A 72,089-nucleotide genomic window follows, 5' to 3' on the forward strand; every position below is an offset into this window, starting at 1 on the left:
AAATAGAACGTACTTATGTTAGTAAGGAATAAGCAGTAGAAGTCCTTGAAGGTTCAATAATCCGCAAAGCTGCTAAAGATAACAAAATATTTAGAACTACGCTTTTACAGTATGTTAAAAACACTTTGTGTGTCTGTGTTCAAGGAATGCACAAATACACGCTAAGCTTTTTCAACTAAACATTAAAAAAATATTAAAAGGCTATCTCTAGAAAGTTTCTTGTATATTTTATGGTTTAAGTTCATCAGATATACATATTTATGAATGTGGTGTCAAATATAATCCAGAGATACCCAATAGTTGACATAAATTAGCTGGAAAGGATTGGCTCACTACTTTTCACAAGAGAAATTAGAAAACCAGAACTCTCCAGCTTACGAATCATTCAATAAAACAACCGTCGGTTTGTTTTATGACAAGTTAAGTACAGTTATAGTTATGTATCGATTGCCAGCTTCCGGAAAATGAAACATCGACGAAACAGGAGCTGCAGCAGTCTTGAAACCAGGTAAAAAATAGCAGCTGAAGGAAAGCATACTGTTGGTTTTGTTACGTCAGGAGAACGTGTTCCAATGAGATAAGTTTATAATGGCTCTAATGACCCCGTTGGGTGGTTGAAAAGACACCGCCTATATGGTCTTATGAGCCATCTGACTGTTTTCTTTATAAACTATAGTAAACAACGGATATCTTTTAGTTTTTTTATCTCAACTGATTTAAAATGGAGTTTTTTATTATTTCTTTGAAAGCAACTTACATTCATTTGAACAAAATGCGGATCAAGTGACTCCGCTCTGCCCTACCACAATTTAAAATAGAGAACAAAAACAAAAGATTATTACAGTTGTTTTATTAGATAATTTTGTCGTAGCAGTATAGCAGAACGTGGGCGGCAAAATCATCAAACTTTAATAAATAACTATTGAGGAAAGAGAAGAGATATTTTTGGTATAATATTTTTTTGCACACGCTAGAAGAATCCTAGTAAAATTTCTAATAATTCATTCCAGTATCGCTTCTCAGAAAATCAAAAGTCTGATTCGTTTCTGATTTTCCAACACATCAACTATGTAATAATCGTAGATAATATCAATTTAATCTCCTAAAGGATTAGATAAGAAGAGCAACAACTTTCATCTCGGGTAGCTCTGTTCAGTCTGGATTTAGGATTAACGGTATATTGGGTGTCTTATAGTGATGAGGTAAAGTGGTTTCGGCCATTCTTATACGCTCAATCTCGTTTCTTCTCCTTCTCTCTTTCGAGTAAAATAGTATTGTGTTATTCATCGTTTCCGTACCTATCTCAAACAAGATTTTTCCTATTTAAAACTTCAAAAGAATTGGATTGAATAAACAAGCTTCAAATAAAACTTTGGAGATAATAGAGTTTCTCCAACAATTTATGTTGATGACGTTGTTTACATTTGAAACTTTCATAGTAAACACAGTTAATTGAATTAGATGAATATGAAATTTTCGAGGTGTGGAAAAAATTAAACTTAGAAGGTACTGTATGATTCAAATTGTAATGGAAGTATGTACCTCCTATAAACACGCAAACCATTTGGGGGATAATTGAAAAAGTGCTAGAACATACAATCGAAAAGCATAATGATCAGATATCTTGCGAATTGATTCAATTTCTTTGATTACAGTTTTATCATCGTTTAATTATTCCACCTTCATTCTATTTATTTCGATGTAACTAATATGTAGACCAGGGATGCTTCTTAAGTTTTGAGATAGACAAACATGCGATTTTCTTTCCGATTGAGGTACCTGCAAAACAAGTGATTTGAACACATCAACCGCTTCTTCAGTTGTAGAAAAATGTTGACATCGCAATTCATTTTTGGAATGCAGGATAAGGAGAAATCACTTTGTGCCAAACAAGGACTATACGGCGGATTATCCATCAATTTAATGTTTGAAGAACGTGTTTGTCTGAACTGATGTGTGAGAACTCACATTATCGTGATGGAGAATGATTCGTCTTCTGCGTTTGGTTACCTTGATATTTTAAACACTTCTAGCAAACAGATACTGATGAACTATTCATAATTGACCGTTGTACTTTGCTCTAATGGAACGGTGGCGACATGTCCCAGAAAACAGGGGACTATTTGCTTCGAAGTGCTCCGTCCGCGAGGAACTTTTGTTAGATTTGGCTCGTCTTGGAAGACCTATACAAGAAATGGATTTGGCCTGATTGCCTATGGACCTACTTTTCGGCATGCGGTGTAATTCCCCCTAACTAGCGACACCCCAACTAAGAACAATACCATTCCATCAACTATACTTCAAAAATTATTGGGGAAAAATGACCACTGTTTTCTCTATTATTATTTTTCAAAACAATTCACATGAAAATTAGAAAATAATAGTCTATTATATATCAAGTACTGTTAAGTTTACCGTTCATCATTTGTGTCTGTTCTCTCATAATTTTGGTGTGTTTGTGCTATGATTTCATTTTCGTCGTCTAATATCATGTTTCGTCCCCATTGGTTCACCAATTGTATTAATTGTTTCCCTGTGCATCTATGTCTGTTGGTTGGTATGTCCTGTCTATGGATTTCAACCTATTTATAAATGTTTTGCATGCCTGTCTCTTTGTTTTATGGTGTATTCGGGTATGATTTGATATTGGTCTTCGAGTGTGTTGTTTATCTTGCATTTGCTTGTTGTCTGTCACAGACTACAAAGTTAGTAATATTCCTGTATATGTTCGTGGCTCGTTAGTAATTATATTGCTTTCAATGCTGGTTATCAATGTGTAGGTCCTACTGCCTCTACTGTCCAAGTCCCGTTCCATCTGCCAGCTCTCGATTTTGTTGCTTTTTGTTGTCTTCTTCAGTAGCTTGGAAGACCTATACAGTCGATTATTGTTTAGTTCCGAATCCATTACATAGATACATGATTTCAGGCCTGTCATGATCTTAAAATCGTCTTTTGAAGCACCGCTATTGAGTTTCTCCAACATCACTTTGCACCAATCGACACAAGCTGTTTTTTGTATATTCGGTATTCAACACAAAACAAATTTTTTGAGAGCCAATTGTTCATGGTAAGGGTGGGCTAGGCAAACTAATGTAATGTAAATTACACTTTTTATTTAAAAAAGTAGAAAATCGTATCACTTATAAATTTTGGATAATTCCAATCATCAAATTTATTGAGAATATTAATAATTAACATCAATGAACAAAAACTTCAAGATAGGGCTTTTTAATCTTGAAATCTACACATTAAAAACACTATCTAATGAAAGTAATTCAAACAAAAATATGGAATAAAATGAAAAATTAAAATTGTGGAAATCATATATGGAAAGCTTTTGGAAATCATAAGAACGTAAAATGCAAAAAAAATCTTATCTGTAGTTTATCTCAGAGCTTATTAACAATCCTAACAACGAACCACGGTGCAATTGCCAAAAATGCGTGCGACAATCACCACACAGAAACTTGGTCCTTCGTCATTTTTCCTTGAACATTTACAACATTTAATCTGCTTTTCCAAATGCTCTGATGAGCTCCATGGCAAGGATTCATTCTGAATCCGTTATTCACGTCAAAGCAAGCGACTGTTCGAGTAATCCCGAGTTCAGTTGAGGCAAGACAAAATATTCTGATAATCAAAATATTTTGATAAAGACCGAAGTAGGTGGAAACGTCAGAATTGTATGCTATAAACGAATGTTTAATTAAAATAGTACTAAAATCAACAAAACTAGACAAAAGAGATCTAAGATGAGTAACGCTAAAGAAAATTTGGAAGTATGCATATATGCAGATATTGAGATTTTCATATATTTTAGATTTAATCTTTATAATTGATTTTCTCAACAAAATGAATGGATTGATAAGTCCACCTTCCCACATTATTAGAAATTCTTGAATCATTGATTGAATGCTTGTTTCTATTTAAATTCCCAACATAACGAAGTCCTTTCTTGGAAATTCAAACCATTCCACAATAAAATAAAGGGAAGTCAACTCTAATTGTTCTCTTCAGAATTTCTCACCGATGGCGAATATCCAAAGGACAAATTAAGCACTGAATTAGTCAAGTGAATTGAAGTCATAAATTAATTATAATTTAATCTCTAAAAGACTCTTTCGTTCCGATGAGATGAAAATAACAAGTATTCGTAATTTGTACCTGTCGGAAGCTTGAAATATTGTTTACTTCTTTATCAAATTTTTTAAAAAGTTCAAGTCAATAAAAATAAGCAGACAGCAGTCGACATTCAAACTCATGAATTTCAAATTGCGCTATTGGAATTTCAGACTAAAGAAAAAACTTCAATTAAAGAAAATATAAGAATAGGCAGCTTTAGATATGACTGAGTTTTATTATGAAAAATGTTTTATTAAAATAAATATTGTTTGTTATTTGGAATAGTGAAACTGGAGCAAGTTCTAGGTGTCTCCTCTTCACTAATTTCATAACTGGCAGAGATACAAAAAATATGTTTCACCAAAATTGAACAAAGTCAAAAATTTTTTCCGAAATAATCTCACAAAATGAATTGGGTGAACCTTTAATCTTTTTCATGCGGATGCTGAGAAAGTATTTTCACTTTAAGTGAAAACATAAAACTATAAGAATAAAATATGTAACGTTGCGTTCAAATTACTCATTTATGAGTGAAAATACATTTATAGTCCAGTCATTATAGGGGGTTGACATCTAAAAATCGACATACCCAGTATATTACCACGTAAAAACTTGTATCTTGACATCCTAAAACGATCCTTAACATTCACATATAATTGAATGGCCACAAGTTTTAAAGTCAGGGGTCACAAAAATAGATTTTCTTACATTTTTTGCAAACATCTCGTTTTCTATGGAAATAATTGATTACAACTTGTTTAGAATCTGTGAACTCTTATATTCTTTCATAACTTTATCAATTATACCTGGAGATCGGACCCCTATTATATGCACTAAATCAACAAAGTTCAATAAACCTGTGCAGTTATCAAATATTCCACCAACGAGTGGAGCAGCTCAATCGCGTTTATTATCAAATTCAAACTTGTTTAGGGCGTGATCTAGAACCCCAGGAATGGGGTTGGACAATGCGCAACGAATTCATGGAACCTATCATGACTATTTCACTACCTGGACCAAATTAATTACTCAAAACATAATTCTGTAACTGCAAAAGTAGCCTTGGTTCGCGATAAGGATGCAGGGAAGCGGGGTTCCAGTGCTCTTTAGCATGCGACGAGTTTAATGGATAAGCTTGTCTCAATGATGTACCTATCAGACCGATATTAATGACTATTTCCTTCGAAAAATTTAAGCCAACCAAAAAGCTGTAATATTTTATGTTTACCTAGCAACGATCAAATTTCAGCGATAATACTGCACTAGTGCAAATTATCGATAATTTGCACTAGTGCCAAATTTTCGTCTAGGATTAATAAGCATCATTTGGTTTTAATTTTATATATTAAGAAAAGGAACAATTATTGTTTATTTTAAATTAAATTTTTCTCAGGAAATAGTCTGCCAAAATGCCCTCTCGTGCATGTCAAATTGTCTCATAATTTCCTCTCGTGCGCATTCGCGCACTCGAGAAAATTAAATTATCGACAATTTGACATGCACTCGGGACATTAATATTGATAATAGAACCTTTAGCTTAGGGATCATGAATGACTTTGACACAAACGTCGTTAAAGACGCTAATGAAGAAGAACTTGAAATTCTGCAGCAGAGGGACTATGACGATGATGATGAAGAAGAAGAAGAGAATTGAAATTACAACTTTGACAATAATGAATCTATAAATAACCCGTTTAATGAAAACATTGATTAAAAATTTCCTTCTTTCCTTCTTTGTTTATGTAGAAAGTCATTAGTATAAATTAGATTAGAATTAAAATACAATTTTAGTATTTTCCCCAACAATTTATTAATTACATGGCCAGGTAAATGTTAGCAAATAAATTGACATTTAATTAAAAATAGATTAGTAACAAAGAAGAAATGAATTGATTTTAAGAGTTAATAAAAATGATAATCATACATTTAGCAATAAAGTATACCCTTAATATTATGAGTTTTCGATCGATACTACCAGTTGAACAGATAAATTTTCTGACCCCGCGCTTTACCCCCTCTATTTCGAAAACAGGTCCAGTTATACAAAAATATTAAATAGAAAAGCTGTAGAAAATTTAATTCTCTACAATATTGATAGGAAGTAACATTAACGTAAAATCCATAGAAAACGAGAAAAAGTAAAATAATCGATTTTTGTGACTTTTGACCCCTGACTTTAAAACTTGCAATTAAATGTGAATTTTGAAAATAGTTAAGATGTCAAGATACAAGTTTTTACGTGGTAATATTCTGGATATGTCGATTTTCCAAGATATCCATCTAATTTGGCCTAAGATGTCTGGATTATTAAGACCTTGTGAGTGTATCTTAAATTAGTAGGAGAAGAAATGGGTAATCTATTTTTATGTATGATATAGTATTAGAATGATAAAGCATTCTTAATTGAAGATATTAAGTATTTTGTCTAGACGTTAATAGGCACTAGGCACTAGGCACTGAAACTGAAACATATTTTTTCACGAAGAAGAGTTTAAAGGTAAGTACTGCAATTACTGATAGTAGGCTGTTAAAATATTTTTAAGCAAAGTATGTCAAAAACATTATGTCATAGTGGTTGTATCGGTATAAGTGTTTGAACTTTGATTTTTACAATAAGATACGTTTTTAAATGATAATTTTCATGATAAAACTCATCAGTATAAGTAGAGCTACATATCACAAATCCAAATCAGAATCAGTAGCAACGGATAAACTGTCGCAACCAATATATACACTGAGTAATATTGTCAACTTCCATACTTTCCTTAGTCAATCGTATCATCAACTGCCTTTTCTCTGTTTTCAGGCATCACATTATCTACAGCCACAAAAAAAACTGTTTAATCAAATTATTTTTTCTTGAAACTTCTTCTATATGTACAGTACTTCTGGCGCTGATTGAATCGCAAAGAACAACTCGACCTTGCTATCTTCCATCCGTGGCGAATATACAGAATTTCGACCTTGATCAAATTGTACCTTTCCCAAGTTGATCAAATTGAACTTTTCCATCGGTTATATATTTTTATTTCAATAATTTATTCGAATAGAGGTTAGGTTAAGTTGGGTTAGGTTAAGCTAGGTTAGGTTAGAATCAAGTTACGTATTTTTGTGTAGCGACCACGATTAGTACTACTCCAGAGAATGATATAGAGAGAATTAATTCATAATTTGCGATTACAATCATATAATGGACTAACACATAAAATTATTATAGCTGTCATTCACAAGGAGGTGTTGTTGGAATTTTTGCGTGTAAAGGGGGTAGTAGAAGATGGAAGGTTGGGGAGCTTATGCTTCAAATGTACACATTGAAGCTTTTTAGAAAGAAAGCTTGATTTTTACTTACTGTTTCACATCTTTAAGACAAATGGTGTTCCATATATAGGTAATCAATGTTCTCACGTGATAAAGTACCTATCGCAATTGGAAATTTATATTTTTGAAAGATCATTTCATTAGATTCTAATCGAATCCAATTACAGTTTTTTTCAAAAAATAAATGAATAATTTTATATAATGTAACGAATACTGGTAGAATTTTGAAAATGTAGAATTAAATAAAAACTCATCTCATTTCTCGTATAAGTCTGAGGAAAACCTAAATTCATTTGCATTTTTAATCAGTTTCTTGTTATCGCGATCGTCTGTTTTTTTGTGGACAAAACTTGTTAGTACACTTTTTGAATTTTAAAATGAGCAAACAACTAATTTGCAACTACTACAGTTAATGCATTCAGACAGGTAAATATTTTTTGTAATAAAAGCATATAACTCTTGGTGAATTATACCGTTTTCCAGAAATAATATTCTCTGAGATCTCGGAAGTGCTAGGAACTTTGTGAACGAAAAAAGTAATTAAAAGTTGCATCTTGCATAAAAATATGCCGTTATTAATTATTTCGTACGTGTTCGAAATACTTGCGTTTACTAGTTATTTATGGGAAAGTGTCTGTCTAGCTAATAAGACGTGTTGGACTACATGTAAAAATTGAATTAATTAGTTTGAGTCACTACGTTTTTCTTGCTTTGAAGACACAATTTTAAGTATGGAACATGGGAATAGATACATAATTCAAACTTTGTCTATTTAAACAGAACAATTTAACAAATCTGACAATTCTATTATTATGTTTTTAGAAGAAAAGTTGAATCATATTTTTTTTCTAGAAATATGTTGTAGAATATAAAAAGGCCTTCAGAGACATGGATATTTTTTGTTTCCATCTCTTTTTTCCCTTTAAATATGTTAGATACTCTAACTCAGACTAAACAGAAAGATCCTCAACCGGGACTTTTTTAGAAGATACAAAATATTGACTCTTCCTCCCTTATACATATCTGATTCCGTTCGCTTAGTCCGTAAGCACGTTTCTACTATTTTAGAAAGGTCACTGCACAGATATCAACTCAGGAACCTTCAAAGACTCAATACCGTACGATACGAAAAAACTGCACAATCATTTTCCAATTGAAATCAAATCTTTAACATCTTTTTCGGCTTATTACAGTGAATAAGTACTTTCTGCACTGTAAACGAGTTGTATTCTAATAATAATATTCAATTTTGAACATAGTACTTACTCGTTTAATATTAAAACTGATCTTCTGTATATTACCTAGGTTATCCACATTATTGAATTTGTTTTGTTTTGACAATCAAGTGTAATGTATACTACTAAATTTTTGACAATATACATTTTGGAAGGAAATATCTTATTGTATTTTTCGTGTGTATACTTTATATTTAGATTTTAATTTATATGTGGAATTTATTCTTTTATTTTTGTGTTTGTTTTCAAGTATTTAAAAGCTCTTATCTAAAAATTGTGAACTGAATGAAAATAACTCCAAACTAACACAAACAGTTTATTGTCTTATAAACAAATTTTACTGTATGTGAGTTAATGGATTATTATACTTATATTTAATTTATGGAGATGGTATGAATTATTTGGAAAACAATATTTTTTCTATAAATCTTACAGATATCTAAATATTGGCAAATCAATTTACTCTCTGAACAGGCTATATATCTACTCATATATGTCGAAAATAGCCTCATATAGCACTGCGAGAAAATTATAATAAGTATTTTATTGCCCATATAACGTTTGACCAATGCCGTTCTGGCACTTCATTAAACTGTTTTAATTCAATTGCGACATGTTGTGATTATTAAACTTTGAATTTAATTAATTACTATAACTCTCTATTAACTGAATATTTGGGAGATGCGGACGTATCATTGTTGCATTTCCAAATCGATCGTTAAAAACCGTATTTGCCGGAAATTATAACAAAATTTGCATACGAATTAGTAATTTCTATGGACTCATAGGGTAATATTATCATTGAATCCGTTCCATACAATCCAGCATATTGTAAAGTGAAAGAACTTATTAAATTTGCTTATACAGTACTTCTCAAAAATGCCCTGCCCCCTCTTTTCTTTTAAATGGTGATTCTTAGACGGATGAAATGTTATGTTACGACTAGGTAACAGGTGACGTTACTAGGTAACTCAAACCAATAATATTAAAAAAGATCTCATGGCGACTAACACCTCGTGTGAAAGGTATTCAAAATACCTATTCCAAATTCTTTTATTGACGTTTTTATATGCAATATCTTGAATTTTAAGTTATTTATTGTCTAAAGAGACATTTAAGTATATATCTAAGCAAAATGTCACGTCTTCTAGCTGACAAAGTAACAGCTATCTTGATTATTGGTGAAATTAGAAATAATTTTAATGTAGCTGAACACATTTCAAATGAGAAATATCGAGGACTTTGTGAAAGAGATTAGATGTCAATCGATCAAGTCGATGAAATATTGGTGCTGATAAACAAATTGTTAGAGCTGCAGAAATTGTAATGAACCATTCTTCTTCCACAGCCCAAGTAGCCTATACCTGTGGAATCAGCCATAGTATAGTACATATGGATTTGACCGAAAACAAATTCCAACCATATAAATTAAAAATGGTTCAATAACTTTCAGATTTCAACCCCGACAGAAGGCTGTAATCCTGTGAGAGTATGTCCACTGAAAATCTTCAGCAGCTGGACTATGTAAGGACAATTTGATTTAGTAACGAAAGTACTTTCTTCCTTAATTCAAATGTCAATACATATATAAAATCACCACATGTTTCGTGAAAAACTGTTACTGTTACAATTAAAAGTGAATGTCAGGGCAGGTATTTTGGGAAACCATAATCAGGTCTCTTTAACTTTAATTTAGCTGGTAAAGTATATCTCGAGATTTTAGAAAACACAATTGACCGTCAATTCTTGAAATTATGAAAGATAATACAAATGAATTTGCTAACTTGGAAAATACTAAGGTGAATTATATAGATTATAGAGCATATAAGCACGGAAAATATTGGCGGGCTGCTATTGGATGGTTTTCTATAACCAATATGGTTCCTGGAAGCCTCAACATCAACGCAAGTTGAAAGTATATTGTATGATTCCTCGAACTAAGTTTCTGATATTTGTAGCGATAAAAGTGATAGCTCCGATGATAAATAATAGTTACAAAAATAAGAGGTAACTTTCTAGAGGCTATTTATCGAAAAAAAAATGTGAACCAAAAGATAATCACGTTTAGAGCACGTGATCAGGATTGAAAACGACAAAGTAGAGCATATAACACTTAATAAATAATGTGTGGCTTCATACAGCAGATCAGTAAAATAAATTATAAATTATTGTGCTTAATTATTATTACAAAAATTTAAAATGCAAACGTGAAGTTTGTGATAGATATAAAATGAACGGCCAAAATATCAAACACATTCATTAAAGAATCAGGTATTAATAATTAATTGATTAATAATATAATGATCTTATTGTTAACACCGAATACAGAGATCGAGAATACATTAAAATAAAATGTTCATTTTGTACTTCAAAACATTTTCTTATTACCCTTCAGATGACATTGAGCTTCCACTGTCATCTACTTTAGAATAAAGGGCTCAACTTGCACATCAATGACAATTGTCTATATTCCACATTTTAGTTTCAACCTTTTCCTGGACATGAATACATGAATTCACTTTTTTAACTTATCGTGTAATTTTAATAGCTTCATGAAAAATATTTTTAACGTCAGTAAATTTGAATGTTGGTAGGCACTTGAAGAAAATTTGCCGTTTTAGAAATAACGACATGAACAGTCTTGTCATAATTTTCCTGCATTTCATTTTTATAAATATTCGTAAGCATTTTTTTTTTTGGCTAGCGTTAAAATGAGGCTTTTTAGTTCTCTTCTTGGGCGGAGTATAGCAAGTAACAACTTCTTCATCTGTCTCTGTGTCATATTTAGAAAATTATGCAATAGACAAATATAACAATCTCACTGCAGTACGATAATACGATGCCGTCCCTGTACTACACTTCTTCTTCAGCGATGCAGCGCTCGCACCTTTGAAGCTACTTTTTATTTGTGATATATTATGGTCACACTAATTTGGACCATTAACGGTGTCCCACGCGTTTCTCCTGTGATGTTCACTTGCTGATCACGCACTGATTATTTCTTTGTTTTATTATTTTCCTTCGATAAATAAACTTTGATATATTTAATTTGCTTGAATGTTCAATTAATATGTGAAAGACGATTGAATACTTTGATAAAATTCAATATTATTTCAAACAATCTTGCACAAAACATATTCTTCTAGGTACCTTGGTCTTATTTTTCTGAAAAATTATGTTACGTGCTCTCTTGCACTTTACTACAAATATTAATCATTTTCAACAGCCAGTAACCCTTATTTGTGGTCAGATTTCATTGGGCAACTATATATATTAATAGAAAAATAGAAAGAATCGGATCTAATTTGATATATAAATCATTAATGAACGTTATGAACATATAAATGTATCAATCGAGGTGCAGCGACGAACGTAATTTTTCAGAATCTTTATTTTTATATTTTATTCAAAAAGCAAGTGACTGAATTTTATACTAAAAATATATTAACAATAACTATTGAGAAATACTAGGGGCTACATTCTGAAAGGCAACCTGGTATTTATACATTCATAATCAGATACATGAAAATTTGGTTTTTAGCAGAAACTCGATGAGTCTACTAATTCTGTTGCCGTAAATGGTACTATTATTCAATTTTAGTAAGCGTACCAAATCTGATACCAATTGAATATATTTTTCCCAAAGACCTGCTTTACGATTAACATTCGTTATGTTAAAAAATTCGTTTGTGGATACTTACATTCTACAAGAAATAATTTTGCTCTAATTTTCTATTCGTCTTTGAAATAGAGTATTTTAGTATAAATTCACCGTTATTCCATGAAATGTTTTTGGTGTTTACAAAAAGTGACTTGCAATTTTCAATTCTAATGAATAAGTTTTCCAAGAATAAACTCAGTCTCAAAATTTTCAAGAATGTTCTAATAATTTCTATTAGTTTTAGAATAGTTGCTCATAAGAATTACTGAAAAATAACTACACATAAATATTATCAGTAATTGTACTGGCTAGCTGTTATTCGGTGAGAATTTATGAATGATTCATTTCTGTTTGGAACATATACCATAACATTGCACAACTATCATTCTACTTACAGGAACGTTGAGTTTTATATAAATAAACCAACCGCGACTCGGTTAATTCATTAAAGTGTCGGTGTTTATACACAACGTTATCAAGTGTAAAAGATAAAAATAAATTTAGATTGTAACAATGGCAAATACGAATAATTTAAATATGGATGATTTCCAGCATTCAAAACAGTTTCAAGATATAGTTCACACTGCTGTGCAAAAAGCCGTAGCTGATTATTTTGAAGGTAAACCCTGGGAAAAACAACATAAACATAAACATTGTCGTTGGTCGAGATGGAATGAGAAATCACATCAACAACAACAAAGTCAATCAGGTAAAAGTTCATATTTGTTCAAAATTAGTTACTGAAACTTTAACGGGTGATGGGTAGAAGTATCTCCGTTATTTGTAAGGTACTAATGTACTTTAGAAACTAATAATTTCATTTTCAGTTGGTGATAATTCATTTAAAAAAAAATATCAATTCTTTGATCTTTGTATCTTGATTGCTTGAAGTGCTGATCAACTTTTTAATAAGTATTCCTCAATTCCTCAAAAATTTGTTATCGTCGTTTTGGCTTAAATCCCGAACAATTTCAAATTACTTTTGATTCATTAAAAGTTTCATTCCAATAACAAAAAATATTTAACAATCCTTTAATTTTTTTCAGATATGGCTAATGGTCCTGACTTTAAAACACATGGACCGCCACCGTTTTGGTTTCACAGAATGAATCATCGTTTTGGAGACCATCCTAATCATTTCGATTATCACCATCACCATTATGGGCCTTGGTGTTGGAATCAATGTTCCTACTACAGAAAACCTGATAATTTCAGAAAATTTTGTGAACCTGGCCACCTTTTTGACTTTACGGAATAATATTAGTAAAATTATGGATCAAGTTCTATTTTACTGTGATTGTTACTATTTACATTTTTATATAGACTGAATTATTTGGATAGACACAATTTTGTAACTAATTATAAGGTTTTTTTGGAAAAATATTTGCTCATGATTTGATTTATATGATGGGCAATATTGTAAATAGTGGTTTTTTATTAAATATATATCATAACTATAGCATAACAATGTCTTCCAAAATATTCCAAAACAAACCAATGTGTTCCAAAAAATCTTCTCTAAATGATGTCATGAAACATATTCAGACTAATGTGTGCCTTATACGAAAAAAGATCTCTCATACTATATAATGAACAATGACTAGCTCCCCAAATTTAGTTCAACTACCGGAAAAGTGTATAAATTAATTATTTTTTTTGCGATTCTGGGTACATAATGGGGGGATAACTGGGATAAGTCTTACTGCTGCCAAACCTTTACCTTATGGTGACCGTGGTGTAGTGGATTGGTGCTCGACTTAACAATGATAATTCGGTCTGCCACCTGTTGGAAAGCACTGACAGACTACCGAAAGTATAACGCCTGAAATAGCTTCTAAATATTTATATTTAAGTTGGTTTATGTTTAGAAGGCCTTTATGTATGTGGTGAATGAAGTAAATATTACAGAAAAGAAGTGTGAGGTCGCCTACGTCAGATCACAGACGTGACTCAAGAATGTAAAGGAAGAACAAAAGCAGGGATCCATGAGTGGTTACGTCGATTCCAAGCCATATACAATTATAAGTACTTATTCGTTTCTATTTGTCTCTTTAAAAATTTAAGTAGCAACACTCGAAAAAGGAGTATGTCATTGTCTCACAAATTTTGTTAGTAACTGTCGCCCTTAAGGAGTTGTGGTATATTAAAATAATAAAAACAAGGAAAATTCATATTATCCAAAGTGATTCGAAAGGTATATAAATAATATACAGGGTGTTTCAAAAAAAGATGATCACGTCTCTAGGATAGATATAAAACTGAAAAATATTTGGGGTCTACTCAGTAAAAAATTTTCGAAACGCCATCCGTATTCAATATAAAGGGGTTGAAGACAAAAAAAATTTCTCCAATTTTTCCACAACTACTGGCAACATTGTATAATATTAGATTTATCAAAAAAAATTTCAATTCCAACTTGAACATCATTCAATTTTACACCAAAAAGGTACTCTTGATAAAACTCGATACTGTGTAACATTTTCGGAATATTTAGAATTGAAAATTATGAAGTAATAACCGATGCTGGTACAAAGTATTGAAAAAATTATCAATTATTATTATTATTAATTGGTAATCATTATGGGCATTGAAAATTTTTTGTTGCGTAAATGGCACACCATCGATAAAACAGATACATTTAAAAAAATTTGGACTGAGGTCTTTCGTACGTACCTCTTGACAGACCATCTACCGGTTAGAGTAAATTTTTGTCAAACATTATAAGAAAGGACATCCCTCAATTGGAATTTTTTAAAATGTTTTTTTTTTAGACTAGGCCACTTTTACGCGACAAGGTATGTTTATGAGAATCCACAAGTCAAAAAGGTATCACATTACCAACACTCATTTAAAGTTAATGTTTGGGCAATAACAGATTATCACATTCTACCTGGAAATTTAAATGGTGATATGTACCTGGAGTTTTTAAGCAATTACTTATTCAAGATTCAACGCTAAACGAACGAAGATCTCTATTTTGTTCGCACGATGGAGCTCCACCGCACTTTGATAGAAGGTGTCGTAATTGGTTGAGTAACCATTTTCCTAATCAATCCAACGATAATGGTGCAGAAACTTTCATTAATTAGCCTCCTTGGTTATGCTGTTTTAATCCCTTGGATTACACAGTTTGGTCGTATCTTTTAAAAAAAGTTTATGTTACAGAGGTAAATTCACACCAAGAATTAAAAGACAGAATTCAATGTGACTTTAATTATCTCATAGCTGACTTCCAACCGTTTAGAAGATTAATGGATTCTTTAGAAAAAAGGATAGACTTGTCTATTCGTGAAAACGGAGAGCACTTCGAACAATTACTCTAATTGAATTCTATTTGATGCTATGAGCCTTTTTTTAAATTTTTCTTGTGATTTTTTGTACAATCAATACATTTATCATAACTTCTACCAGCATCGATTATTACTCCATAATTTTCAAATCAAAATATTCCGAAAACAGTACACAGTATCGAGTTTTATCAAGCTCAATTGAAATTTTATTTAATAAATCTAATACTGAAAAAGTTATGGTCAATAGTACTTAATACGAACCGAATATGGATGGCTTTATGAAAATTTTTTACCGCGCAAACCGAAAATATTTTTCAGTTTCCTATCTATTGTAGAGACGGGATCACCTTTTTTTGAAACATCCTGTATATCCTCAATTCTACATCACAATACATCTAGAAAATTATATGACGTGTACCTACGCGGGAAATTCCTAACTGATGTGAATCGACGAGCAAAACAATTATTGCACAATTTTTATTTCATTGAAATAATGCTTTACTCATGAAAATAACAGAAGATTCAGTGGAATATTAACCTTGTAGTTTTTCAAAACAGGGCGGTGACCAGCATAGCCGCTTGATTTTATTCATTTATGTGTTGTGTTGTGAAGGCTGCGTTATCGAGTTATCAGTAGTCTATAATTACAGTAATTAAAATTTTGTTTTTTTATCAAGATTGACCACACTTTAGGCTGAAGTTGTAAACAGTTGACTTCTGTTGAAATAAACGAGTAGTTTTAGTTAAAAACAGTAAGTAGCAATTATGCTGAAAATATTTATATGTTTACCATTCATTCTTTACTTTAATAACAAATTTAGTGTTGGTATCGCTTGAAATAAGTAGTTACCGAGTTGACTAAAGCGATTAAGTTATTATGAATTTGATACAATTTTTCCCATTGCTTCCTAAATTATTAACTCTAACATTGAATTTACCAAAACATTAGAAATGGAATGGAGTTAGCAACAAACTGTATAAAAAAGATTGATGTAATTACAATTCAGAATATTATTATAACTTCAGTACTCAAATTAAGAATCATTATTTCATCGAAAATTGTACAGTTTCAAACTATTATTCTTGGTATAACCATTAATGTTTAATATGTGTTCCTGAAATAGATATCAAGGTCATCTTAGTTTGTGTTGTGACCGTGAATCAACATTCTATCCTATATTTAGATTCCTTCGAAACTGTTCAATTATAATCAAATGTATTTGATACATTGGCTTGGAAAATTTTGAAAAAAGAATATTTTTTTTATCAATAATAAATACAACTTCATTTTACAAGACTAATGGTGTTTATTTCGAGTCTATAGCATTAGTATGAAAAAACAAACAAAGTTTGGAAATCTGGACATATTTTATACCGCCCGAACTCTGTTCCAAATAACTACCACATCAGCGCCGTTCACCAAAATCGTAGTATTTCCTAATTAAAAAATAACTTAATATTTACGATTCATAATTAAACCTATCTTAAACAAAAATATTTGATAACTGAGATAACTGTGACTCGACACGAATTTAAAATTATATATACTATTTTTAGTGTTAAATTTTGTGTAATTGTCATATTCCAGATGAGTACCAACAATCAAAATATGGATAATTTCCAAGACTCTCCACAATTTCAAGAAGCTGTTAAAAACGCTGTCAATAAAGCTCTTTTGGATTTCTTCGAGAAACTTGATGTAGAGGAAGAAAAATCTGAAGGATGTCCTTATCTGACACCCGTTCCTCCGTGTTGGCAAACATGTAAGTATATTCCAATTTCGTGTAGGGCCCACCAAATTAAATTAGGACAATAAAAAGTGATTGGGTTTGTTGTAATAATTTTCTCTGCAATCTACCAGAATATTTCCAATGACAATTTCAACTATTTTCTTAGTCTTTAGTTCCTGTTAATAAGCAGTTAATAGATACATTGTATTTTGAAGAGTTTTTTCCAATTCCAGGAGTGACTTCTGATATACACTGTCGTAATACTAATACCTGGTTCATTACGGAATTCTCTTCATAAAAATCACGTGATTACCCCCCATTCATCTTCTTTGAGTATATTTCTATCAATTTTTATCTTTTTAATCTGATTCCGATCCCTACTTACGGACGGATTGTATTTCTTTTCAAAAAATATTCGTCCACTTTCAGTACTTTTGTTGTTGCTTTACTTTTTTTAATAGCATACTTAATTTTTTGTTGTGGTTCAACCTCATACCTTTCCCTCACTTGATCTCTGCTTCGCTTTCATAAAGGCTTCGCATAATTTGCTATTCATATTTTCGAGCTTTAATGTAATATTTCCGTTTTTGTTCATTCCTACAAAATATTTATTGATTTAATTTTCGGTACGTATTCTTTGCTTCTTTGAAATTCCACATTCAACGATATCTCTGACTGAGATTTGTCTAAATATCATTTCAATTTCCCCCATTCCATCTTTCCACCTTTGCACCTGTTGTTCATCGGTTAGGTACCGGAAATTATTGCATATTAATGAGAAGTTGATGAGAATTTGAAATTGTCTATTCATCATTTCAATATTAACAAAGGAAAAATTTTTTCGAAAATTGAATAACTTCATAAGAAAAGTAGATATATTGGAATCTTTTTCTCATTTTACTGAATGCCTCTCTTAATTCCTCATCTTATCAGAGAGCAGACGGATATGTCCTTCGCAACAGATAATTATTGTGATAAACATTAATCGACGAGTCAGCAAATTTGATATCCTGGCGTGTGCCAATTTTTTTTTGGTGATCATTGGTGATTTATCCTACTTTTCAACAAATGATTTGATAGTTTAAGGGGGTCGTCTAGTTACTCGGCTTTTCCAATTATTTTTGTACGGGCAAACCCTTGACATAATCAATCTAATTTAAACAACTAGCGAATAAACTAGAGTGAATTCTAAATTCAGCAGAATTGCTCTGTCTTCTCCTTTCATGATTCAGGCCTGTTTGCATCATCACTCGTGCGCCTTTCTGAACGGTGGATCTGAGAGCCATCATGCTATTGAATATATCCTTCAGCTTATAGGCCGATTTCCACTCCCGTGGTTTCCAAGGTCTTCCTTTGTTGAAGATATTGACAGTGAGAAACATGCCGACTTCAACCACTGGAGGTGCTTCGGAACATATTGAGCGGCTCGTTATTATTTTTAGTTTCCGTTCCTAGACATCTACTTAACAATTCTTGTTTGGATAAATCTTCATAAATTGTCTTTATAACACTCACCGGGAAATTCGGCTCTGCGCCATTTGCACCAAGTTGTAGATGTGATTTATTAAAAAAAATCGTTTTTTCGGCCTGAGAAAATAGAGGACCCCCGGAAATACTTTATAATGTCTAAGCTGGCAATTAACTCCCCAGCAGAAGGTCAGCTGATTATTTTTTGTGTTTATTTATTTCAAAATATACGTATCAACAAAGTTTCAGTTTTCTTGATATCTGTTTTTTGTTGTAATTATGCGTGGCTGACCTATCATAAACGTTCGTTTTCTTTATAAGCAACACGAAATGAACTATAGAAACAAATTTTAGATTTCTTGAAATCACTCACTCAAAATACCAGCTAGTTCATGGACTAATTTTTACCATTTATATCTAAAAACCTTGAATTTAGTTCAAATATTTTGCATTTATGATTTGAACAATTAGATCTTTGTTTTGTATTTGTATAGGATTTTCAAAATAAATATTTCAAATCTCATCTCATCAAACCATCAACACATTTATCAGACAAGAAATTTTATAGATGCAAGATTCTTGAAGATTTCCTTCTTATATCTACTTGCATGATTGGCTCAATTTTTGTAAGAGCTTCAAGACTTTTCGTGCAGTATTTCATACAATTAACTACTTTCTGTAGATAAATTATCCAATCATTATGCTTTACGATAAATTTTACCATGATGATGCCAAGAAAACAATTCTGTTATGTTCAACCCTGGATTACTGCACTTTATACGTTTATATCACGTATTTAACTGCAACAGTTGAACAAAAACCTTGGATTATATCATACCTTATTGCCCAGCTTCTTAGATACATCTATCTCATGCATATGATGATCTATATCCATAACTATTTGGTCTCTTGTTTTATAAAAAATACTAGGGTTAATCCCCCTAACTAATTTATAAATCAAATTAATTTTATTTATCATTTGTTTAAAACCTAACCAATTATGTGTGGACTCAACCTAAAACTGGACTCTAAACCTACTAAAGTGTATCTGTAGAAGAAGCCCACATTCGAGAGAATCATATCTTTGCATCAAGATGCATTGTATTGAGCAACACACGGTGATTCAGTACTTGCATTCAAAATAGTTGTCTCGAACATGATGATAAATTAAGGAAATCTGTAGTTCGTACGATGTAGTGAAAAGTGATGTCGTTTAAATGGGATAGACAGTTCCGTAGATCTATCTAATTTGTTAAATGAAACCGAACATGAAAAAAATGCTCGCGTGATAGATTCGACAGAAGCCAACAAGTAAAGTAGAACACATCTGCAGTCATCTTCTAACGCGGTATAGTCAAGTCAGAAATGATCTTTTTCAGATTAGTAGCAAATTTTATTGTAAATCAGTTAGGGTCAGAACAAAGTGATCAGCTATAGTAAAGAGTCGCTCTCACTACATAATTTCGTTCAACATTTCTTCATTATGACTCCTTATATGAAAGCAAGCTGTAATTTTCATTAGGAGATATGTCAATATAACTTTAAATATTCCAATAATTTGTTTTTCCTATTACAGGTACCGATAATCAGTTGCGAGATCGGAGCAAAGAGAAATGTATACCACCTTTTTGGTTCATGAGACATTATTTTGAAAACCAACTTCCTCCTTGTTGTTGGCAGGAAGAGCAATGTCAGAGACCCTGGAATCCACCAAGCAGGTACTTCGACGGACCTGGAAGAGTAAACGAATACAGTCGTTGGCAACAAGAACCTAGAGGGTGGGCGCCATGGTGGGCTCACCGAAATGCTGATACTACAGAACAACCATCCAGAGAATGGACTCCATGGTGGGCTACTAGAAATGCTGATGCCACTGCTAGGGGCGTGGATAACAATAGACCACAACAACCACCAAGAGAATGGAGACCCTGGTGGGAAAACAAAAATAATGATACTTGTGAACAAACACCTAAAGATTGGGTTCCATGGTGGGCAAACAGAAATACCGACACTTCTGGTAGGAGTGGAGATAACATTAAACCACAGCAACCGCATAGGGAGTGGGTACCTTGGTGGTTCGCCAGAAATTCTGATAATCATGGGAAATCTGGAGATAACAACAATTCCTCCAGCTTCTGGAGATGATTTATATTCAAATTAGATCCATTAAATCACCATAACTTTTTTATTTGTGTAGAATTTTTGGAATAAATATATTAAAATTGTATTACATTATATAGTGAAATTGTGAAAATCGCATTAAACAAATGTTTCTTCATTCACTCTTTTTGTTTCATTCCTCAGTTATTCGTTTTTAGGTCAAGGAAAATGTAAAATCCGCGGAAATTTAACAAACATTTTTAGAGAAATTTGGAGATGATTGCTTCTTTAAGTGGATGAATTGTGTTCCACTTTCCGGAAAAGCCGAGAATTTAAGGCAAACTTGCCATATGCACCCAGAATCGATGAGCTATGTATAAAAATATAATTTTGAGAGTCCGACGCAGTACTGTACGCGATATGGCCGAAGAATTGGAAATCAGCGTAGGTAGTATTGAGCAAATAATTCATGAACGGCTCGGTTACTTTTGAACAGAAATTCACACTTTGGAAAGTTTGCACGCGTCTGCTGCAGCGGTATAAAGAGGAAATATATTGTACCATACACGAGACTTGGGTACACCAATATATTCCGTAGGATACATACTCGCATTCAGCTCAGCTTAGATGGGAACTTTGAACAAAATCCTTATAGTCTCGATTTGTTGCCATAGGATTATTATTTATTTAATCCATTAAAAGAAATGCGCAGATAGAATCCTTCGTGCGCGAATGATTGCGCAGGAAGCTTTCGGATAATACCATTTTTTATAGCAAAATGACGTTTTATATTAGAACCTCCTTCGTATGTCGATAAACCGCATTGAAATCGTAGAGTATATAATAATATTTAGTTCTATAATTTCACAGTAACCATAGAAAAAAAAACAAATTCTATTATAATCGTATTCTATTTTTCATAAATTCAATGCAGTATCGCTGCTTTCGAAAAACAGCTTTATCAGAATTTTCCATTTTTAACCCAGATTGTGTTGTCGAGTAGATAGTGGAGACGGATCAAAGCAATCTAGTACGAAATTCGCGTTGGGTCCCAATCGACTTTAGATGAATGTTCCCGAGGGGTTATTACTTTTTTGAATCTTTCACGAAATAAGGGAAGGAAGGAAGACACAATTTATTAAAAAAATTTGATACACGAATTTCGAATCAAAGAATATTTCCATAGTAGACATATTCATAACTCAATTTCAATAATATAATGTAGATAATTATTAATTATTATGCCTTTAAGGGGGATCTAGAGCTAGAATGTTTTTTTTACAAATTTGGCTTGAAAAGGAAGTGAATTTGTTCATATCATACCTGCATAAATGTTGATTAATTTATATATACAGGGTGATTGATTAGAGTGATAAAGTTCAGTTCCTTCTTTGTGCTTTGAGATATCAATTTGTCAATTATAGGGATTATAGTCTTCATTAGTCTTACAGAATTTTGTGTTATATCAAAGTTATATTTTTTTAAAATAAATGAATTGGAATAAGCCTATCTTTCCATTTAAATTAATGTAGGATTTGAGAGGTATTTGAAATGTAGTAACCAATTTTCCATCAAAATCGTAACAACTTCAATACTTCAATTGAAATTCACAGTTCAAAATGACCAATAACGCTGATTCATCTATCATTCGAATCACTGCTATGATTTTTGTCAGTCGCTCGATGTTTGGTGGTTCACAAGAACTAGTATCGAAAAACTTTAAGTGATTTACTGCAAATTGTTTATCATATTTTCTTTTGATTACGTTTGACACGGTGGTTTGTTGAATAACCTCAGCTAGTGAGGTGTTGCTGCGATTGACAATTAAACTGACCTTAAGATTGTTGACTGTTTTTTCTTTTTTGTTTTTTTATAAAACGGCTAGCAGGCGTGATGGGGTAACAGAGTACCCCCAATGAGAATAATTCTGTTCCTGTTTTTTTTTCCGTAAAAATGAGTTCGCTTTTTCTGAGTTTATTATACTTTTAGAATGATTCGTGACTACAAACTCATGAGTGACACAGGGACGTGGTGCGATGAACCCGGGAAACGGGTTTGGACGGAAAATAGGTTATTATTAAGGAGCTAAGCAATTTTTTGTGCTACGGACGACATTATAGAGAAAATTTGAAGCTGCCAACTAACTCCTGGCCGTATATGCAACTGTGACGAAACGAGGGCTTCTGTTGTGCCAAAGGCAAATTCAAAGATAATTGCCAAAAGAAGACGGAAGCAGGTTGTGGGCATAGTTTCAGCAGAACGAGGTCAGAGGGTACACATTTGGCATATCAATACAAAATAGGTCAGAGGTACAATAGGTTTCCCTACTATTTCTGTTTAATTATAAAAGTTCAGTAGCTATGAATAAAATAAATTTTTCCAAGAAAAATATGATGAGGAATTCTAGTACATCAGATGGATGATATTTGTTTGTGTCTTCAGCCGAAAATCATATATTTTGAGGTTTATAGTAAATACTGTATATCATGCCTAAGAATTTGAATTCAAATATAAAAATTTTACAACTTATACTGAAATTTATGAGTCACTTCATAATGTAACCTGTAATACTACATCAATTGATAAATTTTTGTCAAAAATGGTTTTTATCTAATCATCTGCCAGAGTTTTATTTTTCCGTACAGTAGATTTGTTTTTTTGTTTGTCTGGCAGAACAAAAGTACTTATTTTTTACCTATATCATTCATTGTCCATTTATTACGTCTCATTTTTTGTTGACAGTTGTTATTGTATTTAATCACAAATGTTTCAAAGCATTTATAGAGAAACCTCCCCTGTTATCTGCATCTATCTATTGCATGTTTTCGCATGTTTTCCTGATTATCTAGGGAGAAATAGCACCTGCACCAACTGAACATTTTACTTTTGTTATATATCTTTCACTACCATTTTCTTGTCGTTAATTGTCACCAAAACTAAAAAATTCCAACAGAATATACAAATTTATGCAACTATGTTCTCGTAATAAACAATATTATGGAGTACGTAACAGATGGTAGATGAAATGAATTTGATGTGTATCATATTCCACTACATATTTTCAAAGCATACTTTCCAATCAATGGAGACGCTTCATATGCCTTCGTAAGAGCGAATCACCATATATGTTTCTCACCCTTACGTTTTTGATAGAATGATAATGGTCACGTCTCGCGGCCTTCACTTATTCACTGCATTGCTTCACTGAATGTTGTTTGCGCATCTTGCTATTGATTCGAAGAATATTTTAGATTAAGAACCTTGCGATAAAACTCGGTGTGTACCACTTACATTTTGTTCCATAATCTGATTCGTTTTCTTAGAATCGACTAACATCAATATTAGAAAGTTTTTATTGATTCCCTTGGTATGAAAAGTCGTTTGATATGTTCAATTCCAAGATTTCATTTCCTGCTCTGATGGCTTTCTAAAAAAGGCATCATAAGATATAATCTTAAGCACGATCAACGTGCATTTCTAATTATGTCACAGGGTTACGTTAACTAAAAATGGTGTATTCATTTGATCAATAAATACGAGTCAGTAATGTCAAATAAATTCAATACTTCATAATTTTAACTATAATAATAACATACAGGGTGTGCCAATTCACAAATATTACTACATAGTTGATTTATTAACTGGCAACACTTTTATTTGATTGATTTGATAGTGTTTATCTAATAAGCCATGTACATATAGGGCGTTAACTGTGTCTATAGTGATACTATACACATGAACATAACAACACTCAATCAGTCGAACCAAGGTTCGATACAAAGCAAGGTGTAGAAGACACAGAAGATGAGGGATACATTTTCTAATAGGTGACAGATTAATCAAGGATTAATATACAAAATAAGAGAGTACCCACCAAAGTTTTCCTACTACTTTGGAATTATTATAATTTCTTTTCCTCATCCTGTCAAGCAGATTTTGTCAACGCATTTCCGTTTTTCAGCTTCACAATATCTTCAGAATATCTCTACATCTAGAGCTATTCATATGTGCAGCAACAATATTTTCTGTTTTAATTGAATTTAGATCGTCGCCTTGCTGTTGGGGATCCATGTCGTTGAACAATTTTTACAGATCTGTCATATTAGCTATATCATTCTTTGAATTCTCTTGACAGCCAATGAACTTCAATATCAAACAGCCAACGGTTAGAATCTTCGTGCTATATACAGCATTACATGCTGCATTTGATGAAATAGTCAGGATAGGAATAAGAAAAGTATGCATAAACTTGTTTATTTCATTCGACTCTCAATTGTACTGAATAAGTTTCTTTGAACAAGCTGATTGATACAGGATTGCACAAATCGCGTTATTTGGCATTTAAACTATTATCTACGAAAATTACATATCTATAGATACTAAAACCTCTAGAAAAACCCCTTCAAATGAATTGTTTGTTACCTTTTCATTTGTTTATTTGTGACCATTTTCCTTTCGAAACAGGCCGACTGTTTGACATTCCTTTTGAAATGAGAATAGAAGGACCGAAAGTAAGTACTAATTTACGTTGTGCAGCTTGAATTTTGATAAATTAAAAAGAAATTAAGTCTCCCCTATGAGTCTATAACGCTCCTTTTTTTGCCTTGGTCCCTTGGGGAGGTTAGGTTAGAATGTTGGAATTCGTCTTCCGGGAAAGACTTGCTGGAAGTGAACAGGCAGTAGGCTACTATTATGGTGATGCATGTTAGATAGAAGAACCAAAAAATTTTGTGAATGAGTCCAATTGAAAATCACACGGTAGAGGAAATTGGTGCTTTTTGCAGTTATGCCAAGTTTTCATATGTTTGTAACGGAGTTATAAGTACAACAGAGTCTATAATTTCGAAATTAAAATTCCACATCGATAATTTTCTGACTTAATATTGTAATAATATATTTTCCTATATTAAATCATCGTTTTCCGTCACAAAAAAGTTTGATATAAACGGAAAAAGTACTAGATTTTAGCGCTACCTTAAGCTAAAATCGCATAGTATTTTCCTTTGTATAATAAATAACTATTAACACGCTTCCACGTAATACTTTTCTGATACTGTTGACTACCATAAAAAGTATCACTTTTAATGGCAGTTATACAAAAACAAGTTTATTCTTTTCATGAGTACAATAGAAGCTTATCCTAAATATAATGTTATTAATGCAGCGTACTGTAAAAAAAGGTGACAAAGACCAAATACATTATGTTTTTGACACCTTTAAAGATGTTATAGCTCAAATGCAGCAGACACAAGAATTATGGTTTTAGAGATATGAACATTAAATAAAGAATATAACGCGAACTGAATGAGGGCGAATAGCAGACACACTCAAATTTCAAGATGAATTTCTTTATTTATTCATTTTAAAAATTGTAAACGAGCAGAAGGAATCGATACTTTTTCGTCAATTACAGTGTATTCGATTATTATTTTTTTTTGTACGTTCTGCGGATCATTAACTTCTTCACGATATTGTATAAAATTATGTATTAAACATGAAACTTTTATTATTAAGAGTCTCCATTTCGCGGCTAATTTACCAAAAGTACATGATATACATTAAATCGAGATAATCTTCTGGTGAAGTTACGCCTCTTATCTGTTAAACGTTTATAAGAAATCATCGCAGAAGGTTAACATTCAACGCATGTACTTCATCTCCAAAAAATACGTAGTGAATTTTTAAAACAAGTAATTGATTATCATTTATGAATATCGAAAGAGAATATATTTCTAGTAGTTTATTCAAACAAGATAAATGGAAAATCTCGTCTTCATGATGTTTATAATGAATTTTTTATTAGCTTCTAATACTGAAAAATATTCTTATAAACAAAATACGCCGATGATGGTTGAAACTGAGACTTGATTTCATAATGTTTCTTATCAAATGCATAAATTTAATGTGGGAATTACCGCAAGTTTTGAAAATCATTCCCAATCTTAGGAAATTTTGTGATAACTATGTGTATATCAAGCCCTTGTCTCAAAAAATATGAAGTAATACTAGTTTTTTCCTCACACGCAAATGTTCTAAATGAATATTCATGTGTTAAATACCTCACAACAAATTTATTTCGCAATACCAATTTCAATGGTTTTCCGAAACTATCCTAAAGAAAACATAAGAACCTGAAAAAACTGAAACAAACACAAATTGTGAGATTTGGTGCAGGGGGTTCAGTAGTGATATTTTGATGAGGAGGCGCAATTATAGAAATCTGTGAATTTTCAGGTTAATACAGCAAGACATTTGCAGAAACATTCACAACAAATTTGAAAAGATATTGAAGACAATGCACAACAAGCAGAAAAATATTAAATGCTCTTTAATGATAGAATCCTTATGAACTCGCATATAAATGCCATGAAAAAATAAACCTACCAAGAAATAGCGAGAATTGAAACATCACTATTTGCGAGGCATCAATAGAACTCAAATCCAATTTGCTGAATTTGGGCGAAATGCATAGTTTCAAAAATTTGACAAAGATATAGAACGATATATAAAATCTTATTCATCCAAGCCATTGTTTCATATTGCGATAACGAATTGCTAGTTCCTACTAAAGTTTATTATAATTGAAATTACCAATAACTTGAATCGTCCTGAATAGTATTGTTACGAACTCGTCCTGACATGGACCGCGAAACCGGTTCTTAACTATTATTTTGATGGAATTGAAAACTTGGTGGACGCGCCGGGTTCAAAGCGGAAACCTCTAATATTGTTTTCTATAACTTATTTACAGAATGTTATGGCCGTTTATATGAGATAGATTTTTACGAATGCCTTTTTGTTGGCTTACATGCCCTTTTATATTGATGATATTTATATTACTCTGGATCAACGTAATTAGAAACGACCTGGAAATAATGCAAGATTTCGAGTTCACTTATTGGTTGTCTTTTTAGTAATCTAAAGAATCAGATGAGGTCTTACTAGAAAAACACACCATGGACGATACAATCTAATTCTTTTATAACTATATCAGCCAAGAAGTCTGAGAAACTTCTCGTGATGCTTAAAAACATTTACTTTGGGAAAGTCCTGCTTATTTCATCCATCAGAATTAGGTACCTCGAAGGATTAGTACAAATATCTTGGGAAGTGGGACATAAAATCCCCAGGAAAATAACTTTCTTTGGGAGGAGTTTATATATCATCTAGGTTTAGGTGCGAAGAGGCATCAAAGTCAAAATTTCTCCCTAAGCAATACACAATCTAAATCATTAGTAAAAAATTGTAACACTTAACAATAGACACACCACCCATCTAATCAGGAAATAATACGTTTAATTGAGCGCCAATTTGTACCCTCACTTCTCCGGTTGGAGACTCTTCATCACGTAGTGGTATTCGGACTCAGTTGAAGTATAAACATATCTCTAAGTACCGATGGGGTGAACAATGAATATTGAATTGGACACCATCAGCTTTTTAAAAATTAAAAATTAAGAATAAAGGATTAAAAGCTGAAAACACCATATAAATTGGATAATCAAAAACTAAATTATCCAACCCCGGATACGCTTTTCGAAATTAACATATACAAATAACTTCGTTTCCACGAGAGCACAATGAATAAAAAGCAGTTATATAATTGAAAAAAATTCAAATTTATATTCATTAAATATAAGAACAAGGACTTATCTATGATAGACCGGGATGGTTACAGCCCTCAACTGATTTTCACGTTGTTTTGCACGTGGTGACGTTGTACAGGCTGGTTCCTCAATGGCAGCTTAGCTTCGAACTGGCTGCTGCAGAACAGCGAAGAGTATCAGCACAAATTTACTAAATTTACTTTGATTTTATGCTTGAGTTATAGAATGTAGATAGAGGACGTTTTAGGAACAACACTGAGGTGTATTGGATTCTTCGAATATTTGTTAAAATCATTTGCTCAATCGATGAGGAATGCACTAGTGTGTGTCGATGTGCATAATCTAGCCTATCGCAAATTCGGGTGGTACACGGACACCGTATGTACTCAATAACTTTAGGACTTTAACAGAACTGTCCGGTCACTGTTAGGCTACCAGAACAATATGAACACACCGTGGATTTGAAAAATAATGATCAGCATTGCCATCGGTTGCATCTCCGTTTTTATTGAACGTTCTCGACCAATTTGTACCAACTTCTGACTTTCTATCAGGATCTCAGAGTTAGACATTCAGGTCTCAACTGTAGTTATTTTTTTTTCTCATCCTGCTTCTGTCGTTGCTCTATATACAGCACAACAATCTTTGACATTATTGAGATAAAATGCTGGCGTCACCTTTGCGCAAATGTGTTTAAATTCTTGAGTAATTGTTTACCAGCGGTTAATTTCTTGATATACAACTCATCAGACGATATGGCTAAACGATAGATCTCACTACCTCTTTGAAACGATGCAGATTAAATCCTCATGTTTTTGATATGTACACATCCTCGTACATCAACTACAATTTGAGTAGGATTTACGAGGATTTTCCGTCAAATTTAATTTATATGTGGAAATTTCACAACTATAGTATTTGGGGGATGATACCATCAAACCACAGACTAACTATTCACAGCCTTATTTAACATCGACGTTATTGAGAATTAAAACGAAAATAATGAGAGAAAATCAAGGAAAATAGACCCTACTAAAGTTGTCAGCAGCTAGAACATTAAACTTATATATTCCTATATGAATTTGCACTGTATGCAAATTTCTGCAGTAAAGTTAAGGCATTCGTTCCGAAAATTCAGCGGATGGGGAAATGAACAAGTGAATTTATTATATGAGAATCATGCATGCGTTTACTGGAGTTTGTATGCTTGAAAATTATCGACGAATATTTGGTTGAGTTGAAAACTGGGAAAAATACCATACATAAGATTTAGCATAGAAGATTTAAGAAACTTTCTAGTTCCTATAAGGAAATAACTGTACCATGAGTAAGTCAATTACTCGTTGAATGTTAAATTTAATGGAAAAACAGGAAGGGGAGAAAAAATAGCAATAAAACATCTTAACCTACCATTGTGTTGAAGTTACAGGAAGATGCAGATTTACATCAACATTACATTACTCAAAGCCGTTTTCTCCAAAGACGGATAAAATTATCGTGTACTAATATCAGTAGAAAATATGTTAACAACATATTTCCTTATTAAAATTTATGAGAACGTCAAATTTTTATCTGTCTATATATATATATATATATATATATATATATATATATATATATATATATATATATATACGGTTCTTCCCTTTTTTGGTTGATTCCATGGCCTCAATCTGCGTACTCCTTAATTTAACTGAGAAGCTGGAACAAAATTAGTATAAAAAGAATAAAATAAAAAAAAATAATATGCTTAGCAACTAGAACATCATTGACACTAACAACGTTCGCGGTGGCAAGCGAATTCGACAAAATATTTTGTAGAAAATCCAATAAGATATGTTATCTTGAAATAACATAAAAAAGTAAGATTATTGTCCTCTACAGCATTGATCGAAGATTGTTAATACACCTACAAAATTCCAACACATGGATTTCATATTCATGATATGTCGCCGAACGATTTGGATATGCAATGGGTATAAATGATTTTTTTCTAAGACTCTACTCAGTTTTGATTGAGTAATATCGAGCTCTTGACTTACTTATTGTGGAGTTTATAGTAATAGCGTGAATATTGCTTCCTGGGTAATATTTACATTTTATTATGCTCTTTAACTAGGAAAAGTTCCATTTTCTTGCAAATAAATAAGAACTGACACAAATGTTTGACTACTGGGAGTTCGATGATCCTGAAATCTCCTCTGATATTCTCTATCAGCAGCTCCACCATTACCTTTACAGAACCCATAAACCAAAATTATGTCGGTATATTTTGTGGTCGGAAACTGATGTTGATTTCGAGCGAAAGTAACAAAAGCTGTACCAAAGCAAATACAAGCCGGTATAAATTTGTTTAATTTCTTATTTCTTAGACAATTTGATACGTTTATGTTTGTAGATATTCTTGATTTTGGATCACAAAAAAATCCGTTATAATAAGTTTGGCTAATAGATCTATCCAACTATAAGGTCCTGAATTGAGATAAAGCGACAACTGCATTGAAAAAAAAAATAATTATCTGAAAAAAATGATAAATTACATATTCAAGAAAAGGATAAACAAATACTACAATTAACTAAAAAACAAAACAGAAACGAAACATCAGAACATAAAATATTTTTCGTTATCTTATGTACAAGGACTTTCCCATCAACTATTGAATCATTTCAATAACTATGTTAGTAGTATAAGTCAAAAAGGACATAATATATTATCCAAATATTTCACTTGATTAATTGAAATCTAAGACACCAAAAAACAGAAGCAGTGATAATATTATACGTATATCAAGTTTATTGTACTTATTGTGACGCTGTCTAAATAGGGCAGACATCTCAGTACTTAGAAAATAGACTACAAGATCATCAATACGATAAGAAAAATGAATTTGCATTAACGAACCATGAAATATCAAAAAAACATAAATTCAATTATATAGATTCAAAAATTCTTGAAACGGAATCTGATACAAGAAAAAGAGAAAAGAAAAAAAGAATAAGGAAAAATTAATTTTTCTTATTAGAACAAGGTTCTAAGTTAATTTTGATGTTCATAATGTAGGTGATCTATTGATTAATATAAATACGCAAATTGTTAGTGTCAATATCATATTTTTCAAAAGACTGAAATAAAGTCGAAACATCAATTTTTATATGTCTTTTAAAAAATTATTAGAAATAACTAATTTTAAAACAGAAGAAACCTAATAGATACTCATCGAAGTATCATGAAACGTCAAACGGTCAACGAGAATCTCTATTTTAGTACTTTTTAAAGCTGCTCGTTATTTTTATTTAGTACAACTGATTGTTCTATTTTTTGTAATGTTTTGTTCGATCACTAAAAACTGGATAAACTGAGATAACTTCATCGCATGTGGTTTTCATTGATTAACTATGTAGTTTGAAAATCACGTAATTTTTCCAAAGCCTATCCTTGATTTGTTGGTTTAGCTAATATCAGTCGAATACTTTATAGTAGTGTAAATTTAGAAAATCAAATGAGCTACGCAAATACTATAGCCAATTAAACATTATGGTCTATTTAACACTTTTTAGTATCCTCATAATAAATTCCTGAGCGACTTTCCATATTGTAAAAGTATGTTACGTGTTACCCTAATAAAGCTAGAAATTATATTTACTATCAATCCGTATCGTCTCATTTTTTTCTAATTTTTTGTTAGGTGGATCGAATCCCTTAAGCACATTTCAGTGCTCGTAAAAACTAATAAATTTTGCTACTCGCAGCTCTTCAAATATTTGTAATCTACTTTTACAGCTAATAACATGCTGTAATTTTCCAGAAACTAGTTATCGACAATTTTGAAATATTTTTATTAAAATACTTCATAAAATTTTAATAGAATTATAAAAGTATAAAAAAGAGTGAGAAGAATATTGTTCTTTTTTTATAGCTACTATGAATATTATATCAATCTGTTTAACATTTCACATACTTAACCTCAAATTATAAAAATGTCTATGATTAAAAATCTCTTTTTAATTTGGTTTGGTAGTCTACGATGTCTGGCTATTAAATAACGAGACTGCGCGCCTAGAGGGCGCTCTAGATGGGTAGGGTGGAAAACGAGTAGTGCGTTGGGTATCTAGATATCTTGTCTATGCATGTTCCAAAACACGTTTCCGTCACATTTATAGTATTAGATTTCCTGGAAAGGTTAGAAAGGCTAGATAAGGACCCGATTTAAGTCTATGAAAGTCGATTGAAACTTACATGGAAATAAAAGCTCTGTTAAAAAGAAAGTAACTCACCTTTTTCTTCAATCAATATCATTTCCAAGATACAGAACAAAGTAGAAGAAGTAGACAGCTAAAAAAAAGTACTTGTAGATAACAGAGAATAAATATGTTAATTCCATACATTGAATATTTATTCTGTTATTTTCATATCCCACCTTCTTATATGTACACCATTGATAAGTGACCCTGAGTGACATGTTTGTTATTGACATATGTCGAGGTCTCGATTGTATCCTGATCCTTTGTAGCTGCTGCCTGATTTCTATTTCACGGCAGTGCGTCCTTCGGGACAAAACATCCTTCGGCATATAGAAAATGTATTGAATAGTGGAAGGAGGCTGTGTTTTATTACTTTTATTTGCTTCTGTCAAAGAAATAAAGATTTCACCTCGGAAAAAATTTGAATTTTCTTTTGAGAAAGACGAAATTTGATTCGTCAATAAGTGAATATGTATAAAACCATGGAATAAAGATACATAAAGAATTAGTTTTGTTTTTATCAATATAAGAAAGACCTTCACTACAAAAGCTTTACTTGTAATGAAATTACTATTTTTACGAAAAGTAAAATTAAGTAAATTACCTATTTTATATATAACTTTATATTTCCGATATTATCAATGCTAACATGTTTAAATGTTATAGGTAGTTCTCTCCGAAAATATTATTTACAAGCATTGTTTTCCTTCGCCTAAGACAAGATGACCCCATTCTTCGCATCGTTAGAGGAAGGAAAACATCGACATCAGTAAAAAAGAAGGGGGAGGCAAATATTTGATTCAACAGACTAAATAATTCAATAAATTTTATATTTCCCTGCTCAATAAAAAATTTTTTCGAGTCTTTTAGAAAGTTTGTACTGATGAATATTGTTAACCTTTTTTGTGTATTTAAAGACGTTTGTGTTATGAATAGAACTGATTGGGTTTCACCAAAAGTCTGGAGACTATCCGTTCAGGTATGTAAATTATCTGTGCAAGCAAAAAAATTTTCTGCTGGTAAAATGTTCATTGTTGTGCTCAAATATTTATATAAATATAAGAAAACGTGTTTAATTACATATGGCATATTCAATTACATCAACAGTTTTCTATCGCGCCATATTGCTCTAAATAAAATTTATTTCATGGTCTTTTGAAGTTTGTTCCAAAAATTTGCTCATAATTGTCCCTCTTGTCATAAAAAGTCATATATTGAGGGTAACCCAAAATAAGAAATGAGCCGCTCTAATTTAATATTTTCAACATTAAAAAACTGAAGATAGCCATTTTTTCAGAATCTTTTTCCACGTGAGACTGCCGCACGAAGATGGAGGAATGCGGTCAAGAATTGGAGGGTAGAAAACTTATTTTCCGTTTCCGTAAGCGTTAGGAACAATGACTTTTCTCCAAGCGAAAAGTAGTCAGCGATTTAATTGAAAATTATTAAATTTCATTATAAATATTTATTATAAACAGCAATTTTACACTTGTATCGATATAAGGACGAGCAATACAACTGATCAAAAAGATGGCTTATTTTCTTATTTTCCCTATCCTCACTTTTGACTAAGGTTAAAGTGCATGTTTATTCTGCTGTTTTATTACTGTTATTATGAAGTCAGAATTGTCAAATTTATTAATTGAAAACAAATAACTGGCGATAAGAGATAAAGCAGAAACTAAAAAGTATAAACACCCAAAAGACCCCTAACTTTTGAACCTTGAAGCATAATAACGATTTTCATTATTCAGGCCTAGGGACTTTAATGACTTTGTAACACATTTTATGAATAGCCAGATAAGGCTAAGCAAGACAGTATTATTTCAACACTTATTAAGATGAAGCTAATTTTACGTCGCGTCGTAGGCCTAGATCAGTTGATATAAAAAATCTGGTGTAGAGCACGAGTTCTTTGCTACTTATTATTTACTTACCAAGAACAAAGGCAAAATTCCATTTGGATGGAGTGACTAGAATTGGTCGCATGAGGCTAAAAAATATTGCTCGTAAAGTAAAGATAAGACAGAGGGTGATAGGAAAAGTTTATCAAAAATAAAAGAATAGTGAGGGAATTCAAAACCTTTCAAGCACAGAATTATACTATAACAGACAAAAGACCCGAATAATTTATGTAAACTGTAATCTTTCTATAAAGAATCTACGTGAATGATGCTGCTTATGGGAATATGAAAGTGAGCAATGTTCAGTAGAATTTTTGACCAAGAATTTAATATTGGATTGAGATCGCCAGTGACACGTGAATAACATGCTGTTTTTTCATTGAAGAAATGGTGAAAAACGCAACCTAGATCCCCAAAATATATCCAATGCATGGCTGAAAAGAGTATAAATTTATAGGAAAAGACCTTAAGCGTTACATTGTTTAGTAAAAAAAGTCTGTCTCTCTCTGGCTTTTGATCTTCAGCAGGTTCAGTCTGTTCCTAAAACTCTAAGACAATAGGCATTTTATACTAGGCAAATAAATTTATGTATAACTGATTCGCAAACTAAAGATTCATATCTCTATTTTTGAAGTGAGGACCAGACAGGGAAAACGAAGCCTACAAATTATTTTCTGGCGCCACTAAATCATCCTTCATTACTTAATTTTGAAAACAAAAAAATTTCATGCCTCTTTGCTAATGGATGTACTTCTCAAAACAAAAATGATATTATATTGAGTGATTTAGATTTCTTACAAACTTAAGAAATGCCTATTGAAGCGGTTTGGGTTTAATTGCCAGTAAGGGCCATAGCTTCTTTCCATCAGACAGAGTTTGGAAGGTGTTAAAAGTCCCAAAAAAACATTCCATGTTTCAAATAATAAGGAATATTTTGAATTATACTAAAAGATTGGACACCTCAATTATCTTGGACGAGACTGGCAACTCTTCAAACTAAAAACTTTAGGAAGTTCTATACATATATCGATTCTATGAGTCAGATCACAAAGTGAGAAAACTGAACAATAATAGTAAGAAACATGCTATGATTATATAGCATGTTTCTTATATTATAAAGGTCTGAAGAACTACAGATTTGAAAACGAACATTTTGCTTTATTAAGGCGAGCAGGTAACATTCATTTTGACAAAATTCAACTAGACAGTGGGCCGAAAGTCATGGTATTAGTAAGGAAATGAAAATCTTTGTTCAAAAACTCATGAGCAAAAACTGATGACCGCCTTAAATGGTACGAAAACATTATTGTTAATGTGCCTAGAGCCGATGGTAGAAATTCCTAAAGAAGAATGTGATTCTTCGACCTTCCACACTGAACTCATAATAATGGGTTTCTTAATTTTTATCTTACTCTACAATATTCTATATTCATTTGTGACCTAATCAAAGTTTTGACTTAAAATAAGCTTTGTTCATTATTATTAAATGCAAAGTGTGATTTGTCGAATTTACTATCCCATATTTATTATACTTATTACACTCTACCATTTCAATAATGCATCTCATTGTCTAAAAGTGTATATGAACCATATAAGACTAATTTTAATTTAAAAAAATGAAATATTTTTTATATATTCAATATCTTTGATTCCTGAAAAACGCATTCATGTGGACGAAGCAATATTTGAATGTTATTTCCTTAAATATATTTTCGATCAAAACATTTTCTTCCTGAGATTAACTCTTTATCTTTTTATCATGTTAGCTATTTTAATTTATGTGTTAGTTAATCGAGCATATCAAAAGAAAAAACCACAATTGTAGAATCTAGAGGATATATACTCAAACTGGATGCAAGGTGCGAAAATAACAGAAGTTATGGCAATATTTCTTTCTTTCAAGAAACCCCTTCAATCTCTCCACATGCTGTGCTGGAGATTAAAAGAAATGAATAGCACATATTTTTCCTTTATAGTGGTTGCCAATAAATTCCTATTTACAGCCTTTCGGATGTTCTTTTATATTTTTGTTCATGTTTTCTAGAAAATACATTGTCGTTTTATGAATCCATTATCAAGCCTCTGCTCGAAACTTTGTAGTTAATGTAGTACGTGTGAATATGAACACATTTCGATATTATGTGTTCGTAAAGACGACCAAGTTTTATTTGAAAGAGTTTTAAGTAGACAGGTACACTGTCAGAATTACTCGTTGAATTACTACTTTTCATTTCATCCGTGTAGATAGTTCCAATTATTTTTGCCTCCTCCAGAAATCCTTTAACGAGAGGAGCACTAGTCTAGACTAGAATTTTCCACAAAATCGTCTATTAGGTTATTGGGTCGGTTGAATTGTTTTCTAAAAATTGTCCTTCTAAATTGGGCATCCATAAAATTTGAGACTCTTGGTTCCTGGAAGAAACAATGTTATATGATAGCTGCTCTTGGACGTTGATGAAAATTAGCTAATAAAGTTCCGTATAACGGTGGGCCAACAGAAGAAATTATTGATTGAATTAGATTAAATGATAACTTTTGCTTTTAAAGTTTATTCAATTGAAAATTACAATTAACTCTGTAATTTCCCTCACCTGTATGTGTATTGCATGTTTTTGGTAGTTTGTTGGCTGCATTTAGTGTGGTTGTTTCTCTCTCTCAGATCCTCTTTTTTAGTTTAGTTACTCGTAACTCCTTCCCACACTCCATTGGTATCTTTTTTGCTCTCCATAATGCTCTACAGCAATTTACATAATCTTTTCTCTTCCGTGTATCAATAATTTTTCATATATATTATCCAGTCCTCATGCTTTCCAGTTTTTCAGCTTTTTTAAACATAAAACTGCTAATTACGAATAATTACTCTATATCTGCTAGTTATTGTATTTCGCTACTATTTACTTAAGATCGCTTTCGATCTTTTACTTTTTTAAAGAGTTCTCATTAGTTACAAGCGATATCAATAATTCTATCTTTTTTAATTCTCACGTATGTTTTCAATTATTAGTTATACCAGATTTTCCGTTTTATCTATATAACCATTAGAATTTTTTTTGTGTGAGGATACTGTATATTTTTGTTATACGTGTTTTTTTTTCACAAACTGTTATGTTTCTTTTTTATAACTTGATATTTTATTGCATATTGAACATCACCATTTCAAAATATCAATTTCGTCGTCATACTATTAAGAATTAATTTTCAATTCCTAGTATTTAACTCTAAAAGCTGCTGAAAATTATGATACAATAACAAATTAACAGCATAAATAATTAAGTTGAAAACAAAAATGTTGACAACTCTCAAGATAATTCAAAATATTTGAAATCGTGTAGTAGCTCTATTTTAATCATGGAAACTTGTATTGCTAGCGCTGGGCTAATATCCAAAACTTTGAAACATAAACTTTCGCAAGATACTCTTGCATCCTTTGTATCTGCGCAAATGTCCTCTTCCAAAAGTTTCCATTTCAGTTTTCATATTGCATAATCAAGTGATTCACTAATTTCCAAAAGTTCAACCCCTCTAACTACGTATTTCAAGAAATAAAGATTAGTTTTGATGATCATTCATTCACCAACTTAATAATTTTGGAACTCTAGCTAAGGAAAACAACTATCATAAATCTTTTCGTTTCCAATCCATTTGATAAAAATATAGAACTCGCTAAGAAGTTATAGTTATTTAATAACGCTCATACGTGATTCTGTGAATAAACTTTATTATGAATTGCCATAAATACAGGGTGCAGTAATCAATACTGCATTTTTTTATAATCTTCTTGTGTATATAAAAGTATAGAAAAAACGTTAAAAAACATTTTTCAGATGGCGTTGGGTTAGAATTAATGGATTTTTGAAGGCAATTTTTGAAATTGCTGAGTGCTGAGGAATTTTCAGGACTTCCGATTGGACTCTTTCCTTGATTACTTCAACCGTATACTTCACTTTTCAAAAATCCCCACAAAAAAAATATGATTGAGGTCGGGGGAACGAGGTGGCGAAGAAATGAGCTCTTCCAGACATATAAGAGCTCTTCCAGACATATAAGAGCTCATGCACTCTTCGCACAACGATATTTCGATTCAAGAAGTTTTGAGGTTTTTACCAGTTTTTGAGACGTTCTTTCCCCAAAACATCCCTTAGCCATCAGCGAGCCTGTGCGGCGTTTCAAAGCTGGGATCACATATACATATAGATCTAGCATCTGTTTTTCCTTTGACCTCCACACAAACACGTTCTTCTTAGACACTAAAACCTCAAACTTTGATTCATCACTTTATAAAATTCTCTCCCACTCTTCATGCTTCTAATTTTGTGTTCTTCAGCTCTCTGCAACATCTTAATTTTATTTTGTCGTCTTAAAACAGGTTTCTTGATTGTCACATTCCCAAAAAGGACAGCTTCTCTCAATCTCCTTTTCACTGTAGGAGTACTCAAAGGCAGATTCCTAGACTCATTGATCTGAGTTGCTATATGTGGAGCAATCAGTCGTGGATAATGCTAACTAATTAATTCAATACGTTTATGTTTAGCGGTTGTGGTTTTTAGGTGCCACCCCAAAAGTTTTCTATCAGTTAATGTCCCGGTGGATGCATATTTTCTCTCGTTGTAGTCCACGATACCTTGAGGTATTTTTGATTCGGCGGCACTAAGAAGACTAGCAATTATTGTACTAGCTCCAACCTATAGTTCCTTGGCTTTACCCATTTTAAAACTTACAAGCCTTAATTTGCGAGAACGAAAACAATTCGTGTACGAACTTAGTTACGTTGGTATTAAACACTGTAATACTTCAAACAACGTTTAATTAAACTGGAAATACATCATTCTCACAAGAGGACATTGCATGTGCTCTTCGTTACTCCTCATCTTGACAGACGACCTTATTTGGTTGTGTCTAAAGATACAATTTAACGGATATATAAAAAATATAACAAACTTCACAAAAAGTCTTGGTTCAAAAAGCTTAAATCCCATCATAGTTACATAATAATAAACAAATCAACTGGTATTTGCAAGTTTTAATTTTTCGCACTCACCGACAAAATAAGCATGTAAGTAAACAAATAACAGACACTATTATTTTTGGTTTGTAAGACATGGTTCCGATCTTCGCTCTACAGAAACTTTTTATCGGTAGCGTTTTTATTAGTCAAATAATTTTAATATCCATTTTACTTTAGTATGTATGCTGCTATTGTTGCTTGCAATAGGAGTAGTCTACCGACATCAAACTTTTGGTTTAAAGGGAATATTGAAATCATTTTATCAAAATTTCATATAATTTTTACTATCGTGTACAGTAGCATATAGTATATAATCAATTGATGGTTTTAACGTCATGTTTCACTCTCAAGTTCTCTTATTATCACTGTGGTATCCGCTTGATAAATTTTGCCTATACTAGCTGCACAAGACAGATTTGCCTTGCTATGCTCAAACCAATCTTTAGAAACTTTCAGATTTACAAAAGATGCAGATGGTATTGAAAGGTCCGTTCGGTTGAATTGTTTTGCTATAGAGTAGTCCTTAACCTGAAAATAAAAATTACTTCAATCTTTGTAGTTGGAAAATTATCAAGATTTTAGATACCAAATAATTATAAAGTTACTATACAGTTGCAGAGATAGAAGACAACTTAGAATTAGAAAAAACAAATCACAGATACTATTCTCATTAATCTACTAGACAAGTCAGAATTAATCAATGGATGATTTGAAAACAAATTAACTCAGAAATCGGTAAATTTGTCGAAGCTGTTAAAGAATATACAAATTGATGAGAATCAATGAAGTAGAAGTCAGTTGGTTTTTATTTGGGTAGAGTGAATATTATAAATGTGAATAATTACCTCATTTCCATTGAGAATCCAAATAATTTGAGCAGGAGGATAAGATCCGGGAACAATACAAACTGCTTGTACTCTCTGTCCCACAGCAACCAAATCATTATCAATGAGAATTCTAGGTTCTCCGTTGGGTACTTAAACAAATACGATCATATTATGAAAAAATTAATCATGAAATCGCTTCATCTATATTCATTTTATTTTGATGTGGTTGGTATGGTACTGTAATATATACGGAATTATTTTGGTTAGGAGGTCTTTACTCAGTCTCTATTTCCTGTCTATTATCATGCATCTTCGAAACGAGTCTGTTCATACAAAAGCGCTCAAAGCGACGACCAACAGTTTATTAATTTCAATTAAATTATATAACATGCCTCTATGTATGGAAAAATTATCCAAGGCCTAACTGATGAACAAAAAAACGATTTTATTTAATCATAACAAAAGGATGAATAATAAAGTGATAATAACAAAATAGTAATAGATCCCTCCTACTAGAAAAATCATTACAATTAATCATCACCAGATTTCTATCAACTAATTCATCCATTAGATAATCTAGTTTTCATATTTTTCGTTCTACTTTATTTTTTACATGCCCTATGTAACTATTCCATTTTTCAATGGTAATAGACAAAACAGCAAAAGTGAAAATATCTTTAAAATCGGCAAATTTAAAATAGTACATGCACCAGTTTTTCATGTCTGCCCAAATAAAATAATATTAGGTTGAGCCCGCACAGTGATAGGGAGAAAATTTTAAGATATCCTTTAGCAATTTTACAATGTATTTATCATATCTGGCTTTATGTTCATCCATTATCCTCAAAAGTTCTGCTTCTACAATATTTTCCTCGAATGTTATACTTTCCAAACGTAACCATTCTTGAATTAGGGCTTTTTTATGTCACTGAAGTAGGAATTTTTCCAGCTTTTGTCTAAAACAATTAAAACACTGGAGAACGCGGTGAATACGAAAGGAGGCCTTAATTTTTTTTATCCTGCTTATTACTACTTGCAATGAGTACCTATATTGGAATATACATAAATATTTTCCTTGGTAATATAAGCAAGATGTTTGTAAGATTTCACAACAATATGTTAGTCCATTTTCAAGTCATTTTTACGGTAATAAAAAAAATTTCCCATAGAAACTAAGGCAACGGTAATACAGGTTTGTCTGCAGAATGGGAGACATCGCATTCGAAAGAGTTGACTTGAGGCAAAACAGCCGACACTCGCTAACTTTTGGCGCATGGAAATAATATGTATATTAACGGAGATAATAATAACTTTATAAAATCCTAGGTATTTAATAAACATTGTAACTGCGAAAATTGCTAAAAATATTAATAATGTTCGTAACTCACCCAATATACTCAAAAACCCAGAATCTTCTATCTCTATAAAATCTGGAGCGTCTGATTTTACTTCGCATTCGTATTTTCCAGTCGTTTTAAAATCAACATTCCTCAAAATCACTCTCGAATATGAAATACTGTTAACCTGTAAGTGTATGTTTATAAATTATACCTTCTACTTGTCCTTATTACTGATATACAATCTCAGTACTGCATATCGAGAATATCACTGGATTCGGACCATATTTTGATTTAAAAATTGATCTTATCCAATGAAAAACAGATCTATGTTTGTTGTTGTCTCAGTTGAATCTGTTGCTTAAGCATTTCTCTTGGCCGAAGCTGTCGGACGGCCTATGTAAACGATTTCTTTGAAATATTCCTGCTAGACACTCTGCGATAAGCAGTGGAGCGGCTTTGTGAGATTTATTTAATTCATAAATTTGTTTAAATAAATAGAAATATGGCGCTCTCTATACCATGGGCAAATGAAGACAATGAAATTGCACAATGTAGTGAAAATAAAGACAAGTATGAATTTTATAATAAATATTTAGATATTGAAACAGCAAGTTACTCGTATTTTGAATCTGATCTGATAAAGCAATCATAATAAGATTTGGTGAGTTAACTACACTAAATAAATTTTCCATTTAACGAATAGTCACGAAAGGGGTTGCTGTAGATCATTCATGTACACAGAATGTTTGGAAATAAACCTGTCCAGAAAGAACATTTACATTATTTTCTTTAGAAACGTGGCCTTGAAGGTCGAAAACGTTATTGAGTATACTTCCAAACTAGCATGAGAGTGCAAATGATATCTCAAAGACTAGCTAACTGGTATCTTTGCCAGAAAAGGAGTACTATAAGATGCGAATGTCCTGCTCATTTGAATAAAAGTTTCGAAATTCTAGCACCTTGAGAAGTGAGGCAAAAACTTGTAAAACTTGCTCCCTTTGAGAAAAATTTTGGAGGCAAAATAACAAGGTAGAGGGTCATCATGCATAAAATGTCTTTCTAGGTTTAGGTACAAAGCGGCTAAAACTTCAAGAAGACTCTCGAAACTCTTACAACATATCTTTGATTGTTTTAAAAAGCACAGAACGGATTTCCTCTGGAATCGAACAAGAATAGTTTGTGCAAATGGTAAAATTTTGTATTCAAACCACATATATCACAAATACTCTTTTCATAATCTGCGTGAAAAGTAACCTATGAGTTCCATAATAAAAATATTCATGTTTTAATTTCAAAGAGTCACAATATTCTGCTTTTTTGAATCGAACAATAAATCTATATAAATAGATATTGCTTTGAACTGCCAATGAATGGAATCTTACAAACAAAATACCAAACCATTAATATCTCTTATAGAATGAAATCTAGAAGGTACTTGTGATTGATGTTCTATCCACTATCATTTACGCTGTAGAACAAGTGAATATCTAGATATATTCATAATAGTGACACACCTCTTAGTATAATTTACTTTGTAACACTGGGAATCAACTCAATATAAGTTCTACAATACTAACGTTTATATTAACTCCTGGCACTGGAAATATTTCTGTTTGTGGTCTTCGCCAAGGTGTAAATCTAAAGAATTCTTTGTTGTCTTTATACCATTTCACAGTATACAATTTCAAGTTATCAATATAATAATTACACGAAAGAACTGCATTTCCTCCTGCTTGTGCAAAATGTGGTACGTTGGCATGAATGTATGTTGTCTTATTCTTCTTGTTTTCCACAGATGCTGAAATGTTGACAAATTACAATCTTAGTCAAGTGAATCAATCAGTCAAGTGAATATTACTAATTGATGAATTCACTTGAAATAAAATAGAAATTATATTCTAATGAATGAGGAGATCTCAACATTTCTATCACTGACTCTTCCTTCCTTACTCATCTTTAAATCCGTTTGCCTAATTTGTAAGCACGCTTCTCCAATTTCAGAAAGATCGTTGCACTTAGGAACGTAGATCATGACCTTCACCCAGCTACCACAAGTTTAGAATTAGTTGAGGGCTGAAAATTTTACAATGCAAAAAAATGCACAATCACTCGCCAAGTGAAATCAAATCGATATAATCTTTTCACAACAATTTGAGGGCATATGTACTGGAAAGTGCCTTCTACTCTGTAAACGAATTCTATTCTAATAATAATATTTAAATCCGGGTATGCTGCATACTGGTTTAGCATTTACTATAGACTTATATATCAATTATTACCTATTACCTGTAATTTTGTTACACATTGTGGTTTTCTTTTTACTGTATTTTTGTTATTCATTGTAGTTTTCTTCTGTATATTGAAATTTTATTTTATTCGTTACATCTTCATTTATTTGTTTTTATGTTTGGTTTTTAGTCTTTACAAGCTTTTGTCTACAAATTGTAACACTTTTTTCACTATTTTCACTATTTCACTATTTCTCAATTTCTATTAGATTTATGAGATTTTCACGTGTTATGATGAAAATCAACTAATTGCTTGGTGAACTAGAGTTTTGACATTGAATTGAAATTTCATTAACAATAGCGCACAAAAAAATTGAGTCATATAACGAATTGTGAAAATAGGCTATCGCCTATTTAAAAATGGTCGCCGTGGGGTGAACAAATGCTTTTGCCGTTTGTGAAGTTATTTTATGGATTATATTCTCATTATTCTCAGCTCAATTGCGAAAAGGCTTCTTGAAGAGCTGCTACTTAGATTAAGGCGAAATATCCCCCTGAATTGATCTTACAAAACTATTAAATTGTAGAGCTATGTAAGAAGTTTTTGGTCATGCTAAAGACATGCCTCTTCTCTTTCTTAATTGTCTGAATAATGGACGCAACTAATACCTCCTAGTACTTAAGACAAAGATCCTCAAACGAAATTTGTCTATTTGGTTATTACTGGGAAAAAGCAGCCTATTTTAAAAAAGGGTAGTGGTATGATTTATGCCCAAATTTGTCTGTCATTTTCACATATTGACGCTAGCAATGATAACGAAAATTATTTTTTTTTAAGAATATAGATGAATGTTATTGCCTTATGAATAATACAATTCAAATGAATTGGTGACCTATTTTAAATCCAGTCAAACATTTAAATGTTGATTTATCTTCATTCCGTTAATGAAATTCTACAAAGATCTCGTGAATATTCATGAATATATTGATATTTACTTACTGTTACTATTAGTATTAACATACAGATTTCCACTTTTTTGACATGTATAGAACCTTGGAAGATCGGTTATAACCTCACATGAATAATTTCCAGAAGCAAGTTGGGACACGTTTTTCAACACCACTCTTGCCGTGGAGCTTTCGTTTATCTATAACAACCAAAATTGATATATACTACTTAAAAGAATCCTCAACAGTCATGTTGAACGATATATTCCATCGACAAGTTGTGATATGACAGGAAGTTATTCTAGTTGTTAGGTACTTGGATGGATGATTAAGACCTACTAACTAATTTTTAGTATTTGCGATCCACCTACAGCAAAAATAATCCTAGTTTGAGGCGAAATATTCACATAGAATGCTCAAACCGATGACGGATCATTGGTCATACATTTCAATCAATGAGTACTACCACACATACAAAAAAGATATCAAATATTTCCGAAATTTCACATTCATTCAAAAAGCCTTCGACTAATCCACAAGGTTTTAGAAAATTCCTTAACAATCAATATTGTTACAAAGTGTGGTAGCTGGAGCATCTTAAATGCGCGCTGTTCAAGTAAAAACGGAAACCTTCTTAATTTTACGAAAATGATACATCTAAGAACAATATGGAATCTTGTGGAATGTTTTCAAATACTTACCCTCTTGGATTATTTATAGAGATCAAATGTTTAAGCCCTTATTGCCCTTAGACTGGAGCTATAGGATTACCATCTTATATAAGGGTCATACCGGAACTTATTCTAGAGTTTATTATTCTAGAGCTTTTATCTTATAGCTTGTCCTATGAATTGCCTTACGCCACCATTGCCGTGTTTTCCATAGTCCTCCTAGACCTGGCAAGCGTGAGCTAGTCTGTATTTGAGAATGTCCCAAAATATCCAAAATTTGTACCAATGCGGTAACTTGAGTTGAAGACTGAGAGTCCAGACTTTTGTACTACTTTCTGAGTGTCGGGGAAGGCACCACGGATGATGCTCACTACTTAGAATTTCATTGCCTTCCAATTGTAATAATTTTGACAAATGGAAGATAATGTGTAACAGTTGTCACAATTTCAAATATATTTGATCAATAAATGAATAAATATAGTTTAAAACGTGAAAAAACATGCTTTTAAAGCATATCAAATCAAAAAGTTTGACGTACTTTAAAAGCGTTTTTTAGGTTTTTTAACTTTATTTATTTTTCATTTTTTAGTTTCATATACTATGGAAGCGTGTTTCTTGGTTTTTTCAAACTATATTTATTTAATTAATTAATAACCCTCGTATGACTTCGCCACTCTTATACCTACAACTCTTCGAAACTTGTATCCAGCCTAAACGGTGTAGTTGGTATAGTTGTCGAAGTGTTTGATTTCCAACACGGCGATCTGAGGTTCGCATCCTCTGTTGAACTAAATTCTTATTAAATAATCTGCTTGCTCTTTGTCCAAAAGAGAGTAACATACAAACAAAAACCACATACAGGTGAAGCTAATATAAGCGTGTAAAAATTTAATAAATACATACGTCTACGTCAATCCCGGATAGAGGAAATATCATTTTATCAGGTTTGTGCACAGGTGAGTATCTATAGAATTCGAACCTATCTTTGTACCATTTAACAATGTAGAGGGGATTGTCACCAATGTCATATTCACAGACAAGAGTTACATCATCACCAACATTAACCACAGCGGGCATGGTCACATTCTCAATTTTGCAATTCGTGCTCTGGTCATCTAAGATAAGAAATATATTAGTGCAATAAAACCCACATAGGGTTTGAATTTAGCTATGATATTAAGAATTTAGTTATGATATTAAATTGTATATAACGAGCAGTTATAACCTTAACTAATTTTTTTTGGACTTTTAGGTCGAAATAAAATTACATACAATTTACATGTGCTTCGATTAAGTTGAAATTTCTAGAGCGGATGGTAATATTTATAATAGATACTCTATTCCCTACTATCATCGCGCAAACACTTCAAATTACTCCGTTTGAAGGTTTGGACCCTCAGGCTCTTTAGAGATTTATTGCTCCTCCATCGCGCCTTAGACAGTGTAATTGCGAGTGTTGGTTTCAACATAGTAGTATATACAGTATGTGTTTAGAATTTCTAGATGTTTCAGTAAAGCTTATACTCCTTTTTGTTCTCATTATTATTTTCGTCTCTATTGGGTTTCTGAAATGTACTTATTATCCTGTTACCCATTTTCTCGATATTTTTTTGTCTTGTGCCAGTATCATCATCCGAATAATTGTCTGATGCCATTGTTTTCCTATATCTGCTATTTAAGATTCTCTTATTTATTTTTTCTTTGATTGGTTCTGGTTATAAACTATTTCCTATAACTTTATTTCTCATTCTATCCCACTCAGATTTTATTTTTGTAGGTACTTCATCTTGATCACGTTTACTTTACCATTTATTTTCTTTTTAGTTCACCAACGACACATATAGTTTTACTTTTATAGATACTTCTTTCTTATTGAACACTTCTTTATCCAATGCATATGTTACCGGAAATGTGTAATCCGTCATTGTATAAAATTCCTAGAAAATGTATGTAGTTCCTAAAATCGCAAAGAAATGTGTAAAATAAATTATATCAAACACATTTCCTAGGAAATCTATACATTGTCTAAATAGCAATCGGAAATGTAAATATTTGAGATATCAATGGCCATGCGGGGATAGCGGGGCGAGGGGAGGGTATTGTTTTGTTTGATCAGGCAATCTCGCTAGTTCTTCTTGATGCAGAGGATGTACCGGGTACGGAGATGGCACTAAGGTCAGTTGCTAACCTACAATCCACTGGAAGCGGCCAGGAATTTAAAAAATGTCTTTGCAAGAAAAACTGTACCACAGCAAGATGTCTGTGCTATAAAAATAAATTATTGTTTACTTACAAGTTCCATATTGGCTTACCCTGTAAAAAATGAATAGCCATATGGACTGACTCGTTTACATTTAACATAATATAATAGTATAAAGATTTATTTAATATTGTGACATTTATAATTACTTAATTGACAGACTGATTACTTACCAAACGAAAGTTTAACTTTATAAGAATAATATAAGTTGATTTTGTGATGAATACTTTTTAAAAGTTTCTAGATACTTGATTTTCGAAGCGTTAATTAGTATGATAATATGAAGATTATTATATTTTACGATCTGACTGAACGTTTTCTAGATAAAAAAAACCCCATGGATATCCCAATAACTTTTTAAGTGTGTTTGAAACAGTTAACTCTATCCCAAATACTATTTTCATGAATACTAACATTGGCCAGGCGTTACTAACGTACCGTGGTAACTGGTTAGCTCAAGTAGGACAAACAAAATTTTCTGATTACTTAACCTCTGATTACTACTAAGTAGCTTACATTCTACTGATATGAAAAATGAAGAAGATAAGTGATTTTGAATCAAATTTACTATTTGTTTATTAAAAGTACAAAACTCAATAAATAGTGTTGTTCTAAAAGCATTCGTTTATATTTATTAGTACAGAAATGTTTTGTTCGAACAAACTTACTCTTAACATGTAGATCTTTGTATCCTGAACAGAAATCAAAAGTGGGAGCGTCCGTTGAAACTTCGCATGAATATTTTCCTGACGTTCGACTTTCAACATTTTTGAGTACTACTTTTGAATTAGTACTATTGTTTACCTGAAATCAACTGTGAATCAGTATTTTTACAATTAATTACTGCCAATCAAAATATAGGGAGTTCGATCTAGAAAATCACAAATGACAGAAAATTATTAAAACGCGTGTACAACTAAAACATAAAGAAACAATTTTATAAACATGATATCAGCATTGTTTTTAATATAAATTGAAATTATGCAAAATAACTAGGGATGAATTAGACGAATTCGATTCATTCATTTCATAAATTGAATGAAGTCATTTGATTCATTCGATAAACTGAGTTAGTTTATTCAATATTTTAAATTTAAATTTTAAATTTTAAATTTTAAATTTAATTATATTATATTAAATTATATTTTGGGATATAATACATAAAGTTCTTTAAAGACAAATTTTCGGTAATAAAATATATAATTAGGGTTACGGAAATGAAGCGAACCCTTTCGAATCTCTTTCTTAGCTGGTAGTAAACATTTCATATTTTCTATGTCTATCCTTCTAATCGGATCATTATTCTAGGAGTATTTTTGGTTTTATCAAATATTATTTATATTTTTTGCGTGTTGTTTTATAGCAAAAATACTACAAAATATTCATTTCTACATATTCAAAATTACAAATGGCTGTGAGATATAATTTTGAACAAAATATATTTTCTGACATTCTCTGTGAGTGCCAGTCAGACAGTTCAGATGAACTTAGCACACTTAAAATCTGAGAATTTGATGTCATGTGGGTTTGAAGTTCCATATCTATCCAATTGGCCTCCCACTGTATATATTTATCTGAGAAGTTGACAGCTAATTCCAGTAGTTTATTGACTTTCTCATCATAATTCGAACACCGTATGTGTTTTCTTTCATCTCAATAAATTTGTAATTGAAATTTTGTTGAATGATTTTGAACAGATGAACCGAATGCTTATTGGATTGAACTCAGAATTTGTCTTGTGACAGAAATGATTTTTTTCTTGAAAACATTTTCACATTAGATTGATAGAAGTAAGATTGCCCGATAGATATTGATGTCTTTTTATATAGAATTGATGTTGGTATTTCTTCTTCCATTATTATTTTGTGAATGTGCCATTTCATTGTGAAAGTTCATTTAAATTTGGGATATGTATGTAATAAATGAAAAATTTCATCGTAGTTAGACCACATACAGGTATCTAATACTTATACAACAACTAATTCAATAAAACAAAAGCTTACATCAACAGTGACTCCTGGCAATGGAAAAATCATTTTATGTGGAATGTTGCCTGGGGTGTATCTATAAAACTCCAAAGGTCCTTTGAACCATTTCAAATTATAAAGTGGTTCATCGCCAATGTCATAATTACAAACAAGAAGCACGTTATCTCCATTACGAATTTCAGTTGGTATTTCCACACTACTGACTTTGCAGGATACACTTTGGTGAACTACAATGAAAATGTATTTTAGATCTCAATGAACCAACAAAGGTTTCTTATTGGAGACGTGGCAATGAAACACCAAAGTGGACTAACTTTAATATATCTTCCGAGCTTTCGAATACTTATGTATTCATCGTCTGGGAAATAAATAAAAAGATTTTCGGTTTTTTGGTGTTTCATTGCCACGTTCCCAATAAGAAACTCAGCTTATAACTTAGAAACGACCCTCGTTTCTGAGTTATAAGCCTGCCCTTCAAGCGAAATCTGACTTATTATTAAGTATATTTTCTAAATTATACATTCGAACATTATGAATTTTTAGTTTCGAAGTTCGAAGTGGGCACCTAGCACTTCCGGAGTCTATGTAGGATATTTCTTTGAACTTGGAACAGCATTTTGAAATTTTGCCTTATAGCGTGGAAGTTTATTCTATCTATTATTCCAAGAGAACGTGCTGGCCATGCAAATGGACTTCCCCGACCCATCCACCAATTAGGAAAAATGTTATTTTTATATTTTAACTATTAATCTCTTTCAAGTTTGTCCTTATGGTAGTAATATGATCTTCGATAGTATGTAATACAAATGTTTATTTATCTATTCATTAGTTCCCCAAGAAATATTTGATCCTTTTTTAATACCTGTGAATATGTTCAATGAATAATTATAATTTATGATAATATATATAATATATATATATATATATATAAAAGACACATAGTTCATTATAATAGACTACAAATCAAGAACAGTTATTGAAGAGAAAATATTTTTACATAATTCATTCAAGTAATTCATATGTTTCAATGGTATATTTACGTGTTTTTATGATTGCGAAATAAATCTTCAGTAAAAGAATATCATTCCTCACAACTATAATTCGCTTTTAGGGTAGCTAAAAATAAAATGCTCTTTTCGAATTTTGATTATATATTTAGATGATTGAAGTTGCGAATATTCAGTTTTAACATTTTGTTAATCCAGCATACTTACTTCCGATTATCACAAAAATCAACACAAAATGATATTTAAACATTATAGATCTTATTTCTACAAGATATTGCTTTAACTAACGTTATTTTATGTATCAGTCGGCTTATAACAATATTTCATATTTGATTTGATAAAAGGTCAATACTTTGAACTTTTATAATTATTTTATGATATATAGACAGGATCTGTTCAAGCCCAATTAATATATATAGGAAAACAAACGTTGAAAGATTTCTTGAATAAGTCCAACTGAAATCCAATAAAAGCCTAGAGCACACTGAAAATATTGTGTTTGTATAAATACTCCAGCTTGGAAGACGGTAGGGTGTTCTCCAAGTAACAGAATCGTGCCTACCTGTATGTTATGGTATCTTCTCCAGGAGTCTGCTTAGGCTGAGCCATACATTATGGAGCCATCAATTTGCCAGATAGCTTCATCATCCAGTATTGCGAGCGTGAAGCTCTTTATCCTTATTTTCAGCCAATCCTTATGTGTGCCTAAAAGCCCGAAAGAAGTAGAATGCAGTTGTTGCAGATTATATGAAGAACTTCATAACTGATAATCATCACATTACTACAAACCCTTTAAAGAAAATTACTTGAAATAATTCTGTCACTTGACAATTAATGGTAAACTTTACTGTATATCCACAAAAGCGAAATATGTCTCTTTCCGTAATTAGTGTCGACGTTTCTAGAGGCGGTACTCTGAATGTCATCATTTGCGCAAGATTTGAAGTTTTGAAAGTATTGGCAAAACATAACCAATTCCATCATTATAACAGTAGAGCGTCGACTCTTTGCTATCTTAGGATGTTATAAATTAATAAGCAATACGCTTTCCCCTTCCTAGAGATCACATACTGAAGCCAAAGATACCACAAATGGCTACTACCTTTAAAAATAAAAAATTAAGAGAGGTGCATTGATGAACAACTTGCCTAATTGTCTTCCTTGAATAATTATTCTCTATATAACAATTCTTAATTGTTTTTCTACGATGCCTCCTTTCCCTTCAAAATCTCAGCTCATGTTGTCCATTAACGCAGTACAAGGACCGGCTTCGAAAGACAAATTTTCAAAATGCTTTCATTTAAACAGGGTCCGCTGATAGAGGGTAGTCAAATTATTTTCTAGATATGACTGTGATTTCAGATTCCTATGTAGATAAATACTTTTTTACAAAATTTCGAAAAAATCTTCTATATCGATTCGTTTTTAAAAATATATTATATTTGAAAAATAATCAGACTAATATCCAAACTACGATTTTCAATGTCTGATAAGAATGACAAAAAAAGTCTATTTTCCAGAAACTACATTGAGTATATTTGATTTTTTTCCAATGTTTCACCTCAAAAGTGAACAATAGCTCACGGTATCATGTTAGTCGATTATTCACAATTACTTGGGGAATTACTACCAAGTTCATATCATATTTACTGGAAAAAGTTTTATAGTGTAGTTCTCTCAAGCAAATAACAACAAAATCACATTTGAGTGTCTGACGATTCGCAATTATTTACATTCGTGTTTTGGAATGTTTGCAGTTCGAAAGCGCCGTCATGATCAAAGGGAAGCGAAATTGTATACCACTGTGTGTTTTGCTCATGACATAAATTATTAAAAAATAATTTCCATCCTCAACTGTTCAAATATGATTCAATGCTAATTTGATGACACAATTTCAATTCCTTAGAGACAACAGTCTCATAATAGATATTTTCATCATTTCCCAGTAACATCATCTAATTTTCTTCTGTATATTTTTCTAATTATTTTGATATATTGAATTAAGTTGTATCTATACTTTGATGAATTCATTCCCAACTAACTTTTTTCGGAGCCTAATAAATTTTTATCAACTGGAAACTAATATATTCAGAAGAGGTTTCTGAGAAATCAACATTGATAATAGTTTTTTAAGGAAACTCTTAGTGTAAGAATTTTTCTAAGACGCCTAGAAAATACCAAAATACTTTTATAACATTTCATCCAACCTTTGGTGTTGGTAACTTGAAGTTTTTTTAAAACGTTTTGATGGCTTACTTCGTAAAACCCTTATAAATCTCACTTCACCAAATAAATATTCTATAGTTACTACAAAACCTAAAGAATTTTATAAAACTCATAAGCCCTGTAACAACTTTTTTATAGAAAAGGGTGGCACTATATTTTTAAGGTTAAGATGTTCAATAATTGTTATTTATGTTTTAATAACGCTTAGTCAGTAATCGTGGGTATAGTTTCTGATTTAATAATGCATTGTAAGTGAATAAATATGTCAAGAGAGAAATAATTGGCTTCAGTTTTATGAAATAGGTAATCGAAACGTAACCGTTACCATTATGAAACAAAGAATGTTAGATGGGTTTTAAGTCAAGTTATACTTTGCCATGGGAATATGAGTAGCTCTTAGTTCATATTGACCATTATCTTGGTAAAAATGTTCAAAAATGTACAAGACTGGTAACCGAAGAGTAGCAGATGTACGTTTCTAATAATTTTTAAAATGACATTTGACGACAAAAATTTGAAATCAACTTCATTAGCATTATTCTTTAGCTTACTTATCACTATTTTTTCCATTGTTAGTTTCTTCATCTTTCTTTGCATAGGCATATCTATAAAGCAGCGCGAGCCGAATAATCAGTTTTGAATGAAGATGGTTTGCGTAGGAAAAAATAGAAAGTAATTTCTTTGTTGTGATTTGGAAAATAGTTTACGGACTAGGATGAAGAAAAGAAGTAACTGCAAAGATATACTAGTAGAAAAGCAATTAGCAATGCATTTTTGAAACGACATGAAGAGTGTGCTTTCGACATTTTTTCTCAACCTCAACTTGACTTTAGAAGTTTAGAGGATGTTTCAGACTTACCCGTGAGAAAATTTATTTTATTATAATCAAGATAAGAGAGGATCTGAATATTCATCCCTGCAATCGAGTCGAGGCACCAATAAACATTTTGTTTAATAATTCAAGCCGAATTTGATGTTTAACGGAAGAAATGGTTGAAACTTCCTTTATAAGTTGGAGGAGAAGTTATGTTTAGTGTGTGATGAGAGGTTTTGAAGTTGTTTCACATCTAACCAATTTTAAAGTTTCTTTTATTTCCCTTCGTTGTCCACGGATCAATATAGGTTCAGCTGTTTCAACAGAAGATGATAGAAATTCGTTTCTTGATAGAGCAATCGTATTATTCATTCCCTCTTATTTATTCTTTTATATCAAGAATATTTTATTCACCCTCAGATGTATTTCAGTACGTTGCTCTCTCTCTCTTTTTGGAGCAAATCCTGTGCTGGCTGTCTTCTTTCCTCTGCCTTTCATAATGGTCCCGTATAATTTTCCATCGAGCTTGGCATTCATCCCCTAAGACACAATACAAATTATGCTACATCAATGATGAAAATTGTATAAATTCAATTATGATGGTAATATATTCTAAAATCATGAATATTGTTTCAGGTTTCTAGCGACGGGTTAATCACATAGATCTTTACCATTTAGTTTCCGCATATCTTCATCTGCCCTGTGCGAGATTATTCCACAAGTTTTGAAAGCTTTAGGAAAACAGTTCTTGGAAAATATTAAAAGCACATGACGCAATTGACTCTGAATACAGTCGGTCTTATGAAGCGCGACGTTAAGGCTAGTCTGATAAATTTGTTGGGTGGTTTGAAGCATTATCAAGACACGAGCAGAAATGTTTATTGAGCTATTCCTGAAAATTTTATAGTTAACCTTAGTTTTCATTATACCCTCCAATTATATGTAAAATTTATTTAGATACATTCATTTATCTCTGTTGAGTTTTTGGAGTAGGAAACTAGTAGTGATTATCATTTGAAATCTCCGCTATCCTTAACACCCAAAAGAAATGTTAAACGGTATGTCTCAACATTAAATCCTCCTGCTCGTTTCTATTCACGGGTTGTGAATATGCCTGCTCCATCAACATTGTACACTAAATTCTATATGATAGTTTCCTTGTTCAATTGTTGTTTTCGATGTCGCTGTGGATTCATCCGCCGCTTATATATTACCACTCGCTGCTTCTCTTGTAATCTTTATGTTGTGAAGATTATTTTGATGTTTAAATCTATTAAGTCATCCTCGACTAGCAACGAAAGTTTGACTTATGTCATTTGCCTCAGCCTGAATGTTGATTGAAAATCCTTCTTGTTTTTTCCATTATAATAGATTGGCTCAATGAATGCCATATTGCATTCAACGACGTCGTCAATTCATATAAACAGTCATTTTTTTACTTCCTCTGTAAGTTCATTTCTATAACGGGTAATTCAAGTTGCACAACTTGACTCAAAATCGTCCATATTGCTAAAGTTGCCCTTCCTTTCCACAGAATCTAATCTTCAAATCACTGACATTTCAGTTTCAAGTGAATTTTTCTTGTTTATTTGTATATTTGTCGTTTATCGTTATTGTATTAATAAATTTATAGTCATAATAATGTTAACAAATATTTCCAATTATAAAAATGCATCCGTACAGCACTGCATGAATCAAGAAATACATAACTACTCATTTCGGATATGTTTTTGTACATATTTGGGAATCGAGCTCTACAAACAATTTCGGGGAATGCCTAGGTTAAAATAGCAGGAAGAAAGATAGTTTAGTGAAGTTTCTATCAACAACGACTTCGAAAAATTCAGATCTCAAATCCACAAACTCGCCTTTAAATATATTAGACTTCAAACAATTCTGATATGAAAAGTAGTAATAAGTTCATAATTTTTAGTTACTGCAAACTATTTTAGGGTATTTTTCTTAGAGTAGTTGTTATATAATTCATAGTTTTTTCGAAAGAAATAGTTTCCAACACTTTAAAATTTATACCTCCAATTCATAATAATGAATAATCAATATTTGTTAAATTAATAGATAGCTACAATCAAGAAATATGAAGGAATACATTTTGCCTTTGCATCAAACCAATCGACTTATTGAGCTCAAGAATGCAGAGATACTTCCATAAGATAAGGAGATGGGCCCAAGCAACCGTGAATAGTCTGAGAGTGCTTTCTATTATGACGACGGAGGCTAATGACGCCGGAATTGGATAATCTTTGCTGCTTGCGTACCGCCTGGTTCCCGGAACCGCTGCGAAGGTTAGTGAGAACTCTTCACATTAAATAAATAACATTAACTTCCATCCTCGCAGTCTATAATCTGTATTTTTATTTGAATCATTGTTTGAAATTAATAATGAGAGTTGTTGAAAATACATTTCTTGAAATTTACAAGTTGTACCGTGCAAAAAAGCCGACGCAGAGCATAGGGTAGTACAAAATATGATGATTGGGGAAATTGCATCTTTGAGGAGTTATAGGGCCTGATATAGTGCTTAAAATAAAAAACAAAATCTATTTCTTTGTAGCATTTTTATATAAAAATACCCGTACTGTTGTACATTGTAGGAGAATGTTGAAGACATCAAGTAATTGTTATTAGAAGACTGTCAAACAATTCCGGGGCGTTAATTCGGATGATCTAACCTTCAAAATTCACAGAAGTTTTTTAATTGTCTTTTGATAGAAAATAGTCCCATATTTTAAATCTCACATTATTTTTATTTTGAAATTTTTGTTAATTTGAAAGAAAATATCATTTACACATAGCGTTGTGCATTAATTTTATTTTAGATTCAACAAATTGATAGATACGTTATCAATTGGAGAAGAGCAAACTCCTTAAACATCCCCCCAAAGGTTAATGAGCATGAAGGACATTATTAAGGAAAATTATTGACGATTTAAAAGTCATTGGCACTAAAATGAGATGGTGCTCAGTCATGTTTAAACCAATGTTGGTTAAATAATGGTGAAATAGATCTGGAAGAGTAATTTGGAGAAGCTCTAAATAAAACTAAAGTAAGCCTTATCAGTAAAAAGAATTTTGTTTTGAAAATAAATATCTTGAACGATTCGAAAGAAATTCATTCTCTGAATCAAGTCTTCAGGTAATAATTCTTGCACTTTTTGGCGTTAAGATGATCTTAATATGCACCTTTCTCTATAATAATGTTCAAGTGCTACTATGCCGTTGATTATCAATGGTATCCAAAATAAGTTCTTCATGTCGCTCAATGGAATTCTCGAATAACACCATAAAACTTTCCTGTTTCTCGAGCCCGTCTTCCAAAGAAAATGAGTAGCCAGCGAATAAGAAAACTTTTCCTATATTTTTCCACGCTTTTCAACAGTTTTTTTCACAAAAATTAACACCAATAGTATATCAACTTGTCGCTAAACGTTTTAGAATCAAATTATCCATAGTAGGAATATAAAATTGTTCAGACCTTATTACAGATAAAAAACTTCTATGAAATTTCAAGGTGAGGTTACCTGTAATCAACCCTCTAAAATGGTTCAATCGCCTTCTATTTACTATTGCTTAATGCCGCCAACAGTCTCATAAAGTGTGCTAAATTTGTGATTTTCAGCAAAAGGGTTGCAAATAGATTAATTTTTCTCGAAAATTTGGGCCCTACATTGAGGCCCAAGAACAATATTTCAGGTCAGGTTGAATAAAAAATTTCAGCCAACTATATATTTTAAAGTTTTAATAATGTAAGCTATATTTTCTGATAGCTTCTGACACGTACTAAGTAGATTTTTATAAACCATATGTCATCTGTCGTTTTGCAAATACATTTTCCTGCATTATTAAATTAAAATACTCCTCTCTATCCAGTCTTTGCTCCAATTGTTCGGTCTTCAGGTCATGGTCTGTATTTTTCTGTTTCCCTTCACGCTATCATCCATAAAACAAGTGGTAAACAAAGGTCATACTAATGAATAACAACAAAGTAAAAGCAATCGTGAATAATTTCCGATACCGCGCAAAGCAACATCATTAACAAACTCCGTAGCGTCATATAAATAAAAATACGGATACCAATGTCAAGAGCTGCTTCCGTTCAATTTCATATACTTTGCCGAGGACATCCATCGTATGTTCAATAGCTACATTTGGCCTATTATAACAAATGGGGCGGAAACTTAAACTAAAATCAATGAACCGCATAGAGATCTTTGGGAAGTTATTGGAGATTCCTTGGATGGATCGGGTCACGATTGAGGAAGTACTTGAAAGAGCCGACGTTGATAGCAAATTATTAAAAACTATAATACATCGCAAAATCTCTTATCTGGGTCACTTGTTTCGATACAATCAATATCTTGAAATTAATATTATTGGGTGAAAAAGAAGAACCAGATTATTGAAAATAATATTTTGCCAAAAATCAGTGGGAGGAACGTGGATGATATATTTGTACTAACTGATTAAAGAAAATTAAATTTCATTGATACACACAAGGGCAAATCAAATAAAATGATTCCTACTATTCACCTCTGAAAATTATGTCGAAAATGTTGTATTCTGTTCTTTCTTGGATGCTGCCTCGACGAATATTGAATTACATCTCAATGTCAATCGACTTTTTTTGTCGATATAAACATCTCCAATTGCTCTTAATTGTAAGGAGAGGTTTGTAAACATTTACTAGTTTCGACGTTATTTTATCTCATCAGAGTGGTATAATAAACTCTTAATCGAGTAGATGCCCGAACTGAAGACAATGCCAAAAGGCGCATCTATTTATTTCATATAGTTAAACATTCACCAGAAAGCGTTACTTGACGTTATCCTCACTTCCAACTACGAACCACTGGTCAGGTAGAAAATCAGGCGGTAAAGTAGATTCCATTTCGATGTTATATGAGGTGTATCAAGTATATCAAAACAAATGATTTCTATTAATCACTTCCAAAAATTGTTTCGAAATCTCATATTTTGAAAATGTCATCTGTCGTTCTTCAAAGTAGAAAACAACTACTTTCCTGGCTAATGCCTCGACGAATATTGAATAGTATCTCCTCTGAAGAGCGTGACGTCCATCGACCTTTTTGTCGATGATGGGAATGTTGATAAAGGCAAAATGATTATACAACTTACATTTAGACTTTTGTTCATAACATTATATATAGTTTTACTTCACAAGGCTTTTAAACAATTTTATTACGTGTAGTGTCATACTCGGACTACTCAAGCGCCATTTGTTTATCAATCTAAATACTATAATAACGCACCTTACACATCAACAGTATGTCAAAGAGAGTTGTATGTTGGCAGTTATAATTCAAAAATGACAATTTTGTGGATTAGGACTATTCTCCACTATGGTGCCGATTCACGAAGATTCCATTTCAAATGTTTAGGTAAGTAATTGGTGTAAAATCTATAATTGACTTAACTCTGCCATTGCTGCTACCCCACTGGACGTCCTGGCCATTTACGTCGCAGCGTAGCAGTAACAGCTCCCTTTGTGATCTGGCTACTTCTTCCAAGTTTCGGATTGCTTTTAGTGATTTTAGCTTATTTCTTGTCCTGAGTATTCCTCTATTTCTTTTCTGTGACTGTATAACTCTCGTTTCTACTTCGGCATGTTGGAGTTCAAAATCGCCTTTACTTAACGCACAAAAATAGTTCATCGGATGTGTTTTGATTAGTATCATTTGAAAACATATTTTTTTATTCTCTGGTCGGTTTGATGTAATTAACGTGAAGGATATAAACATACATATTCCAATCAAAAGAGTGTCACATTTGTTCGATGCACTAATAAATAATCTGATGTTATTTAGATGTAAATTTCATGTTTTGCAATATATCTGTCAAAAGTTAAAAATCGCAGTTATATATTATAAAATGTATCACAAAGATAAATTGAATAATACTTTTATACGAGTTATTTATATAAAACCAAAAATTATGAATATTGAGTTTCCGTACAAATAATATTTATCATTCACAATGATTCAGATCAACGGGGACAAATTTACTAATTCGCTTTAAAAACCCGAGGTGTTTGATGGATTTTAACAATGAGTTTGTCATCATAGCACAATGTACATCCTCGATATACCAAATACGAAGGGAACAAGTAGATATCGTCTGCGTGAAGGTAAAAGTCATAAAATAACAAAATAAATTTTTTTCTGGAGAGCAATAAACGGGGTTAAGCTCATAAGAAATAGTAAAACGATGATAAGTCATTTAAAACTGAAACCTAACCGATCAATTCCTTGTTTTAAACTAATTTTTAATTATCTAACCTTTTTAACCTTTTTTGAAATTAACACTTGACTCATATTGGACGAAAATTTTATTTACACAAAAATATTTCAAGTACAGTAAATCAGTGAAAGAGAGAGAGAAATGCTTTATTGTCAAAAATTTGTCACAATTTGTAGACAAAAGCTTCAAAAACTAAAAAAAAAACATGAAAATAACTAAATAAAGATACAAATAAAATGAAATTTCAATATTCAGAAAAAAACTACAATGGATAACAAAATTGGCAAGTGCTTACGAATTAGGCAAACGTATTCTAAGATAAATAAGGAAGGAAGAGTCAGAATTTTTAATCTTTTAGTGAAGTCTCTGCAGTGAGTTATGATGTTTAGTCCGAGTAAATATCCAATAGCTCCCTTTTGTAGTTCGAAGATTATTTTTACGATTATCACAATCGAAAGCCTTAGAAAAATCGCAAAAAATTGTTGCAATATAGTTATAACTGTTTAGGCTACAAAAGACATTATTTGGGAGGGAGAATGTAGCATCATTTGTGCATTTGTTACTTAAAACCCCTAATTGATGGGTAGTAAGTATTTTATATTTAAACAGAAATTATAAAATATGATAGATAACGTGGAAAGAGTGGAATGCGGCGATAATTTGATGCTTGTTTTTTATCTCCTCCATTATGCATAGGTATAATTTTAGCCCTCTTAAGGCAATTGGGAAGAGGGTCATTTTCAAATAAAACGTTAATTGAAGTGGTGAAATGAAATGTTATTCTTATATAATACATTTATTAGAAGAGAGAAACGTTTCAAAAATATTTTGTAATCAAAGAAAAACACCAAAAAAATAAAATATCATATACACAAAAATTACACAGGACAAAATTACTCGAGAGTCCATTCTTCATCGCTGATATCATCTAGACAAGGCTCTAAGGCTTTTAAGCACAGTATATATCTATACCACTTCTGATTTTTTTGGTAAATATAGAAAGGGAACAAGAAACCTGAAAATAACAAACACATGACTCCAGCACAAAAATTTTGCGCGTAAAGATCTGTGGTAAATGTGATTATGAAGGTTTTGTATATCATGATTATGTTTCGAGACGTCATTATTACGAGTATTACGTGAAAATAGATAAGATTACTAACGCAGTCAGAAAAAAAACAGCTACAGATTTGGATTAACGACTAAAGATAATTCATCGCACCTTGTCGAGCAATATTCGTCGTAGAGTCCCGATAAACCTCCATGTGACTTTTACTTCTCTGATTCAAAATAAACTGAAAGAATTCGATCTAAAATAGACAGCTTGGCTCCAACTGAATTTTAACATCGAAATGTTACGATAGTTGAAACACCTCAACATCCGGGAAACAAAAAAAATTCATTGGAGGAACGTACTACCAACAAATCAAAAACCGAAGTTTTTGCTAAGCAAAGTTGTCCTAGTTGAGAAAAAACACTCGCACTGGGTGATTATTTCTTGCAGTGAATCAAATTTTTCACTCAGTCTTTTATCGCCATCGTTTATCACCAAACTGCCTTTGTGGAGTAGCCATTGAAAACACTACAATCCAATTGTGGCTGTTAATTAAGGTTTGTGGAAATTATATGGAAAAAACGAGGGAGTGAATTTGTTGAAAGACGGGGAAAAGTACTTGGTCACCTACGAAATGAATGATAGATACTTGCTGATACCAAGCAGCACTTTCTAGGGGCACTTTGAAAATTCAATTAGTTAGTAATCTTGGAGGACTTTCTGCCGACACAGATAGAAAAATGCTTCCTTTGCTTCTGGCTCAAAAAATAATGTAAAATACTAATGGGATTATAAGGCTAACTAAAAATCAAATTATTGTTCTATCCAAGAAGCTATAACAATCTCGATGTCTATATGCTGGTTTTATCTGAATGTTGAAGCTTTTGTCACTTTTTGTGATTCCAAAACTGTTTTTCTTAACCAACTTGATTATATATGTAATAAAATTTGTTATACATTCAATAAAATATTTTTTCTATCAAGTCTTTTATGCAAATAGACCGATTCTGTTTATATTTTTCCTGCTGCTTGTTTTAAAATGAGACCGGAAATAACATTGCGATTGAATTTGGAAACGATTTAAATTCTGAAACTACTCTATTTACTGGAAATCTTAACGTTAACTAATTATTTATTTATATTGCCTCTTTCTGCATTATTAACTCTTCCGTGGAATCATCCGAAGACCCAATAAAACTTTAATTATAACTCCCTTCCAAGCCGTCGGTCTGTTTGCTCCGATCGAACTTTTCAAAAAAGAGTATATGGGCTAGCTGTTATTGTAATAATTTCAAAATATCGAAATCAGATGCGCTCATCGATTTTTTTTTATCTTTTGTTCCAATATTGTAGAAGATAAAAGAAAAAATTCTGATATTTAACTTGAACCTCTCACAAGTTTGATGTACGACATTTACAAATTTGTAACAAAGTTGTAACCAGAATTTTCAGTGTTTTCAAGTCACGACATTCATTTTACCAACAATTGCTAGCCTTTAGTCAACAGATTCAGAGTATATACTCTTGAAAGTTCAAATGTATCAAGTAAATAATTCTTATTAAAAATAAATAGTGCAAAAGTTGTTTAATTGCCTAAGAACATTATGTTTTTGAATAAATATAGTCTCAATTACATAAACTGTGTCATAAAAGAAATGGGAACTTCTCAAAAAGATGTTTAACATCTTTTCAAAAAAAGATCTTACGAAAATAACGAATTTCAATAGTGGACCATAGCTTCATGAAAGAAGTACAATGGTGATTAACATTGTTACTTGTAATGTTCAATTCACAGTGACAGATTTTTGAATATTGTCTTAATTATAAACTGATTTATTTGATTAAAAAAGCTCTCTGAAACTCACTGAATTCAAGTAGCTCCAAAGGCATTTGTCAAGTACTCCTCAATATTTGTAAACAGAAATCCACACCTCCACGCCAGAATAGGATTCATGGAATGTTATTGTTCAAAAAATTTGAGGCATTTGAGACGCATCCTGGACTGACAGAATCACCAACGATGAAGTACTAAGACGCATTGGTCGAAAAGAAAACGGTTGACAATAATTGTCTTAATAATTATTATTAAGAAAGGCATCGGCAGGAAGAAGAAATCCTGGCTCCGTAACATAAGAGAATAGACAAATCTCAGCGTCGGAGAATTGTTTCATGTTGCGAGGGACAGAGACGCAATTTAAAACGTCAACCTTCAATGAGAAGACAGCATGAGGAGAAGAAGAAGAACAATGCAAACAAAGAGAGTCCCTCATAATATCTACACCATTTCCAGTGTTTTTGTAAAAACTAGATTTCTTGTAAACAAGATACTGCTCAAGTAGTTTGGCATAAAACAGATAACGGTAGTGGTAAGTATCATACAGTTCTATGTAACTTGTTTCATGAATAGTGCTATTGTAAGAAATTCTTATACAAAGTGTGGTTTTTAAATAAAGAAACTGACGATGATATTATTTAATTTTCAATTTATTCATTATTACTTATCTTTACTTTCAGTATATCCCCGTCTGTATATATACAAAGCTTCATTATGAACTAACATTGTTTGAAACTGTGCTGGAAGTTTCCTTCTTGCAGCTCCTTCGAGACGTGTACAGCTTCAAAGGACTTAAGCCCTGCTTATATGTTTACAACAAACAATTATTAGGCACTTTTTCAATAAATTAGGGCCATATTTAATGGCATTCAAATCGTCATAAGAAACATTTTTACGATTTTTTCGTGGGTGAAATATGAAAATAATTTACCAATTTGACATACACTTTTTACAGGTTTGTAACCGTGTCTTACAAAATTTGGCAATCAATGCTCACACTTTTAGTACTCGTATTCATTCATAAGCCATAGACCCACATTAATGATTTTTTTCGGATACTACTACTTAGGCAGAGGAAATCTAAGTGATGCTTTTTATTGAACTTATGAATCAGATTGCTCCTATACTAACAACTCAAACTCTCTAGTACTTCCTCTTAAAGGGTTTCATTTCTCCTAACACGCTAACCCTGATTTACTGTTTAAATCGAAATACATAACTGTATCCAGTCACGATATACTTTCAGCTATTAGAGGAGAAGACGGTTTATTTCTACAAAGGGTACCGGTTTATATCTCTATTTATACCTTGATCTAGTTTTCATGATATAACATTGCAGTTTGGATTGATATAGACGTAAAGATCCGTTTTATTGATGATAACCACTTGTATGAAAAAAATAATTCTATTTTCACGAATTCGTCTTTTAATTTGTAGATTATGTTACTGCAATGTTTGTCTTAGATCTTAATTTGTTTAAACTGTTTTTTATCGAGGGAAGGGTAAATTTATACGCACTGTCTTTTACGTTCTTAATTTATTTAAACACTTACAATAGACTTACAACAAACTTATGTAATAATAATTATTATTTAATTAACTACTCACTAACTAATTTTATAATTTTTTTGAAGCCACCGGTTACGTTTCTATTTCGTTCTGACTTTTAATTATAAACTTACTCACGCCGAGAGAAAGAGAAAGAGAGCGTTTTGATTTGTAGGGTATATTTTAGGTGGGATAAGAAAATTTTTTATAGAGAGAAAGGTCCATTGGAATTGGCTCTGATGTGGGAGTTTCTCCTCTGCAGGGCTGAAATTGTGGTGATAGATTTGTGAGTACGCTGGTTTAGACTGAAAAAAGCAAAAAATCGTACAACCAAACGGGGTTCGAAGAAGAAGTAAGAAAGAAAGCTCCAGTCTAAAAAAAGGATTCTTTCCAGTTTGGGTATATATTGTGTAATTCCTTTTTTTTCAAATTTTTTTTCTATTTTGTTTATTTTTAATAGGAAAGCGGGTAATTGGGAAGCGGGCGGGTACAGCTTTTGCTGCACTATTCCCTATTTTCGACCATTTAGCTGGTAAACCGTTTCACCAGGAAACGTTAGAATACCTACAACACCGTCAAAGTGGTGTGAAAGATTGGGTTTCATCTAATGACTATGAAAGAATTATCTAAGAAGATAAGGTAGTTCTCACGGAGGTCTTCGTACGCTGTTAATAGCAGCCAAAGGGGCGGTTAGGGGAGTTTCCTTTTGGGGTTTGAGGCGAGGAGCCGAATATAGGCCAGATACGGGGTGAGAATACTTTCTTTGTTTGATTCGATAGTAAAAATAATGTAACGGGCTTGTAGGTCATTTAGATAGATTGGAAAGTGGTTTGCTACTTCCAATCAATCTGCTATTGTATATATATTTTCCACATAACCAAATTTTATGTGAAAAGCAAGTACATGAGGGTGAGCCCTATTACACTCGACTAATTCGAGTGGTATCTGCTGTGTAAAGGTGTCTGTCTATATTGATCTTAAACTTCTGTAAGTTGTATTGTTGTGTGCCGATGAATTAACGTTCTGCAAATATTGCTCTAAGGGGTATGTTATTGGGCAGGTCGGAAGAGCATCTGCCGTAGTAGTATCGGTAAAACAAAGTCAGGTCGGTGACCTTTCTTCTATGCTCTAAGCTGTCCAAGTTTCTTGTCAACTCTGGATCGTCTATGAGTCGAATTGCTCTCTTCTATAATGATTTGAGCATCTTTAGAGTATGCTTGGTAGCCGAGCTCCGAATATGCGAGCAATACTTCAAAGATGAACGAATCTTGACATTGTAGATGTTGCAAAATATATAGCTTTTTGACTTCAATGTTTTGTGAAGCTGCCTCAGCTAATTCAGCCACGTGACTCTGCCAGGACATAATGCCCACAACCTCAGTACTCAACAGCGATTTTAGTCCTGATAGGACCAAATCCTGAGCCTTCTTTATAAAAATAGCAGTGTGGGTCTTTGCTGCATTAAACTCAATCAGATTGCTTCCACCTCAGTCTAGAATGTTTTGAAGACCAATCTCTACTAATTTTTGAAAAGCTAGAATACAATTTTACTTTTAGCATGACATAATAATTCTGTTTTAACTCAAAAAAATATTATGTTATGACAAGAAGAAAGTCTCTCTTTCTTACTTTACAATTAAATACATGCGTTTCCATGGTGATCTGTCGAAAGATTCATTTTCTTGGTTTGTAATGACTGGTGTGAAATCTTAATTTTATAGAACTGCAGAATGTCACTGGAATGTTGAAAAAATATTAGTAGTGAAGAAAGAGACTAGATGAAATTCTGTCATGACATAATAATTTAATACGGATCAAAACAATTTGTTGCGTGAATGTATCATAAATTCCTGTATTTTTCATATAAAGTTTGAGGAACATATTAAACTAGATTTAAAGAGTCAAAACGTCGTTTTTGTTGTCTTCAATATCCATCATATGACAGTCTTGTAGTAGTTCGACCACGTCACGACGAGGAAATTACATTAATTCGTTATCCATCAATTTTCCTCATAGTAGCCATTACTTGCAGATGCAGCTGACTACCGATACCGACCAAACTTTCTTATATCGTCCATGTATTGCTGACAGGTCCTAGATACCAAAGTTTATCACCAGAGGTGGCATTAGCCTGAACCAAAGTAATTTCAGTTTTTTTACACCCTAGAACTACGAGATAGCAATAAGTATTTTGCGGCTAATAAAGAATGTTAATCGTTGAATTTATCAATATGTAATGTTATTTCTAGTATCATTAATTCTAAATCACCTATGGATTGTCATTCTCAATTATTCACGAATCCAATAATGTGGAAGTAAAGTAAAAATGGACTCTGGGAATTGGGTAGAAAATATTTTATAACCAGCCATTCCATTTATTATTATTCACAGTTCTACGATTGTGAAACTTCTCAAACTAAAAAAAAAAAACATAAAATGATCATTCCATTCCAACGACGACTTTTATTGGTGTCATTAAAAGAAAATTTAGAAGAGGTATATTACTCTCAGAATGTCGGTTGGATTTGTATCGTTGTTAAACTGAAAATTCAAATTAAATATGACGCTATAAATAGAATATACACTATCGGTCAAAATCAAAATAGGAATTTGTTTTAACCACAATTTTCCATTGTTCATATAAAAAACGACAATAATCATAAAAGTTTAGAAAAAAAGAAATTGATATTCTGAATTTGAATAACATTATACAGTATTAGGAATGTTATATAACTTTACAAGGAAAGCAATCCAGTGATCACAAAGCTCCTTCATACATTAATTACTGTAGAAGAGCTCTGAAACGAATAATAAAACAAAATAACCGTGTGAATTATGACCAGTTAACTGAACTATGAAAAGGTAAATGAAAGAAGATGAGAATCAAAATTCACAGAGATGTTAGAAACTTTTATATTAGTAGCCTAAAGTAGCATTTCTAAAGTTTTGTTAAATATTGTTAATTTTAGACTAAAAAAACCTTTTAATGATCTCAACACAAGAAAAAGATTCAATTTTCTGAGCCATAGGAATAGGAACTTGAAACACTGGAACAAATTACATTGAAGTGATGCGTCTCATTTTGAATTCTGTATAGGTGACAGTCGTGAAATGAATGGAGCTTTCGTCCAGATAATCAGGAACGAAAAGTTAAATTTCCGGCCTCCATTATGGTGTAGAGGCTGATTTCGGCGAAAGGTGTCAGGCGGTTATACGTCCGGGATAGTATTGCCAATAATAATAAATTCTTCAAACATTTTTGAGACATCATCCCATAAACTTTCAGATACTGGGAGGATTTTATAATCCAGCAAGACGGGACTTCCTATCGTCCACCAAAAACGCTATTGAATTGGTTTAAGGGCACCAATATATCATTAACAAAATTAGTTTCATCTGATCTATCATCCATAAAGACTATATGGCATAAAACGAAAAAGAACGTGTGAGCAACTACAAGATCAGTTGATGCACGACACACAATTGTCAGAAACTTGTAACTTCAAAGCCCTGGAAAAAACATGCTCTCATATTATTTATTTATTTTCGATTTTTTCTTAGAAATAAGTTGTGAATAGTGAGTAAGTGTTGGAAAAACGCTTTATAAAGCGAAAAGAACTTTTCCACACGATTGAATAGGATTTCTTCGTATCAATTATCAATTTTTAAAGATTCTAAAAAAGTACTAATTTGACCGTATTTCTTATTATGAACGATGGTTTGCTACATTTTTAATGGCGAACGTACTCAGAACGTGTTATCATACTAGTGCTTTACGAGTTGTTCACAGAATCTTGAAACATTGATCTTGGTCAAAAAATGAAATTAAAGAAGAACCATCTTGAGCCACCGTGTTTCCCTGGTTTTCAGAGTTCAATCGTAGTTGCTACAGGAAGGTCGTCAAAAGTCAGCTGTTGTAACAGAAAACTTCAATGCTGTGCGTAAACTGATATTGCAAAATCGTCATGTGACAAAACGAGAGTTTGAAGCATACATGTCATTAGTTCTAATCAGGGAAACTAATCGCAGAAAACGAATCATTCTCCACCAGGACAATGTGAGCTCTAACACATCAATTCAAATAAAAACGTTTTTGAAAAGTCAAAACATCGAATTAATGCGTCATCCACCATACCAGTCTTTGTTTGGCACCTAATAATTTCTTTCTATTCCCGAAGGTAAAAATGCATTGTTTAAATCAACGTTTACACCTGAAGAAACTGTTGATGCACTCAAATCACATGCTTTAGACGAATTTCAATCGGAATGAAAAAATGTTTAGAATTGGTTCAAATGCATGCAGAAGTGTATTGATTGATTGATTAATGGAGAATCTAAAAACTTAAGTAGCAACTCTCCTATTGTTATTTATTGTATTTTTCAGGTGTTTACTTAATATACAGGTTATATTTTTTGTGTATTCATTTAGTTATCTGAGTTTATTTCAAAGTTATTTGCAAACTTTGTCATCAAACTGTGAACAATTTTTTGATATATAAGCATTCTTCTCTGTATTAGTATAGTTTTAATATAATTTGAACTTTCCTAGTACATACAAATTGATTTTATATTTTATTTATGAAGTTATAGATATATTGGCTATACAAGTGGGAGGATTATCCTCAAAAATTCACGAAAATTGTGAAAGATATGAGGCTTATTTCTCAATCTTTCTTTCATTTCATTTTATCGTTTCCTCTATAGTTTATTTTTATTATTATTTATATAAACCAATTTTCATATTATTTAGTAATCTGTTAAGTCCAATTCTGTATATATCCGAAATCAATTTAAGTATCATCAAAAATAAATTGGGGCAAAGTTTCCACATTGTAACAAGTTTCCGGCAATATGAAGCTAGTTTCAATCTGTTGTTATTTGGTTCTTACAACCAATACTAAAAGCACATTTCCTGATGCTGTTTCAAACCTTTTATAAGTTTTTTATGACATAAGTGGAATATTCACCTTCGTAGTGTCAAGTATAAAATTTTTCACTGTGACCCTAAGCATTGGTTACGGCTTAAAGTGGAAGAAATTTTAAATGCTAAAAGAAGTTTATCATTATCTGATGTATTTCAAAATCACTACTAAATGCTAACAAACTTTTGAGGTAACTAAATAGTTATTGTTACTTTTATTGGAAAATAATATTTTCATCATGGTTATTAGCACTTATTTTGTCCCATTTAACATTTTGGTTTCTAACGATAACGATTCATTTCAAATTGTTTTCAAAACATGAATTGTAATTGTAAAAATTGTGATGTAGTTTTATTGAATATGTGAAAGGTAGGATCATCAGAAAAATTATATGGCTAATCTCGTTTGTCTTGATTATACCGTCTGACATTCGAACATAGTAGTAGGAGGCAATATTACGATCCTTGTGACTAAGATTTGTCGTTTGTGAAAGTCCTGGGACGTCATAAGTTTTATAAGCTGACGATCTACGGTTTCATCCTTGTCAAATCTGGAAGCTCTCGTGGTTGTACAATATTCAAGAGCAACAGTTCGTGGTCGCGCAGACCATCAATTTTTGCCCACATAGTTTAATACCCATCCGACTATATTTATGAGGATAATAGAATAATAAACTGTAAATAAAAATGTGTTGTGAGACCATTTCATAGAACTTAAACAACGAAGAAAATATTCAATTTTTTTGATGAGTAGAATTTTATTTTAAAATGAATTATAGGATAAATATAATAAAGAAAAGTTCGAAATTAGTAAATATTCCAACACGTATTGTACTAATAAACTGTAAGGAATTTATCTTTGAATTATACATCTTGTTATGAGACACATAATTACCCTATCCTATTGATTCTTAAGCTTGTCATTGACTAGAAGGCTCAGTTGCCATTAAGGAATGGGGCTGATGTTGTTTGCGTTCCAGAAATCGCATTACAGCTCCTCTCTAATTTTCCTCTCGAGAGGTGTTGTAATTACCCTCTTAGCATGTATTCATTAATTAGACACATCGTTGTTGCTATAAATGAGACTTCCATGCATAGACGGCGGTAAATATTATTAAGGAAAAAGTTTTTTAAAACATTTTTTAAGATTGTTCGAGTAGTAGTCATCACTACTTTTTTTAGTTTTGGCTAAAAAAACACAGTGATAATTATTATTAATATTCGATAAACTATTATTTCACACATACCCCAGACAAACTGCTGTCTATTCTAGCTCTATTTAAATTGAGCTATAGTTCATTCTACTCCACATACCTTTCAACAATAGCCCGTAAATGCACTTTTTTCGAGCTGACCGATCTTCCTTGGATAATGTAGAATACTCCATAATCCCAATGTAGCAAATTCACATAAACAAGTGAAAGAAGTTGCTGTTTTAGATATTGCTGTGTTTTGTTTTTAGTGACTTTTTCAATAAAATTCTTCCAGTTTTCAAATAAAAATTCGCGAATTATAGGAGTATGCTAAAATTCTTGTATTCAGGTATCAGGAGAATGATTCGTCGACGCTGACTCAAATATAGATGAAGTAGGTCATATAAGTCAGCGATCAGAAGCCTAAGATACTGAGAAATATCAGATAAAATAATAAGCGCATTCGTCAAGAAAACAAAACAAGACCAAAACATCGCGCTAAGTTCGTAAAAAGTTATTTCCATGATCAAATAATAGAGTCTATAGTGGAATGAACTAATCAGTTGATACAGGAGAGACCTGCAGGTTATACAAGTTGGCCCACAAGTCCATCAGATACAGAAGCGTTGGTTGGTTTTCTATATTTGGCTGTTAGAATGGGGAGTAGATTGAATTTGGAGGAATTGTGGCACAGACTTGAACGTTTCTAGGGCTACAATATTACTGAAGAGATTTTTTTCTTATTTCGTTGCTTAAGGCTTGACAAAAAACAAAATCGGAATGAGAGAGCATCAGTTGATAAGTTGGCACCAATAAGGTCCATATTCGATAGGTTTGATGAAAATTGTCAGCAGTACTACAGCCAAAAGTACACTAGACTTTTGTAAACATAATTCGGTATAAAATCTGTATTTTAATAACTGCTTTGTCATTTGTTTGCTATTATACTTTCAATAACCAATATTTACTTTTACAATAAATTTCGTCGTCATATTACATCCGCCGTTTTGTTTTCCGAAAAACCATTGCCAAATTATCAATCCCGAAAAACCTCGACTATCAAATTCCAATAATATTATTCCATTTTCCTAATTTTTGCAAGAATGTTTGACATTATCGCCCTCAGTGCGACGCCTGAGTACATAAATATCATGTAAGTAAACTTTGGAAACCGACGTTATTTGTGAAACACTATGAAAATATTTCACATTATTATAATAGTTAAAAAAATAACCGGCTCCCTTCTTAATCTTTTGGACTATTGCGATTGAAC

At 31.9% G+C, this 72,089-nt stretch overlaps 3 protein-coding genes across 3 annotated transcripts; 2 read left to right on the forward strand and 1 right to left on the reverse strand.

Annotated features, from left to right (window-relative positions):
• The first annotated feature begins 12,780 nt into the window (after positions 1–12,780).
• Positions 12,781–13,798, forward strand: LOC130892629 (uncharacterized). Its single transcript, XM_057798135.1, has 2 exons — positions 12,781–13,045; positions 13,383–13,798. The coding sequence occupies exons 1-2, from the start codon at positions 12,850–12,852 to the stop codon at positions 13,592–13,594; spliced, it is 408 nt and encodes a 135-aa protein (XP_057654118.1). The 5' UTR covers positions 12,781–12,849; the 3' UTR covers positions 13,595–13,798.
• Positions 13,799–16,017: 2,219 nt separating this feature from the next.
• LOC130892469 (bifunctional endo-1,4-beta-xylanase XylA-like) lies at positions 16,018–21,105 on the forward strand. Its single transcript, XM_057797904.1, has 3 exons — positions 16,018–16,378; positions 17,215–17,389; positions 20,400–21,105. Exons 2-3 carry the CDS (start codon positions 17,215–17,217, stop codon positions 20,966–20,968), a joined length of 744 nt encoding a protein of 247 aa, XP_057653887.1. The 5' UTR covers positions 16,018–16,378; the 3' UTR covers positions 20,969–21,105.
• An 18,833-nt stretch (positions 21,106–39,938) lies between these two features.
• On the reverse strand, positions 39,939–51,270 carry LOC130892747 (uncharacterized). Its single transcript, XM_057798321.1, has 9 exons — positions 51,158–51,270; positions 49,959–50,170; positions 48,624–48,759; positions 46,599–46,810; positions 45,077–45,224; positions 43,426–43,646; positions 41,897–42,032; positions 40,527–40,657; positions 39,939–40,209 (listed from the first exon to the last, which is right to left on the reverse strand). The coding sequence occupies exons 1-9, from the start codon at positions 51,198–51,200 to the stop codon at positions 40,015–40,017; spliced, it is 1,434 nt and encodes a 477-aa protein (XP_057654304.1). The 5' UTR covers positions 51,201–51,270; the 3' UTR covers positions 39,939–40,014.
• Positions 51,271–72,089: the final 20,819 nt, after the last annotated feature.

This window comes from Diorhabda carinulata, chromosome 4, assembly GCF_026250575.1.
Source record: "Diorhabda carinulata isolate Delta chromosome 4, icDioCari1.1, whole genome shotgun sequence".
NCBI classification, from domain to species: domain Eukaryota; kingdom Metazoa; phylum Arthropoda; class Insecta; order Coleoptera; family Chrysomelidae; genus Diorhabda; species Diorhabda carinulata.

Bases quoted from the DNA above. Each gene is read 5' to 3' on its own strand.
- LOC130892629 (XM_057798135.1), top strand. From the start codon at position 12,850: ATGGCAAATACGAATAATTTAAATATGGATGATTTCCAGCATTCAAAA. The intron at 13,046-13,382 runs GTAAAAGTTCAT...AATTTTTTTCAG, and splicing joins ACAACAACAAAGTCAATCAG to ATATGGCTAATGGTCCTGAC.
- LOC130892469 (XM_057797904.1), top strand. From the start codon at position 17,215: ATGAGTACCAACAATCAAAATATGGATAATTTCCAAGACTCTCCACAA. The intron at 17,390-20,399 runs GTAAGTATATTC...TTCCTATTACAG, and splicing joins TCCTCCGTGTTGGCAAACAT to GTACCGATAATCAGTTGCGA.
- LOC130892747 (XM_057798321.1), bottom strand. From the start codon at position 51,200: ATGTTTAAATATCATTTTGTGTTGATTTTTGTGATAATCGGAA. The intron at 50,171-51,157 runs GTAAGTATGCTG...TTTTCATTGTAG, and splicing joins GATTTTTGTGATAATCGGAA to TTCACCAAAGTGTATCCTGC. The intron at 40,658-41,896 runs GTGAGTTACGAA...TATTTGTTTAAG, and splicing joins TGGGTTTTTGAGTATATTGG to TACCCAACGGAGAACCTAGA.